This window comes from Artemia sp. Qi Xiang Cuo, chromosome 4 (assembly GCF_049724085.1).
Source record: "Artemia sp. Qi Xiang Cuo chromosome 4, ASM4972408v1, whole genome shotgun sequence".
NCBI lineage: Eukaryota > Metazoa > Arthropoda > Branchiopoda > Anostraca > Artemiidae > Artemia > Artemia sp. Qi Xiang Cuo.
The window spans coordinates 89,577,172-89,649,260 of NC_142797.1; the positions used below are offsets into that span (position 1 = coordinate 89,577,172).

At 35.7% G+C, this 72,089-nt stretch overlaps 3 protein-coding genes across 3 annotated transcripts; all 3 read right to left on the bottom strand.

Annotated features, from left to right (window-relative positions):
• Window positions 1-16,300: 16,300 nt before the first annotated feature.
• Window positions 16,301-42,391, bottom strand: LOC148953610 (uncharacterized). The gene is made up of 3 exons (XM_089088030.1): window positions 42,022-42,391; window positions 18,735-18,894; window positions 16,301-16,319 (listed from the first exon to the last, which is right to left on the bottom strand). The coding sequence occupies exons 1-3, from the start codon at window positions 42,341-42,343 to the stop codon at window positions 16,301-16,303; spliced, it is 501 nt and encodes a 166-aa protein (XP_088944156.1). The 5' UTR covers window positions 42,344-42,391.
• A 2,580-nt stretch (window positions 42,392-44,971) lies between these two features.
• Window positions 44,972-45,379, bottom strand: LOC148953611 (uncharacterized). Its single transcript, XM_089088031.1, has one exon. The coding sequence runs from the start codon at window positions 45,377-45,379 to the stop codon at window positions 44,972-44,974; it is 408 nt and encodes a 135-aa protein (XP_088944157.1).
• Window positions 45,380-54,894: 9,515 nt separating this feature from the next.
• Window positions 54,895-62,393, bottom strand: LOC148953612 (protein CFDP2-like). Its single transcript, XM_089088033.1, has 2 exons — window positions 62,231-62,393; window positions 54,895-55,499 (listed from the first exon to the last, which is right to left on the bottom strand). Exons 1-2 carry the CDS (start codon window positions 62,391-62,393, stop codon window positions 54,895-54,897), a joined length of 768 nt encoding a protein of 255 aa, XP_088944159.1.
• Window positions 62,394-72,089: the final 9,696 nt, after the last annotated feature.

Sequence of the window (72,089 nt, forward strand, 5' to 3'; positions counted from 1 at the left end):
ACAACCTACTGGTTTAAGACATAATAAATCAGAGGCTAAATTCAAAGAGGAAAATAAATTGGAAAAACCAAAGAATTATATGCTTTTCATACGCTAGTCTCGCCTACAGTCTTAACACAAAAATGGCTTTTGGAACAAACGCCATCTACCAGACGTGAGCTAACAGAATGCGAAACCGATAATTCTTCTACAGACACAGATATAACTAAACCAGGGCCGTTGTTAAGAAAAACCTCCTTAAGAGAAAAATTATGGAAAACAGTGAAGAAGTCAGAAGGACAGCAACAAGTTCCTTCTTCAGCAGCACAAGTGGCTTTCTAATGAAAAAGGCCAAACGTCATGAGGAACGGAGGCTAAAGATATTTGACAAAGCAACAAAACCACGCTCGAAATCGGAACCTTGTAAAACACATTATAGAGACCACGGAAAAACTTATTATAATATATATTATATTATATTATATTATATTATCAATATTATAAAAAAGAGAAACAAAAATTTGGAGTCCAAAATTCAGACCAGGAAACGGAAAAAGGGAGAACTGGTGTTGCCCCCAGCCGATTAGTATTTGAATAAAATAATGATAACCTGGGAAAAATAAAACGAGTAAAGAGCCTCTAAGGAAATATCTATATTTTTTCCTTCAATTGGTATGTTAATAACATCAAAATTTTCCTTCATAATATATCTCGTCAGTAAAAATTATTAAAATAGAAAACAAACTAAAAAAATTATAGCCTAGAGACTCGTAAGTTTTTAGAGAAAAAAACTCAGATATAAGTAAAATGACACAGCTTTCCTTCACTGATTTTGTCTCCAGGACAAAATAAAACCTCGCGAATAGTGTTCTGATAAGACTCGTCCAAAATTACGTTTCATGAAAGAAATTAATTATTGCCTCGTAACTTTTAATGCGTGTAGTAAAACTAATTGAATTATACATATTTAGAATCAGCATTAAAAAGTGATTCTTTTGATAAGTATATCAAAGGGTTACGTGCGCACACGTGCGCGCACAGGTTACGTGCGTGCACGTAACCTCGTCTAAATTAACCTTAAAAAATGAAATAAAGCTATGTCGACTTTGCATATTTTATTCAACATATCCGACAATTGATGCAGAAAAAGCATAGAGTTTTTTACATACTTAATTACATTTTTGTTTCATAATTTCTTGAATTAAATTTCTGTATTGTGCATCCTAATGGGGAATTCAAGAAAGAGTTTGTTGCTTACTTGCGATTTTTTTATACTTTCTTTAATAAAGTATCTGTATTGTGTATCCAAGGGGTGACTTCAAGAAAGAGTGTGTTACTTACAAATATTTTCATATTTTCCTGAATGAAATGTCTTCTTTGTGTATCCAAGAGGTGAATTCAAGAAAGAGTTTGTTACTTACTTACATACTTACCTACTTACAATTTTTTCATAATGACACAATGACATATCCAACAACTCATGTGTCTGACAATAGATGTATGCAAATTCCTTTTCTCAAATCTCCGATGTTTTAATATACATTCTAAACTGTTGATATGCTAGCTTACTCTAAAAATAATGAAAACATAAAAATGTGATGCAAAATATATTTTTAATGAAATAATGCTATGAAGAATATTAATACAAAATTATATTATGACACATAGTCATACACACGTTCACTCTTAAACATCCAGAAACGATGGTCCCATGATATAGAATAGTTTTTACCATGTCTAATGCATTTATCACGATCAGGTAAGTCCTTAGGTATCCAGTTCACAAAGAACCTGACCCCGTCTTCAGGACGATGATAAACCCCTTCAAATTTAGGACACTTAAATTCTTCTAGATTGAAAAGTGGAATCCTAGGGTCATATTTTTGAATTAAAACTTTATCTGTAGGTACATTACCCTTTACATAGAGTGCTTTAACCCCGAAAAACCTGCAAATTTCATTGACTTCCTCCTGGAAAATTCTAAGTTCCTGATCACTATTATTAAGTGGTGCAATCACTCTATCGTAGAATATCCGTCTGTTCATACGATGTATGTAGTACTCCACAAGCTTTTACAATACTCATACATTTTGTAGTTCACTATCTAATGATGACAGTTGATTTCTTCGAGTTTCATTGACAATAGTAAAAATGCACATTCAAATATAACAACACAAGATGATTTTTTCAAACCGATAAATTCTGTATCATAGAGTCCTATCATCTTAGAAGCTATTAATGTAGTTGTTAAGAAGAGAAATACATCGGCAAAATTATATATCTTTTCTCAAGGTAGAATGGAGTTAGGGCTCGGGGGATGACTCCTAAAAACATCTGAATTCATTTTGGGGAGGAGTCATAAAACCCTTAGAATTCATTGCGGGGAGGAGTCATAGAACTCTCGGTATCTCTTGCATGCCAATGAAGTCTGGAAATTACATTTTTTTTTCTTTTCTGTATTGTATATCCAAGAGGTGAATTCAAGAAAGATATTTTGTCATTTTAAGATATGTACAAAAGAAAAAGATAAAAAATAAATAAAGTTGAATAATTTCTAAGTTTAAAAAAATAGTTTGTTTTATGAAAAAAAAATTATTGAATTAGAACCATCAGTCCTAATCATTATGAGCATCCAAAACCGGACTTAAGTTTCACATTTGAACTAGAGAATTGGATTTTCCATAATTTTCTTACAAGAAACTAGAGTTTACGGTCAAAAAACCCTTATTAGCTCAGATTGTACGGAAATAGTTTTATTTTTCGATCCAAAAATAGACTTAAGTTTCACATTTGAACCAGAGAATTGTATTTTCCATAATTTTCTTGCAAAAAACTAGAGTTTACGGTCAAAAACCCTTAATAGCTCAGATTTTACGGAAATAGTGTGTCAGACAATAGATGTACGCAAAATCGTTTTCTTACATCCCTGATGTTTTAATGGACATTCTAAACGCTTGATATGCTAGCTTACTCTAAAAAATAATGAACACATAACAATGTAATATTTTTAATGAAATAACTCTATGTAGAATATTAATACAAAAATATATTATGATACATTATTAATATCAATGATTAACTTTGGACATTTTGAATCTGTTCCATAAAATAGTTAACAATTTTCTCTCTTGATATTGTAGTTATTGTCTTTTCTTAGTTCGTAATCAGTAGAATAATCATTATTCCATTTTGAATCATACACAATTTTTACTGGTGTCTCACGAGCAGGCCCAATATACTTCTCGTCTTTGGTATTATTTGATTTATTGACTGTTTGATCAATGCCAGTAACGTTTGCTGGTGCTATGTTTTTCATCGTTTCTTCTTTATATTCCGTAGTGATATTTTTTTACAATGCCATTTTTATTTTTCTGGCAATTTCACTGTCTATCAACACATTATTTTTACACAGGTAACCGTTTCGGCACGTAAACAAGATATGGTTTACGATGTTAGTAGCAGAGTAAGCCTTTCTTTTATTAGCCTTCCGTTGAATGCTAATACCCGAAAGGTGATGATTGAGTGTATCCGTAGGTAATGCGTTACCTGCAGCAGTAGCAAGGAGTTGTCCTCTATCATCAAGAATTATTTTTATGTTGGCATTCTCTTTGAGTGCAATCATCTCTGGAGATCTCAATCTCGCATAACCACCATCATAAGAGCTGAATTTTTTCGGTATTCCAAAGAAACTTAATTCCTTACTGTCATGACAATGCATGCATATATTTCCAATAGTGCTACCACTTGTACTTGTTTCATAGCTTAAATACTTCTCCTTGTCGGCATTCAATGCTAAAATAACCTTGTTAAGTGAACACGCTCTATTAAAATGTTCCATCTTCACTTTTTTTTTAAAGATATGACTTATGTGTTTATCCTTCCACTGCGTAAAAACTACTGATTTAATACATGCAATAGACTAGCTAGTGTCGATAACCGGTCATAGAATACCAGTTGGAAAGCCACATCGTGTCTCTGACCAATCATAGAGCCCAATTGTTAGAACCATAAGCATATTTTTACACTTTAAGATATGTACAAAAAGAAAAGAAAAAAATAAGTTGAAAAATTTAATGAATTCTAAATCTTTTGGAAACAGCCTTTATGTTCTTTCTGTTCTTATGTTTTGATGTTGCTCCTTACTTCCGTGGAATAAACTTTTTTTTATAATTTAATATATAATCACTGGGTGCTGGGTCCTGATAATGTTCTTTTCACGTAATAATACACTCCCCCTCTTCCATGGAAAATTCCCCCCTCAAGACAATCCCATTCCCGTCGACTTTTGGAAGGTGTTTCTTCATTTTCGAATCAGGCAATAATCAGGCAATTTTCTCAAACTCATAGCTTTTGACTGGCAACACTAAAGTTAATGAATCCTAAATCTTTTGGAAACAGCCTCTATTTTATGTCCGTTTTTATGTTTTGATGTTGCTCCTTACTTTCAGTTGAAGAAACTTTTTTTATAATTTAATTTCTGATCGCGGGGGGGGGGGGGGGGGGCTGGGCACGGTTGAAGTTGTTTTCACGTAAAAAATACTCTCCACCTCTTCCATGGAAAATTCCTCCCTCACGACAATCCCATTCCTGTCGACTTTTGGAAGGTGTTTCTTCTTTTTTCGATAATCAGGCAATTTTCTCAAACTCATAGCTTTTGACTGGGAACACTAAAGTTAATTAATCCTAAATATTTTGGAAACAGCCTCTATTTTCTGTCCGTTTTTAAGTTTTAATGTTGCTCCTTACTTTCAGTTGAAGAAACTTTTTTTTATAGTTTAATTTATGATAGCGGGGGGCTGGGCACGTTTGAAGTTGTGTTCACGTAAAAATACCCTCCACCTCTTCCAAGGAAAATTCCCCCCTCAAGACAATCCCATTCCTGAGGTAAAAATTTGAATCAAACACTTTTAGGATATCGAATGTCATTACTGAAAAACTACCGTATTAAAAAAAAATAATTAAATTTATCATACGACCTAAATTATTTCATCAGATACACCAGCACTCAAAAATGATCCTTTTGAAATTCTGTTAACAACATCGATGCTCAAGGTAAAAGTTTTAATCAGACGCATTTAGGATATTGAGTGTGCTTACTGAAAAACTACTGAATTAAAAAAAATAAATTAAATTTATCATACGACCTAAATTATTTCACTAGTTTTATTTTGCATGATATTTCTAAAGCCAATTAAGACGAAGAAATGTCTTCAAAGTCAAGACTATAAGAAAAAAAGTTCTGGATATTTTTTGTCAGTTTGTAGTTTACGCACTAATAACAATATCACTAACGATTCTATTTGAACTTTCTCCAAGTTGATCAAATTGGTCTCTAAAGGGTTCATGATAAAAACAAATAGCGCACGCCATGCTGAATATGCTTTCAAAAACTCATCTGGTCAAAACATGTTTGTTATCGTTAATGATTTCCAAAGATGTAAGAAAATTATGGAGAATACAATTCTCTGGTTCAAATCTGAAACTTTAGTCTATTTTCGGATCGAAAAATAAAACTATTCCTGTAAAATCTGAGCTAATAAGGGTTTTTGACCGTAAACTCTAGTTTCTTGTAAGAAAATTATAGAAAATACATTTTGCTGGGTCAAATTTGAACCTTTGGTTAGAAAAAAGCCCAGCTTTGGAACGAAAATAAGCCATCTCCGTAAAAACTAAACTATAAAGCTTTTTTTTACCGTAAACACTAGTTTTTGTAAGAAAATTATAGAAAATACATTTCGCTGGGTCAAATGTGAACCTAATGTGAACCTTTGGTTATGAAAAAGCCCAGCTTTGGAACGAAAATAAGCCATTTCCGTAAAAACTAAACTATAAAGCTTTTTTTAACGTAAACACTAGTTTTTGTAAGAAAATTATAGAAAATACATATCTCTGGGTCAAATGTAAACCTTTGGTTATGAAAAAGCCAAGCTTTGGAACGAAAATAAGCCATTTCCGTAAAAACTAAACTATAAAGCTTTTTTTTACCGTAAACACTAGTTTTTGTAAGAAAATTATAGAAAATACATTTCGCTGGGTCAGATGTGAACCTTTGGTTATGAAAAAGCGCAGCTTTGGAACGAAAGTATGCCATTTCCGTAAAAAATAAACTTGAAACCTTTTTTGACCGTAAACACTAGTTTTTGTAAGAAAATTATAGAAAATACATTTCTTTGGGTCAAATGTGAACCTTTGGTTATGAAAAAGCCAAGCTTTGGAACAAAATAAGCCATTTCCGTAAAAACTAAACTATAAAGCCTTTTTTTTTACCGTAAACACTAGTTTCTGTAAGAAAATTATAGAAAATACATTTCGCTGGGTTAGATGTGAACCTTTGGTTATGAAAAAGCAGAGCTTTGGAGGGAAAATAAGCCATTTACGTAAAAACTAAACTTTAAAGCTTTTTTGACCGTAAACACTAGTTTTTGTAAGAAAATTATAGAAAATACACGTCTTTGGGTCAAATGTGAACCTTTGCTTATGAAAAAGCCCAGCTTTGGAACTAAAATACGCCATTTCAATAAAAACTAATACATAAAGCTGTTTTGAACGTAGATACTAGTTTTTGTATCACAAATATAGAAAATACATTTCTTTGGGTCAAATTTGACTCTTTGCTTATGAAAAAGCCGAGCTTTGGAAGTAAAATATGCCATTTCTGTAAAAACTAAACTATAAAGCTTTTTTTTAACTTAAACACTAGTTTTTGTGAGAAAATTATAGAAAATACATTTTGGGGGGTCAGATGTGAACCTTCGGTTATATAAAAGCGCAGCTTTGGAACGAAAATAAGTCATTTCCGTAAAAACTAAACTATAAAGCTTTTTTGACCGTAAACACTAGTTTTTGTAAGAAAATTATAGAAAATACATTTCTTTGGGTCAAATGTGAACCTTTGGTTATGAAAAAGCCAAGCTTTGGAACGAAAATAAGCCATTTCCGTAAAAACTAAACTATAAAGCTTTTTTGACTGTAAACACTAGTTTTTGTAAGAAAATTATAGAAAATACATTTTGCTGGGTCAAATGTGAACCTTTGGTTAGAAAAAAGCCCAGCTTTGGAATGAAAATAAGCCATTTCCGTAAAAACTAAACTATAAAGCTTATTTTTACCGTAAACACTAGTTTTTGTATGAAAATTATAGAAAATACATTTCGCTGGGACAAATGTGAACGTAATGTGAACCTTTGGTTATGAAAAAGCTCAGCTTTGGAACGAAAATAAGCCATCTCCGTAAAAACTAAACTATAAAGCTTTTTTGAACGTAAACACTAGTTTTTGTAAGAAAATTTTTTCTGTCCGTTTTTAAGTTTTGATGTTGCTCCTTACTTTCAGTTGAAGAAACTTTTTTTATAATTTAATTTCTGATCGCAGGGGGGCTGGGCACGGTTGAAGTTGTTTTCACGTAAAAATACCCTCCACCTCTTCCATGGAAAATTCCTCCCTCAAGACAATCCCATTCCTGTCGACTTTTGGAAGGTGTTCATTCTTTTGATGAGCCTATTGATTACAACTGAACCCTTAATTACAATTTTTTCATAATTTCTCTTTGGAAACAGCCTGTATTAAAAACTTTGCCAAGATGTCTCGAGTTACGCATTAATCTCTAAGATAACACAAGCTTGCGATGCCCGTTAGTAGAGTTGACCTTTTGAATTAGCTGGGGCCCCTGTACCGGACCGGTTTCTGGTAGGTATAGTATTCTACTGGTCCTATTCTACAGGTCATTACACCTTTGCCAAGAGATTTACGCAATTTCTAGTTCAAGGTATATACATGTCTTTTTTAGTGATAAACCAAAACCAGCATGTCTTGTTTCGCTGTTATGCAATTATTTTTCGTATATATTCAGGTTTCAAATTAGGTTCTTCAACAGTTTTGAATAGTTCATTCAACTTAACACTACTGACATTTTTTGTGAACATTTACATAGAAAATGGATGATTCTCAGCAATTTTTGGTGAGTAAAATTTTTTGATTATTATAATAAAACGAAATTTTCTCGTCATTAAGTTAAGAAAGAAATTCTTACCTTACACTATGTAGTTACCTCTTTTAAAAAAATTCCTTCATCATTGAATATTAAATGATCCATGCATTTCGATTTCAGTAAACATTCAAAAAAGAGAGGCATGTTCACTTTGATTTTGGTTCATTGTATGTAAAAACTTAAAATAGAATTCGCATATTAGTTTTGGCAGATATGAAAGGTTGACTCCTCCCTGAATATCTTGCTATTTACACTAAAGTCTGAATTTCGTTCAAATCCCAAAGGTTGGTCTTCCTTTTTTTCTGTGATTATAAGTATTTCATTATTTAGGTATATAACTTTTAAAAGCTTTGCATTTAATTGTCGACTTTTTGTGTGTTTCGATACTCTGGAATTGTAGATCCTATGCCCCCTTTTGATTTTTTTAATACGTAACAATTGAGCTAGCTAAGTATAGGGTGAGATTTAGGATAGAGGGTAAACCCTTTATATACTTGATGATTTTTTAGTTTAGGCTATGTCCAGGAGTCTTTTTCTTCCTTTTTCTGTGATTTTAACTATTTCGTAATTTAGGTATATAAGTTTTAAAGGCTTTGCATATGAAAAAAATATATAATTATCAACTTTTTGTGTTTTGATACTATGGAATTGAAAGCTCAATGCCCTCCGTTAATATTCTGAATGAACCCTTTATATACTTAATAATTTTTTAGTTTAGGCTATTTCCAGGAGTCTTTTTCTTGCTTTTTCTGTGATTTTAAGTATTTCGTAATTTAGGTATATAAGTTTTAAAATCTTTGCATATAAAAAAAAATATATAATTATCAACTTTTTTTGGTTTTATAATATGGAATTGAAGGCTCAGTGCCCTCCGTTAATATTCTGAATAAGTAATAATTGAGCTAGCTAATTAAATTTTGTCATTTTTTTTTATTTCAAATTTTGAGGGGTTTAGTATCATGATATTCGTATGTACGCGAAGCTTTTATAAAAATATATGACTGGGAAGAGGGCAATGAATCAATTCTAACACAGTTTTTCTTTACTTGGTATCAGTTAAAAAACGAAATTTTTGTGTTAAATAAGTAATTCTTGTATCTTTTAAAAGAGCTTTACGGAGTTTGAGAGAGACTCTGTTCCTCGATTCTGTGTGGTTAGAGGGGGGTTCTTTGTGCAGACTAACTTTCTTTCTGTAAAAAAAAGGGGGGAAATTATTTTGATACTAATTTTTTCTTTTTTTTTAAGACAAATTATGAAGAATTTGCTGCCCCTCCAGCTGTAAAGAGAGCTATGGCTACCGCAAATAGCGAATAATTTATCCCTCCTCCATCATAGAACGCGCGAGATGACGAGGCTGCCCGGTCAGTGTCGGTCCCTATGCAGTCCGGTCAAAAACCAAACAGATAATTGGTCACACGGGAGGAGATCTCCACTATACAACCTAGCGACATCGATCCTGCATCAATGCATGTTGCAAGGGCAACAGTAATCAGATTTGCTAGTTCATCGGACCGGCCAGGACTCTCTATGCAACCTAGCAAGAAATTCGAGTCAGCCTCATCCGATCAAGATGGTGGGAACACTCCTCTTCACGCCATTCCAGTGACTTCTGATATGAAGCCAGAAATTGGATATGTATATATTTTTTTTCCTTTTTTTTCAAAAATAAGACAAAATTTTCTCAGGCGCACAGCTTTTGATGAGTAAAACTTAAAATTTTTTTATAAACTATTTCATTTTCATTAATTAACAAAATTAGATGTATATAAATTAAATTTTTCAACTTCGAAATAGCATACCCTTAATTTCTATAAAAAAAACTTTAACTTGTAACTTATAACAACGACGTATACTAATGCACTAATTCGAATCTTCCTTTTAAAAACAAAAACTAGCTATTTGAAAACGGACAATTTGCAATTTCACAGTTGACAAATCGTTCTCAACCTACTGTACATTTTGCACTAAGCCCTTGTCCATATCCGAGGTTTATCAAATTACTCCATCGCTACAGCCTGAATATTATGGGCTGTTTGAGTCTTTTTGGTCTGTTTGTGTGTCTCTTTGGGTTGTTTGAGTCTTTTTTGTCTGTGTTTGTCTCTTTGGGCTGTGTGTGTCTCTTTGGGCTGTGTGTATGTCAGTGGTCTTTTTGAGTCTCTTTGGGCTATTTGTCTCGCTGGACTGTCTGAGTCTTTTTTATCTGTTTGTGTCTCTTTGGGCTGTTTGAGTCTTTTTGAGCAGTGTGTGTCTCTTTGGGTTGTGGGTTTTTCTTTTAGCTAGATGTGTCTCTTTGGGCTGTTTGAGTCTTTTTGGTCTGTGTGTTTTTCTTTTGGAGGTATGTGTCTCTTAGGGGGCCTGAGTGTATCTTTGGGCTTTGTGTGTCTCTTTGGGGCATTTGAATCTTTTGGTCTGTATGTGTCTGTATGGGCGTTTTTTTTTGTATCTTTTGGCGGTTTTGGCTGTTTGTTCCTCTTTTGGCTGTTTGTGTCGTTTTGGGCTTTGTGTCTCTCAGTTTGATGTGTGCGTCTATTGTCTCTTTGGGCTGTGTGTATCTTTGAGCTGTTTGTGTCTGTTTTTGTGTGTTTGTGTTTATATTTGTGCTGTTTGTGTCTTTTTGGTCTGTGTTTGTCTCTTTGGGCTGTTTGTGTCTCTTTGGGCTGTGTGTGTTTCTTTGGGCTTTGTGCGTCTCTTTGGGCTGTGTGTCTCATTGGACTGTTTGAGTCTTTTTGATCTGTTTGTGTCTCTTTGGGCTGTTTGAGTCTTTTTTGGGCTATGCTTGTCTCTTTGGGCTTCTGTCTCTTTGGGCTGTTTGTGTTTCTATGGGCTATGTGTGTCTCTTTGGTCTGTTTGAGTCATTTTTGTCTATGTGTATTTCTTTTGGCTGTTTGTGTCTCTTAGGGGTCGTGTGTGTCTCTGTGGGCTATGTGTGTCTCTTTGGGGGGTTTGATTCTTTTGGTCTGTATGTATCTGTATGTGCATTTTTTTTTTGTGTCTCTTTGGGCTGTTTGTGTCTCTTTGGGCTGTGTATGTTTCTTTGGGCTTTGTGTGTGTCTCTTTGGGCTATGTGTCAATACGTTTAAGCAATAAATATCTTTAAGCTTAACCCGTCTTTATTCTTTAGAATAGTTCTATTGTAAGCAAGTAACAAACTCTTTCCTGAAGTCACCTCTTGGATACACAATGCAGAAACTTCATTTAAGAAACTATGAAAACATTGTAGGTAAGTAAAAAATTCTTTCTTGAAGTCACCTCTTTGATACACAATACAGAAATTTCATTAAAGAAATTATGAAATAATTGTAAGTAAGTAGCAAATTCTTTCTTGAATTCACCAGCTGGATAAACAAAAAGACATTTCGCTCAAGAAATAATGACAAAATTCTAAGTAAGTAACAAACTCTTTCTTGAAGTTACCTCATGAATACACAATGCAGAAATTTTCATTTCAGAAATTATGAAAAAATTGCAAGCAAGTAACAAACTCTTTCATGAAGTCACCTCGTGGATATGAAAAAATTGTAAGTAAGTTGCAAATTCTTTCTTGAATTCACCAGCTGAATAAACAAAAAAGATATTTCGTTCAAGAAACTGTAACAAAATTCCAAGTAAGTAACAAACTCTTTATTGTTTTCATGACTTAGATACACGATGTAGAAATTTAATTCAAGAAATTATGAAAAAATTCTCAGCAAGTAACAATTTTTTTCTTGAAGTCAACTCTTGTGTAGAAATTTAATTCAAGAAATTATGGAAAAATTCTCAGTAAGTGACAATTTCTTTCTTGAAGTCAACTCTTGGATACACAATACGGAAATTTCATTGTAACTAAGTAGCAAATTCTTTCTTGAATTCACCTGTTGTATAAACAAACAGACATTTTGTTCAAGAAATTATGAAAAAATTGTAAGTAAAAGGCATACTCTTTATTGTAGTTACTTCCTAGATACACAATGCAGAAATCTCATTTAAGAAATTATGAAAAAATTGGAACCAAATAACAGACTCTTTCATGAACTTACCTCGTTGATATGAAAAAATTGTAAGTAAGTTGCAAATTATTTCTTGACTTCACCTGCTGGATAAATAAAAAAGATATTTCGTTCAAGAAACTATGACAAAATTCCAAGTAAGTAACAAACTCTTTATTGTTTTCATGACTTAGATACACGATGTAGAAATTTAATTCAAGAAATTATGAAAAAATTCTCAGCAAGTAACAATTTTTTTCTTGAAGTCAACTCTTGTGTAGAAATTTAATTCAAGAAATTATGGAAAAATTCTCAGTAAGTGACAATTTCTTTCTTGAAGTCAACTCTTGGATACACAATACGGAAATTTCATTGTAATTAAGTAGCAAACTCTTTCTTGATTTCACCTGTTGGATAAACAAAAAGGCATTTCGTTCAAGAAATTTTGAGAAAATTCTAAGTAAGTAAAAAACTCTTTTTTGTTTTCACGTGTTATATATATGATGTAGAAATTAAATTCAAGAAATTATGAAAAAATTTTCAGTAAGTAACAATTTATTTCTTGAAGTCAACTCTTGCATACACAATATGGAAATTTTTTTCAAGAAATGATGAAAATACTTGTAAGTAAGTAACAATCTCTTTATTGATTTCACCTCTTGAATGTACAGTACAGATACTTTCTTTAAGAAATTTTGAAAAAATCGCAAGTAACTAACTTTTTTTTTTCTCTTTATCACAAATAATTTTCACTTAGCTAAGCGATGTAGAAATTTAATTCAAGAAATTATTAAAAAATTCTCAGTAATTAACAATTTCTTTATTTTCACTTAGCTGCACGCTGTAGAAATTAATTCCAAGAAATTATAAAACAATTCTGAGTAAGTAACTATTTCTTTCTTGAAGTCAACTCTTGAGTACACAATACGGGAATTTCAAACAAGAAATTATTAAAAAATTGTAACTAAGTAGCAAATTCTTTCTTTAATTCACTTGTTGAATAAACAAAAAGAAATTCCATTCAAGAAATGACAAAATTCTAAGTAAGTAACAAACTCTTTATTGTTTTCACGAGTTAGATATACGATGTAGAAATTAATTTCAAGAAATTATGAAAAAATTCTCAGTAAGTATCCATTTCTTTCTTGAAGTCAACTCTTGGATACACAGTACGGAAATTTCATTCAAGCAATTATGAAAATATTTGTAAGTAAGTAACAAACTCTTTATTAATTTTACCTCTTGGATATACAGTACAGATACTTCATTCAAGAAATTATTAAAAAAATCGCAAGTAAGTAGCTTTTTTTCTCTTTATCACAAACAATTTTCACTTAGCTACACGATGTAGAAATTTAATTCACGAAATTATGAAAAAATTCTCAGTAAGTAACAATTTCTTTCTTGAAGTCAACTCTTAGATACACAATACGGAAATTTCATTCAAGAAATTATGAAAGTATTTGTAAGTAAGTAATAAGCTCTTTATTGATTTCACCTCTTGAATATACAGTACAGATACTTCATTCAAGAATTGTGATTAAACACGTTTTGAAAGTACATGTTATTTGCATGCCTTTACTTGGCACCTTTCTAAATGACTAGATAGTCCCAACTGGTTCCTACACATTGCAAAAAAGTTAGCAGTACGACAAAGCCAAATTTACAACCAGACTGGTTTTTTTTTTATCAAGCACGCGAGACATGTCCCGTCGTCCTAACGTTATTTCATTTTTTAAAGTTAATTAAGACGAGGGTACGGGCGCTCACGTAACCTCGTCTAAATTAACCTTAAAAATGAAATAAAGCTATGACGACTTTGCATGTCTCTCGTGTTGTCTGAAAAAAAACCAGTCTGGTTGAAAACGTGGAGTTTTCGTACTGCTCACTTTTTTGCAATGTGTAGGAAGCAGTGGGGAATCCCCGCTCATTTGGAAAGGTGCCAAGGAAAGGCAATCAAATAGCATGTAGTTTCAAAACGTGTTTAATCAAGTTTCTTGAATGAAGTATCTGTACTGTATATTCAAGAGGTGAAATCAATAAAGAGCTTGTTACTTGTTACAACTTGTTACAATTTTTTCATAATTTCTTAAATGAAATTTCTGTATTGTGTATCCATGAGGTAACTTCAAGAAAGAGTTTGTTACTTACTTAGAATTTTGTCATAATTTCTTGAACGAAATGTCTTTTTGTTTCTCCAGCAGGTGAATTCAAGAAAGAATTTGCTACTTACTAAAAATTTTTTCATAATTTATTTAATGAAATTTATGTATTGTGTATCCAAGAGGTGACTTCAAGAAAGAATTTGTTACTTACATACAATTTTTTCATAGTTTCTTAAATGAAGTTTCTGCATTGTGTATCGAAGAGGTGACTTCAGGAAAGAGTTTGTTACTTGCTTACAATAGAAATATTCTAAAGAATAAAGACGGGTTAAGCTTAAAGATATTTATTGCTTAAACTTATTTACACATCGCCAAAATAGACAAAAAAAACCCCAAAATAAAAAAACACACCAAAAAGAGAAAAAAACCGACAAATGAGACAAACAAAAAAAACGCCCATGCAGACACATACAGACCAAAAGATTCAAACGCCCCAAAGAGACACACATAGCCCAAAGAGACACACACGACCCATAAGAGACACAAAACAGCCAAAAGAAAGACACATAGACCAAAATGACTCAAACAGCCCAAAGAGACACACATAGCCCAAAGAAACACAAACAGCCCAAAGAGACAGAAGCCCAAAGAGACAAACATAGCCCAAAAAGACTCAAACAGTCCAATGAGACACACACCCTAAAGAGACTCACAAAGCCCAAAGAAACACACACATCACAAAGAGACACAAACATCCCAAATAGACAAACACATATCAAAAATACTAAAACAGCACAAAGATAAACACACACACACCAAAAAACACTCAAACACCTCAAAGAGACACACAGCCCAAAGAGAAAAGAGACGCACACATCCAACAGAGAGACACAAAGCCCAAAACGACACAAACAGCCAAAAGAGGCACACACAGCCCAAAGAGACAAAAAAAAACGCCCATACAGACACATACAGACCAAAAGATTCAAATGCCCCAAAGAGACACACATAGCCCAAAGAGACACTCACGGCCCCTAAGAGACACAGACATCCAAAAGAAAGACACACAGACCAAAATGACTCAAACAGCCCAAAGAGACACACATAGACCAAAGAAACACAAACAACCCAAAGAGACAAACACAGCTCAAAAAGACTCAAACAGCCCAAAGAGACACAAACAGATCAAAAAGACTCAAACAGTCCAACGAGACACACAGCCCAAAGAGACTCACAAAGTCCAAAGAAATACACACAGCCCAAAGAGACACACACAGCCCAAAGAGACAAACACAGACCAAAAAGACTCAAACAACCCAAAGAGACACACAAACAGACCAAAAAGACTCAAACAGCCCATAAAATTCAGGCTGTAGCGATGGAGTAATTTGATAAACATCGGATATGGACAAGAGCTTAGTGCAAAATGTACGGCAGTTTGAGAACGATTTGTCAACTGTGAATTGTTTGTTTTTCAAATAGTTAAGTTTTGTTTTTAAAAGGAATATTGGAATTATTGCATTAGAATGCGTCTTGGTTAGAAGTTACAAGGTAAGGTTTTTTTTTTAGAAATGCGTGATAAGCTATTTCAGCGTTGTAAGTATTCCTTTATATACCGATAATTTGTTTAATGAAATAAAACAAAATAGGATTACTATTATAGAAACAAATTTTAAGTTTGACTCGTCAAAAGCTGATCTCATGATAAAATTTAGTCCTATTTTTGAAAAAAAAGGGAAAAAAAATATATAAATATAAAATTTATGGCTGGTCATCAGAAGTCCCTGGCATGGCGTGAAGAGGAGTGTTCCCACCATCTTGATCGGATGAGGTTGACTCGAATTTCTTGCTAGGTTGCATAGAGAGTCCTGGCCGGTCCGATGAACTAACAAATCTGATTACTGTTGCCCTTGCAACTTGCATTGATGCAGTATCGATGTCGCTAGCTTGTATAGTAGAGATCTCCATCCGTGTGGCCCACTGTCTTTTCGGTTTTTGACCGGACTGCATTGGGACTGACACTGACCGGGCGGCTTCGTCATCTCGCGCTTTCTTTGATGGAGGAGGGGTACATTTTTAACTATTTGCGGTAGCCATAGCTCTCTTTACAGCTGGAGGGGCAGCAAATTCTTCATAATTTGTCTTAAAAAAAAGAAAAAATTTGTATCAAAATAATTTCCCCCTTTTTTTTTACAGATAGAAAGTTATTCGGCACAAAGAACCCCTCTCTAACCACATAGAATGGAGGAACAGAGTCTCTCTCAAACTCCAGAAAGCTCTCTTAAAATATAAAAGAATTACTTATTTAACAAAAAAATTTCGTTTTTTAACGGATACCAAGTAAATAAAAACCGTGTTAGAATTGATTCATTGCCCTCTTCCCAGTCATATTTTTTTATAAAAGATTCGCGTACATATTGATATCATTGTAATAAGCCTCAAAAATTTGAAAAAAAAAAATGAAAATATGTAATTAGCGGCATAAAGTCTTAATCATTACGAATATTCATGGAGGGCACTGAGACTTCAATTATATATAATCAAAACACAAGAAGTTGATAATTATATATATTTTTTTATGTGAATAGACTTTAAAAATTATATAAATAAATTATTAAATACTTAAAATCACAGTAAAAGGAAGAAAAAGACTCCTTGAAATATCCTAAGAAAAATAATTATTTAGTATATATCTTTTCCAGTCAGAATATAAACGTAGTGCATTGGGCTTTCAATAGCGTATTATACATACACAAAAATTTGATAATTATATATTTTTTTTTATATGCAAAGATTGTAAAAATTATATACGTAAATTACGAAATAGTTAAAATCACAGAAAAAGGAAGAAAAAGACTCCTAGACATAGCCTAAACTAAAAAATTATTAAGTATATAAAGGGTTCGCCCTCTAGCCTATATCTCACCCTATACTTAGCTAGCTCAATTCTTACTTATTCAAAATATTAACAGGGGGCATTGGATCTTCAATTCCATAGTATCGAAACACAAAAAAGTCGACAATTATATGCAAAGCTTTTAAAAGTTATATACCTAAATAATGAAATACTTAAAATCACGGAAAAAAAGGAAGACCAACCTTTGGGATTGGAACGAAATTTGAACTTAAGTGTAAAGAGCCAGACATATAGGAGGGAGGAATCCTTTCATATCTGTTAAAACTAATATTCAAATTGAACTCTAATTTTTAACATAAAATGAACCGAAATCAAATCGAGCATGCCTCTCTTTTTGAATATTTAATAAAATTGAAATACATGGATCATTTAATATTTAATGATGAAGGAAGCTTTTTAAAAGAGGTAACTACACATTGTAAGGTAAGAATTTCTTTCTTAACTTAAAGACGAGAAAATTTCGTTTTATTATAATAATGAAAAAATTTTACTCACCAAAAGTTGCTGAGAATCATCCATTTTCTATGTAAATGTTCACAAAAAATGTCAGTAGTGTTAAGTTGAATGAACTATTCAAAACTGTTGAAGAACCTAATTTGAAACCTGAATATATACAAACAATAATTGCATAACAGCGAAACAAGACGTGCTGGTTTTGGTTTATCACTAAAAAAGACATGTATATACCTTGAACTAGAAATTACGTAAATTTCTTGGCAAAGGTGTAATGACCTGTAGAATAGGACCGGTAGAATACTATACTTACCAGAAACCGGTCCGGTACAGGGGCCCCAGCAAATTCAAAATGTCAACTCTACTCCCGTTTTTCCAAAAGGGAACATTTCTCTAATTACAAAGATAGATGCCTTTTAGTTACATCGGAAAAGATTTTTGAAGGAAATAACTATTTCTATCGTTTTTTTTTAATGGGACACCAAGTAAAGAAAAACCACATGGAATCAGATAACAGAGTCTCTCAAACCCCGTAAAAATGACTCAAACCCTCGTGCAACTGAACCCCCTTTAACTGAACCCGCGTGCAACTCAACCCCCCCCGGGCCACGCACCAACATGTAACTAAACCCCGTGTAACTGAACCCGCATTTAACTCAACCCCCGAGCAACTGAACCCCCGTGCTACCGAAACCTCGTGCTACTGAACCCTCGTGCAACTCGACCCCTTTAAATTAAACCCCCGTGTACCTATACCCCCTTTAACTGAACCCTCGTGCAACTCAACCCTCCATGCAACCCATCTCCCTCAAAACACTTTTCAGCCATTTCTTGTTAAATTTTTTTATTTCTAAACTATTTTAAATTGACAACACTGTCCAAAAAATCACTTGTGTAAAATACAGTACACAATCACCCCATCTCCTCCAAAACACTTTTCAGTCATTTCTTGTTAAAAATTTTTATTTCAAGTCAATCCTTAATAGGATCAAATTCGCAAATCCTACACTCCAATTCGCAAATCCCATTACCCCTTTTTGCAAATGTTAATCAAACATTTCCGATTGTAAAAGCATGTTCAACCATCTTGCTTGGAAAAGTATCCATACGTACATGCTCTGAAAAGGTGCCAAGGAACATGATTTCCCCAAACACGTCAATCAAACAATTAAAAAAATGTGGGTTTTTCTTGCGCAATTCCAATGTACCGTTCATATTGTATACACTATTATCTTGTACCGTTTGCATGTACTGGTCGCGGCTTTATATAACTTACTACTTCCGCTCCATAGGGGCTTAATTTTTGTGAAAAGAATATATGTTACCTAGAAAGGTGGACAGCCCATGATGCTTCACTTCCACTCTCAGTTGCATATTTATTCATCTCGCAGAGCTGGTAATAGGAACATGAAGGATCTTCAAACTGCACATCAAATAGCCAAACATGATGCATCATGTTTAGTAACGTTTTTCCATCTAGGATAACTATAAGGAATATTGGTGGATAATAACAAAAAGAAGAAGAAAAAAAATCTATAAGGACACTTAGGCTTTGTTCGAGCTGTCCTTATCCACCTTATCTGGCTTAGCTTAGCTTCCCCGGATGTAAAAAAAAAGAATAGCAACAAATATTCATCTGACCGTGTGCTAGCCGAAACGCTTATGAATAACTAATCGAGTAATGTCAACGATCACGTGCACTATAATATAAATATAGCATATTTGCAGATCCCTGAAGGCATTATATTTTTTCTAAAAGAACTAATACTTTTTATATTAGTATCCTTTTTGTTCTTTGCCTATAATTCTACTTGCTTTTTTCCATTTTTGAAGTGATTGAATTGTTTGTGTACACAAAACGTGACCTACCCTTGTATATCCTGCATTTTACGGGTTTAACGGGTGCAGCTTGGCTTTCAAAAGACATAGATGTCAGTGTAATTTTTATGAATTTGACTTATATATAACCATATGGTATATCGATTATGCAATTTTCAAGGGTGGTGTTCAAATCTGTCTCCCTTCTGTACAATGATTTTGTAGATCGCAGCAATGAATATATTTTCCAAAACTTCTTTCAAAATCTTGAACGAGAACCCATAATTAATATTAAAACTGTGAATGTATTTCAGCTAATCAGAGAGCAACAAAGTTATACAAATTAGCACGTTCGTGGTTTTGTTTTGTTTCGCCACGGTTTTGGCATTGATACGACCACTCCTTTATTTACAGAGAGTATATTGTGTCGTTACGCTTTTTAGTAAATGCCTCCTACTGTAGGTAATCTTTTTCTAAGAGTTTGATCTGTTTGGTGATAAACAAATTCCAGCGCATAATAAAGCTTTACATTGGTACTTATATCAGGCCCAAACACAAGGCTTACGTAAAAGGATTACGGAATCCTTTCATAGCGATAGTGCAAAGACAAGGGCCATTTAATTGAGATTAATCAGAAAAACATTTTGCACAAAATAAGTTTTTTTTTAAAGTAAAGAACTCTATTAAACCAAAAGTACAGAATTATACAAAAAGTAATTAAACAAAAAGTAAAGAATTAAAATAAGAATTAAACAAAAAGTAAAGAACTCCATTTTACTAAGTGCCTCCTACTGGAGGTAATCTTTTTCTCAAAGTTGGATCTGTTTGGCGATAAACAAAATTCGGTGAATAATAAAGCTTTACATTGGTATTTAAATCAGGCTCAAACACAAGGCTTACGGAAGAGGATTACAGAATCCTTTCAGAGCGATAACGCAAAGACAAGGGTCATTTAATTGAGATTAATCAAAAGAAATTTTTGCACAAAATAAGTTTTTCATAAAAAAAAGTAAAGAACTCCATTAAACCAAAAATGAACATAAATAGAATCAAATAATCTACCAAGCATACAACAACCACAAATCAATATCAAAAAATAAATGAAACCCAAAACAAACAGAAATTTAAAAATAATTCAAACTCAAAACGAGCAGAAATTAATCTGAGTAGGGTTCTAAACCCTATGCTTTCTAGAAGCCAGAATATAATTTATACTGTAATGGAAAAAACTCGAATGAGTTTACTAAAGAAAACGTGCATTGTCAGTTTAATATACATATGCTGATAATTATTTGTTAAAATCTTAATTAATTTTTGTTTTCTTAAAGTTATAAGTAAGAACATTTAAAAGAATTTTTTCTCTTTGCCGTCTGATTATTTTGACTCTTAAAAAGAGCACTAGAGCGTCTGATTAGCAATCCAATGAGCCCCCTTTGAAGTTTATATGACCACACTTTCTATAAAAACCCTATAAGTCCCCAGGGCACAACTTACAACCCTTGCCCTGAGGGCTGGGGGTATTTTTTATCCTCAGAGACATAATTTCCAGACCTTTTTATAGGCTTAACAAAATGGTTATATCAAAATTTTAGATTGGAAGTGTTTGGGGAAATGAAAGGCGTGAAGGGAGACATTTGCCCTCTGATCACTTTCGACTAATAAAAAAGGCACTAGTCCTCTCAATTTCCAATCGAAAGAGCCCTTTTTGACGTTTGACGACAACGCCTTCTATAAAAACCTTATATACCCCCAGGGCTTAACTTACAGTCCTTGCCCTGAGGGCTGTGGGGGGTTGTCAAAGACATAATTTCGAGAACTTTCAACTACGTTGAAAAAAATGGTCATCTCAAAATTTTGATTGTATGTGTTTGGTAAAATGGTGGGCTCGAGAGGGGGGTTAGTTGCCCTTCAATTACTTTCGACTATTAAAAAAGCCACAAGCCATTTTAATTTCCAATGGACTAAGCCCTTTTTGAAGTTTCTATGACAACGTTTTCTATAAAAAACTCATATTCCCCCAGGGCATAACTTATAACCCATGCCATGAGGGCTGTGGGGGGGGGTTGTAATGCTTAAAGACCTAATTTCCAGTACTTTCAACTACGTTGAACAAAATGGCTATATACAAATTTTGATTGTATGTATTTGGTGAACAGGTGGGTGTGAGAGGGGAGTTAGTTGCTCTCCGATCACTTTCGACTGTTAAAAAGGGCACTAGCTCTTCGAATTTTCAATCAAATGAGCCCTTTTTTCAAGTTTCTACGACAAAGCTTTCAATTAAAACTTTATGTGCCCCAAGGGTATAACTTATAAACCTTGCTCTGAGGGCTCTGAGGGGGTTATCATCCTCAAAGACCTAATTTCCAGAACTTTGGCTATTTCATAATTTTGATTGGATTTGTTTAGATAAATGGTGGGCACGGAAGGGGTGTTAGTTGCCTTCCAATCACTTTCGACTACTTTGAAAAAAATGGCTCACTCAAACTTTTAATTGAATGTTTTTGAAGAAATGGTGGACGTGAGAGCGGGGTTAGTAGCTCTCCATTCACTTTCGACTATTAAAATGGGCACTTGCCCTTTCAATTTCCAATAAAATGAACCCTTTTTGAAGTTTCTACGACAGCACTTTCTATATAAAAAAAAACTTTGTTTGCCCCCAGGGTGTAACTTAAAACCCTTGCCCTGAGGGCTCTGAGGGGGTTGTCATCTTAACAGATCTAATTTCCAGAACTTTTAACAACGTTGAATAAAATAAATATCTCAAAATTTTGATTGGATGTGTGTGTGGAAACAGTGGGCGCGAGAGGGGGGGGGGGTAGGTGCCCTCCAATTACTTTCAACTGTCAAAAAGAGCACTAGCCCTTTCAATTTTCAATCGAAGGAGCCCTTTTTGAAGTTTGATGACAACACCTTCTATAAAAACCTCATAGGCCTCCGGGGCTTAACTTACAATCCTTGCCCTGAGGGCTGTGGGGGGGGGGGTTGTCAAAGACATAATTTCCAGAACTTTCAACTACGTTGAAAAAAATTGCCATCTCAAAATTTTGATTGTATGTGTTTCGTAAAATGGTGGGCTCGAGTGGGGGGATTTAGTTGCCCTCCAATTACTTTCGACTATTAAAAAAGCCACAAGCAATTTCAATTTCCAATGGACTAAGCCCTTTTTGTAGCTTCTACGACAACTTTTTCTATAAGAACTTTATATGCTCCCAGGGCATAAATTACAACCCTTGCCCTGAGGGCTGTGGGGGCCGGAGAGGTTGGCATCCTTAAAGACCTAATTCCCAGAACTTACAACTACGTTGAACAAAATGGCTATCTAAAAATTTTGATTGTATGTATTTGATGAACAGGTGGGCTTGAGAGGGGAGTTAGCTGCTCTCCAATCACTTTCGACTGTTAAAAAGGGCACTAGCTCTTCGAATTTTCAATCAAATGAGCCCTTTTTTCAAGTTTCTACGACAAAGCTTTCAATTAAAACTTTATATGCCCCCAGGGTATAACTTATAAACCTTGCTCTGAGGGCTCTGAGGGTGTTATCATCCTCAAAGACCTAATTTCCAGAACTTTGGCTATTTCATAATTTTGATTGGATTTGTTTGGATAAATGGTGGGCGCGGAAGGGGTGTTAGTTGCCTTCCAATCACTTTCGACTATTGAAAAGGGCACTAGCAATTTCAATATCCAGTTGAACGAGCCCTTTTTGAAGTTTCTACGACAACGCTTTCTATGAAAACCTTATATGCTCCCAGGGTATAACTTATAATCCTTGCCCTTACGGTTTTTTTGTGTGTGTGTCTGGGGGGGTGTCATCCTCAAAGATCTAATTTCCAGAGCTTTCAACTACGTTGAACAAAATGGCTATCTCAAAAATTTAATTGGATGTGTTTGGTGAAAAGGTAGGCGTGAGAGGGGTATTAGTTTCCTTCCAATTACTTTCAACTATTAAAAAGGGCACTAGCCTTTTGAATTTCCAATCAAATAAGCCTTTTTTGAAGTTTTGCGACAACGCTTTCTATAAAAATTTACATGCCCCTAGGGTATAACTTACAACCCTTGCCCTGAGGGTTGTGGGGGAGTGTCCTCCTCAAAAACATAATTTCTATGCAGAAATCAACTACTCTGAACAAAATAACTATCTCAAAATTTTGATTGGATGTGTTTGGGGAAATGGTGTGCGTGGAAGGTGTGTTAGTTGCCTTCCAATTACTTTTGACTATTAAAAAGGGCACTAGCCACTCCAATTTCCAATTGAATGAGCCCTTTTCGAAGTTTCTACGACAACTCCTTCAATACGAAGTGCCCTGGTATGGAAACCAAAAAATAAATAAATAATACATTGTGCCAACATCGTTCTTTACTTAGGCAGTGCGATTGCACTGCCTACGACATCGTTCTTTACTTAGGCAGCGCGATTAAGAACTGCTGAGAACGCATATTAAGCAAGGGCGCCGGCAGAAAATTTTCCAAGGGGAGGGCCAAACACTAGAACATTAATGGTGGTTGGGTGACAGAGAATATATTTCAGGGATTTTTTTTTGTAAGAATAAGTTTAATTTTGAATACTTTCAGGAAAAAAAACTCCCAAATAAAAAGAACAATTAAATTGCATTCAAAATGAAACAAAATACAGTAAATATTAAACGACAAGGATTCCAGGCAAAGGGATCAATTTAATAACTCAATAATGTATTTAATTGTAATGTATTTAATCTTAAAAGAAAATCAAACTCAAACCAAAATTAAAGAAAGATTTATTGCTTCTGTATATCAAACAGTTCGTGGTAACGAACTGTAAATAAGGAGCGGCCCGGCTCATTAGTAACCGAAACTTTAAAAAACGGAATTTTCATACCAGTAGATACATAAAAGGAATTGGATTTTTATGCTGATTTCAAGCATATAAGTTTCATCAAATTTAGTCTAGCCCATTGAAAGTTACGAGCCTGAAAAAATGTGCTTTATTTTCGAAAAAAGGAGGAAACACCCCCTACAAGTGATAGAATCTTGATGAAAATCCAACCATCAAATTCAGCGTAACAGAAGATCCTACTGTTAATGTGTCAAGCTCCTATCTGCGAAAATACGGAATTTTCTATTTTTTTGACAAAAGAAAGATCACGGATGCGTGTTTATTTGTTTGTTTGTTGTTTTTTTTCCAGGGGTCATCGTATCGATTCAGTAGTCGTAAATTGTCATGAGAGAGCTTATTCGAACGGAAACTAAAAGTTCTAGTGTCCTTTTTAAGTTACCCAAAAAATAGAGGGCAACTTGGCCCCCTCCCACGCTCATTTTTTCCCAAAGTGACCCAATCAAAAATTTGAAACAGCCATTTTGTTCAGCATAGTCGAAAATTTAATTAATATATCCTTGAGGATGACTTAGTCCCCCACAGTTCCCGGGGAAAGGGCTGCAAGTTATGAACTTCGCTCATTGTTTATATATAGCATTGGTTATTGGGAAGTATACAGATGTTTTCGGGAGGGATTTCTTCTGAGTGAGGGGGGAGGGTCGGAAGACGGAGTTACGATGGAAGATCTTTCCATAGAGGATGTTTTCTTGAGGGAATGGATCTTTCTATGAAGGGGCGCCGGATTTCCCAGAACTATTTAAAAAACGATCTGAAATTAAATAAAAAAAAGTTTTTTCAACTGAAAGTAAGGAGCAACATTAAAACTTAAAATGAACAAAAATTATTACGTATATGAGGGGGTTCATCCCCTAGTAAACACCTCGCTCTTTACGCTAAAGTTTTTTTAGTACTTTCAAGAGAGCTATCTATTCTAATTAAACAGCCTTTGTGATTCAGGGTATTGTGATTCGAAAAAAAAAATTCGAACTTTAGCGTAAAGAGCGAGGTATTGATTTTGGGGCGAACCCGCTCATATATGTAGTAATTTCTGTTCGTTTTAAGTTTTAATGTTGCTCCTTACTTTCAGTAGAAAAAACTTGATTTTTTATTTAATTATAACAGATGTAGCCTTGTCTTTATGCAATTTCCTACGCCTTAAGTTCACAGAAAGAGCAGAGATACTCAACAATCACCGGCCTGCATATATACCACGTTTTGATTTTATAACAGTCATGCAAAATGTACCTCTTTCATAACAGGACAATTCTCCCCCTCGAACTTAAATTCCTTATATATTCAGACGTTAAAGTAATAGAATAGCGAAAGATAAAACAAAATTTAAACTCACTAACCAGCTGTCAAATTAACCCTCTGTCTTTTTATTGTCCTTTTCAATTAAATAAAATGAACAGGCTCAAAAAAATTTCATCACAACAGAATATTATCAAATAGTTTGTGATAAAAAAAAAACTGGAAGTACTAAGTGACTTGGACCAATATTTACCAAAACTAAAAATGGAATCTCATGAGAATTGCAACACCGGCAGTATTGGCTTTTATGCTGATTCTAAATATATAAAATTATTTCAGTTTATTGTGTTATTTCAGTTTATTGCATCTGTATTAGGTCCTGCTCGTTTTTTTTGTTTTTTTTTAATGATCTGCCAAATGCTGTTGCAACTAAAAATAGAATTAAGGATTTAATCGATCCTGCACCTTCTGGGCCCAGAAACACTACACCCATATTTGCTGATAATGCGACATTGATATGTGTTGTTGCTTCAATTGAACAACTACACACCTCTACAATTAATGCAGCAATGACTAAAATAGGTCTATGGTTGAAGGTAAACCGGCTCAAAATAAATATAAGTAAGTCAAATTTTGTTATCTTTTCGCGGTCTCCAAATTATTATCCTTGGATTACTGAAGTAGCTTCACCGAAAGGTATTGTTAAGCGGTCAAGTTCATTCAAGTACCTTGAGATTATTATTGATAAATATTTATCATTTAAGTACCATGTAAAAGCTATAAGTAAAATTTTATCGCGGAATCTAGGGATTATCTGTAAATTAAACAAGTTTTTTCCTTCATATATTTTACGGTTATTATATTTTTTTCTGATACATCCGTATATTTTGTACTGTTCGTCTGTATGGCTTAGTACTTTCCCTCAATACTTCGTCCAATACTTGTACTGGATAATAATGCTATTAGATCATTTTGTGAAATAGGGAACCAAGATTCGGTCAGGTCAACGTACCGTATAATTAATATAATGCCTGCAGCTAATTTGCGTGTATTTTATACACTGGTTTTTGTGTATAAGTATTGTTATGGCTGCCTTCCAGACTGTTTTACAGGAATATTTCGGGAAAGGTCTAATGTTCATTGTCACTAAACTCGAACAAGTGGAGATATTGAGGTTCCTCGCCTAGTTTCTAGAAGGACTGTTTTTTCAGGTATTTATAGATGGGCTAAGCTGTGGAATAAGCTTGTCCCAAGTACCAAGGAATTGCCCATTAGTCAATTTAAATCTGAGCTACGTGTAGGGTTGCTTGGTAATTATACCTTCGAAACAAATTGATAATGATAGAATTAAATTTGACAGTAATTGTTAATTGTTTTTTTGTTAATCACTTCGGGATCATGATATTATGTTTTTTTATTGCGTATGATTTATAAAACAGTTCGTGGTAACGAACTGTAAGTAATGAGCGACCCGGCTCAATGGTAACCGAAATTCTAAAAAACGGAATTTTAATATCAATAGATACATCAAAAGAATCAGATTTTAATTTTGATTTCAAATATATAAGTTCCATCAAGTTTAATCTTAACCATCAAAAGTTACGCGCCTGAGAAAATTTGGCTGATTTTCGAAAAACGGAGGAAAGACCCCCTAAAAGTCATGGAACCTTAATGAAAATCACACCATCATATTCAGGGTATCAGAGAACCCTACTGTAGAGGTTTCAAGCTCCTATCTACAAAAATGTGGAATTTTCCATTTTTCGCCAGAAGAAAGATCACGGATGCGTGTTTGTTTGTTTTTTTTTTTTTTTTTTTTGTTATTTTTTTCTTTTTCCCAGGGGTGATCGTATCGACCCAGTGGTCCTAGAACATACTGGGAGGGCTCATTGGAACGGAAATTAAAAATTCTAGTGCCTTATGACCAAAAAAATGGAGGGCAACTAGGCCCCCTCCTACGCTCATTTTTTCCCCAAATTCACCCGATCAAAATTTTGAGATAGCCATTTTTTTCAGCGTGGTCGAAACTATTTTAACTATGTCTTTTAGGATGACTTAATCCGTCGAAGCCCCCAGGGGGAGGGCTGAAAGTTTTGAACTTTACCCAATGTTAACATATAGTATCTGTTATTGGGAAGAATACAGAAGTTTTCAAGGGTAATTTTTCTGGTAGTGGGGGGGTTGGGGTGGGTAGGTTGTTATATGGGAGGATCTTTTCATGAAGGAAGTTTTCACGGGGGAAGGGACATGGCTATGAAGGGGCGCCGGATTTCCCATCATGATTTAAAACAAAAATCAGAAATTTAATTTAAAAAAACAAGTTTTTCAACTGAAAGTAAGGAGCAACATCAAAATTTAAAACGAAAAAAAAATATTAGCTATATGATTTGGTTCACCATTTAGTCAATACCTCGCTCTTTAAGCCAAAGATTTTTTAGTACTTTCATAAGAGCTATTTATTCTAATTAACGGCCTTTGCGATTAAGAGGTCATTTTTTAAGAATTGGAACAAAATTCAAACTTTAGCTTAAAGAGCAAGGTATTGACAAGGGTTACGTAAATTAATTTGTAAATTACGTCAGAACCAAATTTAGAAACAGCCATTTAGCAAAAGAAAAGTAAAATTTCTATGCAAATTTTGTTTACTTATTCAATGACGGTGAGCCAAAGTAAAAGCTGCATTAACTAAAAAACGATCAGAAATTAAATAAAAAAAAGTTTTTAAACTGAAATTAAGGAGCGACATTAAAACTTAAAACGAACAGAAATTATTCCGTATATGAAAGGGACTGTCCCCTCCTCAACGCTTTGCTCTTTACGCAAAAGTTTGACTCTTTCTAACAACTTTATTTTTTTTAAACAATAAAAATCTTTAGCGTAAAGAGCGAGGCGTTGAGGAGGGGACAGTCCCTTTCATATACGGACTGATTTCTGTTCGTTTTAAGTTTTAACGTCGCTCCTTACTTTCAATTTAAAAGACTTTTTTTTATATTTAATTTATGTAAGTTCATTTTTCAGTAGACGGTTTCACCCTTCTGCTTATTATAGATTATATTTGTCGTTTTTTTGTCTATTTTTTCTTTCTTCTTTGTTTTTTTTATTTATCTTTTGTTAGTAGGACACCCTCGCAAGCGACGCTTTTGGTGTGCTAACGATTGATTTTGTCTCTGTTTTTTTTTTTTTTTTTTTTTGACAATAAATTGCTATTAATACTATTGTTACCCACCCAGAACCAAAAATCTGAGAAAATTATGGGTGACTTTTGAAAAATGGGAAACACCCCTAAAAAAGCAAGTGATCTTATTGAAAATCCCTTTATTATGTACATCATATCAGAGAACCCTGTTATAGAGGTTACAAGCTGCAATCTTCAAAATGTGGAATTTTACTTTTTTTCAGATGAAACATCGTCGATGTATGTTTATTTGTTTTGCTTTTTTCCAGGGTTGATTGTATCAAACCGAAAGGCCAAGATAATTGGGAGGGAGTTCATTCAAACGTAACTTTAAAGCTCTTTATTAAGTGACCATACAGATTGGGCCAGGGGAGAGTTTCGTTTTCTTGCTATTTTAGGGCACCAAACTACGACTTTACCCCAAAGAGGACGAATTTGCAATCAATTCAAAATTTTGAGAAGCTAATTGATTTAAAAGTATCAATAACTATATTTTAGGCTCCCCAGTTGCAAAAGAAGTAATGCCACATGGGGGCAGTACTGAATTCAACAAAGTTGATTCGCTTTATTTGTAATGAAATTAGATACTTTTAGTGATCTGTAATTGCGTATTAGCTATAATGAGGGGGGGAGACATTGCTTAGGTAGGGGATGGGTAGATTCCTAAAACAGAACATTTTAATGGACAAACTGCTTACTCTTCATGAGGCTTCAGATAAATGTTGAAAGAGGTAGGGGATGAATTAACTAAATTGTTTCTCTATTCAGCTAAAATGTCACATTCCCATATCTACCAGCACAGAGGTGGAATAAGCAAGGCAGGTCATCATCAGCCCCGCCAGGAAATTTCTTTGGGATGGCAAATACTGCTAGGAACTTAGTTTTCATCAATTCTAAATGGCGTTATTTTTTTTTTCTATTTATATGAAGTACTTAAATTTTATAAAGAAATATATCTAATATATTTATCGATAAGAAAATCATATTGTAGAGGTTTTTATGGATTCAGTTATATAGAAGATCAATAGCCTCTAATAATTTCTATCCATACACACAACAATACTCCTTTTCATCCATCTGAAATTCTTTATTAGTAATATTAACAAAGATTTTTTTTTACCAAAGTTACTATTAACCGCCAAATTTTTTAAGTATATTCAAATATTATCAAAAATTGATATTGCAAATTTAGACGTGGGACGGTAATAAACAACGTACATTTATGGATTTACACATTTTAAAAGCAATGAACTAGGGATTTAAGGGACCGATACCTCAAGTTATACCATGGTTAGGACTGGGTGTGATTTTGAAAACAGTCAGAAATTAAATAGAAAAAGAGCTGTCCAAATGAAAGCAAGAAACAGATTTGAAACTTATTTGAACAGATTATTCTTTATATGAAGGGGACTGTCTCCACCTTAGCTCCTTACTCTTTTCTGTGCAGTTGTTTTTTTTCTAATTTTTAAGAAAATTTGCAATTGGAGAGTTAAGATTTTTCAAAGCACTAAGAAACTTTTGTTTAATTAGCAAGGTGTTGAGAAAAAAACGACCAATGTTTCAATGATCTCCGTTTGGATTTTGATGGATAATCAAACAGTTCATGGAAACGAACTATAAGGAGCCACCCGGCTCAATAGCAGCCGAAACTTTAAAAAACGAAACTTTTTAAATGTTGATACCAATAGATATATCAAAAGAATTGGCTTATTATACTAATTTCGAATATATATGTTTAATTAGGTTTAGTCTTACTCATCAAAAACTACCAGCCTGAGTAAATTTGTCTGATTTTCGAGAAGAGGGGGAAAGACCCCTCGAAGTCACAGAATTTTACTGAAAATAATAAAATAGGATTCAGCGTATCAAAGAATCCTACTGTAGAGGTTTGAAGCTCATATCTGCATAAATGAGGAATTTTGTAATTTTTGCCAGAAGAAAGATCACTGATGAGTGTTCATTTGTTTCTTTGTTGTTTTTTTTCCAGGGGTGATTGTATCGACCCAGTGGACCTAAGACGTCGAGAGAGGGCTCATTCTAATGGAAATAAAATATACCAGTGCCTTTTTTAAGTGACCAAAAAAATTGGAGGGCAACTAAGCCCCTTACCACACCACTTTTTCCCAAAATCGTCCGATCCAAATTTTGAGATAACCTTTTTCTTCAGCATAATTGTAAGGCCCAATAACTATGTCTTTAGAGATAAATTGACCCCCTACAGCCCAAGGGAAAAGTTTATAAGTTATAAAATTTACCCCATTGTTTTATTTGTTATTGGGAAATATGCATACATTTTTCGGGCGGGGAGGGGAGGACGAATTTTCTGCTGCGAGGATTTTGTACGGGGATAATTTTCCATTGAGAGGGAAGTTTCTAGAGGGCGAACTTTTCAGGGGAGATTTTACACTAGTTGAGTTTGCCAGAATTCCTATACGAAATGTCTTTATACGTCTTGCTTTCTCTTTAGAGATTCAATCTTAGGCGTGGAGGGGTTCAGGGTAATTGTCAGGGGTAAATTTTCGCCAGGATTGAATTGCCCAGAGGATATTTTTGTGGGGAGGAAGATTTTTCAATGGAGGTGGAACCAGGTATGCTGTTTTTTCAACTGAAAAGAAGGAGTAACATTAAAACCTAAAACGAACAGAAATTATTACGTATATGAGGGGGGTTGCCTTCTCCTCAACACCTCGCTTTTGACGTTAAAGTTTAAATTTTGTCCCAATTCTCTAAATTCAACCATTGAAACACAACTACTACTACTACTAACAACTCACCGCAGCACCAAGCCGCCTGAGGCCAACACAGCTACGCATGCACCTCCTCTAGCCCAATCTGTTTAAAGCCTCCCTTTTTACACCCGCCCATGAAGTTCCCATTTCCTTTAAATCTTTCTTTATGACGTCCTCCCACCCCAGACAAGGATGATCTGCTTTCCGTTTAGTCCTAGACGGTTTGCCGAAAACAACAATCTTCGGCAATCTGTCATCCTTCATCCGCACAATGTGTCCTAGCCACCTCAACCTTTCTTTCGTTATAGCCGTAGAGAGCGGTATTAAACCACATTTTTCGTATAGCCTATTGTTTGAAATACGGTCAGTCAGCCGGGTACCCAGAAAAATCCTTGAGCAATTTCTCTGGAAAACATCTAACAAATCTTCATCCGCTTTTAGGAGCGCCCATGCTTCAGAGCCATTATTGACCACTGTCATCACTGTAGCTTCTAATATTCTAATCTTGGTTTGCTGACTTATCTTCCTATTCTTCCAAACTTTTTTCAACTATGAAGAAATAACCTGAGCCTTGGCTATTCTACTTTTGACATCTTCACTGCTACCAACATCTTTACTAATAATACTACCAAGGTAAGTGAAGCTGTCCACCTGATCATTCTTTTCTATACCTAACTTCACCTTTTCATCTTCACTTATTCCTAGCCTTAGTGACTTAGTCTTCTAAACACTAATTTTCAAACCTATTCTAGAGCCCTGAACTCGCAAAACCTCTGAAAAGTCAATCATTTTGCTCACACTTTCATCTAGGATGCTTAAATCATCTACATAATCTAAGCCTAGGAAAATTTTTCCACCCCATTTAATTCCGTGGTCTCCCATTGCCTTTCCTGTGCTTCTTAACACAAAGTCCATCAAAATAATCCATATAAACGGGGATAGAACACAACCCTGCTTAACTCTTGATTTAATACAAAATACATTGTATTACAATACAATGTATTACGACCCTTGTGTAATACATTGAAACACAAGGGTCGTTTAATTAGAACATTAAGTAACTTTTTAATAATAGGCACTGCGATAGCACTGCCTAAGTAAAGAACGTTGTGGGCATAATTTTTTTTTTCCTCCATACCCGGGCACTTTGTATCGAAGGAGTTGTCGTAGAAACTTCAAAAAGGGCTCATTCGATTGGAAATTGGAGTGGCTAGTGCCCTTTTTAATAGTTGAAAGTGATTGGAGGGCAACTGGCCCCTACCTTACGCCCATCATTCCCCCAAACAAATCCAATCAAAATTTTGAGATAGCCATTTTGTTCAGCGTAGTTGATTTCCAGATAGAAAATATGTTTTTGAGAAGGACACTCTCCCACAACCCTAGGGGCAAGGGTTTTAAGTTATAAACTGAGGGCATATAAAATGATGTTGGCACAATGTATTACTTTTTTTTCCTTTAGAGCAGGGCACTTCATATGGAAGGGGTCGTCGTAGAAACTTCAAAAGGGGCTCATTCGATTGGAAATCGTGAGTTCGAGTGCCCTTTTTAATAGTCAAAAGTGATTGGAGGGCAAATAGCCCTCCCCCCCCCCCACGCCCATCATTACCCCGAACACATCCAATCAAAATTTTGAGATAACCATTTTGTTCAGCGTAGTTGATAGAAAAATTGTTTTTGAGAAGGACACTCCCCACAATCCTCAGGGCAAGCGTTTTAAATTATGCCCTGGGGGCCTATAAGGTTCTTATAGAAGGCGTTATCGTAGAACTTCGAAACAGGCTCATTCGATTGGAAATTCAAAGGACTAGTGCCCTTTTTAATATTCGAAAGTGATTGAAGGGCAACTAGCAACCCCCCTCTCACACCCATCATTCCCCGAAACACATCCAATCAAAATTTTGAGATAGCCATTTTGTTCAGCGTAGATGATTTCAAGATAAAAAAAATATGTTTTTGACGAGGAAACTCCCCCACATCCCTCAGGGCAAGGTTTTAAGGTATGCCCTTGGGGCATATAAGGTTTTTATTGAAGGCGTTGTTGTAGAAACTTCAAAAAAAAGCTCATTCGTTTGGAAATTCAAAGGGCTAGTGCCCTTTTTAATAGTCGAAAGTGATTGGAGGGCAACTAGCCCCCCACGCCCATCATTTCCCCAAACACATCCACTAAAAATTTCTAGATAGCCATTTTGTTCAGGGTAGCTGATTTCCAGATTGAAAATATATTTTTGTGGAGGACAATCCCCAACAACCCACAGGGCAAGAATTATAAGTTATATCCTGGGGACATATAAGGTTTTTGTTGAAATCTTTGTCGTAGAAACTTGATAAAGGGCTCATTCGATTTGAAATTCAAAGTTCTAGTACCCTTTTTAACAGTAAAAAGTAATTTGAGGGCAACTAACCCCCCACTAACGCCCACCTTTTCCCCAAACCCATCTAATCAAAATTTTTAGATAGCCATTTTATTCAACGTAGTTGAAAGTTTTGGAAATTAAGTCTAAAAGGATGACAGCCCCTCCCCCTACAGCCCTCAGGGCAAGGGTTGTAAGTTATGCCCTGGGGGCATATAAAGTTTTATTGAAAAAGTTGTCATAGAAACTTCAAAAGGGCTCATTCAATTTGAAATTTAAAGGGTTAGTGCCTTTTTTAATAGTTGAAAGGGATTGGATAGCGACTAACGCCCCTCTCAAGCCCACCATTTTCCCAAACACATCCAATCAAAATATTGAGATATATTTTTTGTTCAACGTAGTTGAAAGTTCTGGATATTAGGTCTTTTAGGATGATATCCCACCCAGAGCCCTCAGTGCAAGGGTTGTAAGTTATGCCCTGGGGGCATATAAAGTTTTTATTGAGAGCTTTGTCGTAGAAACATCAAAAGGACTCATTCAATTCGAAATTTAAAGGTCTAGTGCCTTTTTTATTAGTTGAAAGTGATTGCATAGCGACTAACGCCCCTCTCCCGCCCACCATTTTCCAAAACACATCCAATCAAACTTTTGAGATACCCATTTTGTTCAACGTAGTTGAACGTTCTGGAAACTAGGTCTTTTAGGATGATAACCCCCTCAGAGCCCTCAGTGCAAGGGTTGTCATATATGCCCTTGGGGCATGTAAGGTTTACATAGAAAGTTGTTGTATAAATCATAGGCAGCGTGATCACGCTGCCTAAGTAAAGAACGGGGACACTCGAGAACGAGACAAGAAACGGGGATTAAGTAAAGAGGAGGACAATCCTCTTTACCTCTTTACTTTTTGGCACAATATATTGTTTATTGATTGTTTCCTTTTGAGCAGGGCACTTCGTATTAAAGAGGTTGTCATTGTAACTTCGAAAAGCATTCATTCAACTGAGAATTAGAGTGGCTTATGTTTTTTTTAATGGTCGGAAGTGATTGAAAGGCAAGTAGCATCCCTTCTATACCCACTAATTCCCAAAACACATCCAATCACAATTTGAGATAGCCATTTTTTTCGGCGTAGTTGATTTCTAGATAGAATTTATATTTTTGAGGAAAGTCTCCCCAAGCCCTTAGGGCAAGAGTTGTAAGTTATGCCCTGGGGGCATATAAGGTTTTTATAGATGGCGTTGTCCTAGAAACTTCAAAAAAGGCTCATTTGATTGGAAATTCAAAGGTCTAGTGCCCTGTTTAATAATCAAAAGTGATTAGAAGGCAACTAACCTGTCTCTCACGCCCACCTTTTCCCGAAACACATCTAATCAAAACTTTCAGATAGTCATTTTATTCAACGTAGTTTTAAGTTCTGGAAATTAGGACTTTGAGGATGATAATCCCACCCCCCATAGCCCTCAGGGCAAGGGTTTTAAATTATGCCCAAGGGGCATATAAGGTTTTTATATAACGCGTTGTCGTAGAAACTTCAAAAAGGGCTCATTCGATTGGATATTAAAATGGCTAGTGCCCTTTTTAATAGTCGAAAGTGATTGGAAAGCAACTAGCAACCCGTCTACGCCCACCATTTCCCCAAACACATTCAATAAGGATTTTGAGATAGCCGTTTTGTTCCACGCAGTTCAAAGTTCAGAAAATTATATCTTTGAGCAGGACACTCCGCCCACAGTCTTCAAGGCAAGGGTTTTAAGTTATGCCCTGGGGAAATATAAGGTTTTTATTGAAATCCTTATCGTAGAAATTTGAAAAAGGGCTCATTCGATATGAAATTCAAAGGGCTAGTGCCCTTTTTAATAGTCAAAAGTGATTTGAGGGCAACTAACCCCCCTCTCATGCCCATCTTTTCTCCAAACACATCCAATCAATATTTTAGATGGCCCTTTTATTCAACGTAGTTGAAAGTTTTGGAAATTAAGTCTTTAAGGATGACAACCCATCCCCCTCCCACAGTCCTCAGGACAAGGACTGTAAGTTATGCCCTGGGGGTGTATAAGGTTTTTATTGAAAGCCCGGAGCCTTCAAAAGGGCTAATTCAATTGGAAATTGAAAGGGCTAGTGCCTTCTTTAATAGTTGAGACTGATTGGAGAGCGACTAACGCCTCTCTCACGCCCACCATTTTCTCAAACACATCCAATCCAAATTTTGAGATATTCGTTTTATTCAACGTAGTTCAAAGTTCTTGAAATTAGGTCTTTTAGGATTATAACCCCCCCAGAGCCCTCAGTGCAAGGGTTGTAATTATGCCCAAGAGTTATATAAAGTTTATATAGAAAGTTGTTATAGAAATTTCAAAAAGGGCTCATTTGATTGGAAATTGAAATTGCCCTTTTTAATAGTCGAAAGTGAATGGAGGGTAACTAAACTCCCTCTCACGCCCACCATTCCTTCAAATACATTCCAATCGAGGAGTTGTCGGAGAAGCTTCGAAAAGTGCTCGTTCAATTGGAAATTAGAATGGCTAGTGCCCTTTTTAATAGTAGAAAGTGATTGGAGGGCAACTAATCCCTCTCTCAGGCTCACCTTTTCCCCAAACGCATCCAATCAAAATTTTGAGATAGCCATTTTTTTCAACTTAGTTAAAAGCTCTGGAAAAAAGTTCTGGAGGATGTCAAGCCCCCACAACCCTCAGAGTAAGGATTGTAAGTTATGCCCTGGAGCATATAAGGTTCTTATAGAAAGTTTTGTCGTAGAAACTTCAAAAAAGACTCATTCGATTTGAAATTGAAATGGCTAGCGCTCTTTTCAATAGTCGAAAGTGATTGGAAGGCACCTAACACCCTTCCACGCCCACAATTTCCCCAAACACATCCAGTCAAAATTTTGGGATAGCCAATATTGTTCAATGTAGTTGAAATTTTTGGAAATTAGGTCTTTAAGGATGACACCCCCCCATCCACAGCCCTCAGAGCAAGGGTTTGTAAGTTGTGCCCTTGGGACATATAAGGTTTTTATAGACAACGTTGTCGTAGAAAATTCATAGAGAGCTAATTCGATTGGAAACTGAAAGGGCTAGTGCCTTTTTTAATAGTCAAAAGTAATTGGAGGGTAACTAACCCCCCTCTCACGCCCATCATTTACCCAGAGACCTACAATCAAAATTTTGAGAGAGCTATTTTGTTCAACGTAGTTGAAAGTTCTGGATATTAGCTCTTTGAGGATGACCAACCCTCCAAACCCCTCAGGGCAAGGGCTGTAAGTTATGCCTGGGGCATATAAGGTTATTATAGAGTCGTTTCGCAGAAGCTTCAAAAAGGGCTCATTCAATTGGAAATTCAAACAGCTAGTGGTCTTTTTAATAGACATAAGCTATCGCAACCAACCCCCTCTCACGCCCACCATTTTCCCAAGCACATCCAATCAATATTTTGAGATAAAAATATTTTTAACGTAGTTAGAAGTTCTGGAAATTATGTCTTTGAGGATTAATCTCCCCCTACAATCCTCAGGGCAAGGGTTGTAAGTTATGCCCTGAGGGGGGGGATATAACGTTTTCTAGAAAGCGTTGTCGTAAAACTTCAAAAAGGACTCGCTCAATTGGAAATTGAAAGGGCTAGTGCCCTTTTTAATAGTTGAAAGTAATTAGAGAACAACTAACCCCCCTCTCGTGCCCACCATTTCCCCAAACACATGCAATCAAAATTTTGAGATATTCATTTGTTCAACGTAGTTAAAAGTTCTGGAAATTAGCTCTTTGAGGATGATAAACCCCCCAAACCCCTCAGGACGAGGGTTGTAAGTTATACCCTGGGGGCATATAAGGTTTTTATAGATAGTGATGTCGTAGAAACTTCAAAAAAAGCTCATTTGATTGGAAATTGAAAGGGCTAATCCCTTTTTAATAGTCAAAAGTAATTGAAGGGCCACTATCCCTCCCTCTCACGCTCACTATTTCCCCAAACATATCCAATTAAAGTTTTGAGATAGGACTTTTCTTCAACGTAGTTGAAAGTTCTGGAGATTTTGATTTTGAGGATGACAAACCCCCCAAACCCCTCAGGGCAAGGGTTATAAGTTATACCATGGAGGTATATAACAATTTTACAAAAAACCCTTTTGTTAGACTTCAAAAAGGGCTCATTCGTTTAGAAATTGAAAGGGCTAGTGCCCTTTTCAATAGCCAAAAATGATACCCCCCTATCACTCCTATTGTTTCCACAACACATCGAATCACAATTTTGAGATAGCCATTTTGTTCAACGTAGATGAAAGTTCTAGAAATTAGGTTTTTGAGGATGACACCCCCCCCCCCACAGAGCCTTCAAGGCAATGGTTGTAAGTTATGCCCTGGGGGCATGTAAGGTTTCTTATAGGAAATGTTGTCGTAGAAACTATAAAAAGGCTGATTCAATTGGAAATCAAAAGGGCAAGGGCGCTTTTTAATAGGCTAGTCGAGACTGATTGGAAGGCCACAAACCACCATCTCACGCCCACCAATTCCCTAAACACATCCAGTCAAAATTTTGAGATAGCCATTCATTTCAACGTAGATGGAAGTTCTGGACATTATGCCTTTTAGGATGATAATCCCCCCCGCACCTCTCAGGGAAAGGGTTGTAAGTTATGCATGGGGGTATATAAGGTTTTTATAGAGAGCGATGTCATAGAAACTTCGGAAACTTCAAAGGGTTAGTCCCCTTTTTAATAGTCAAAAGTGATTGGAGGAAAACTACCACCCGTCGCACGCCCACCATTTCCCCAAAAACATCCAATAAAAATTTTGAGATAGCAATTTTGTTTAAATTAGTTGAAAAGTCTTGAAATTATGTCTTTGAGGATGACACTCCCCCCACAGCCCATAGCAGAAGAGTTGTAACTTATGCCCTGGGGGCATAGAAGGTTTTGTAGAAAGCGTTGTCGTAGAAACTTCAAAAAGGGTTCATTCGATTGGAAATTGAAAAGGCTAGTGCTCTATTTAATAGTCAAAAGTGATTGGAGGGCAACTAATACCCCTCTCACGCCCACCATTTCCCCAGACACATCCAACCCAAATTTTGAGATAGACCTTTTGTTCAACGTAGTGGAAAGTTTTAGAAATTAGGTCTTTGCCAGCAATGTCGTAGAAACTTCAATAATTGACTCATTCAATTTTGAATTGAGAAGGCTAGTGCTCTTATTAATAGTCAAAAGCGATCGGAGGGCGAATACCCCCGCCCCCTATTCCCATCATTTCTCCAAACCCTTCCGATCAATATTTTAATATAGCCATTTTGTTAAACGTAGTTGGAGGGTCTGGAAATTATGTGTTTGAATATGACAACCCACCAGGGCCCTCAGAGCTAAGGTTGTATGTTATGCCCTGGAGGCATATTATGTTGTATAGAAAGTGTTGTTATAAAAACTTCAAAAGGGACTCATCCGATTGGAATTTGTGAGGGTTTTTGTCCTTTAATAGTTCAAAGTAATCGGAGGGAGAATCCCCCCCCCACGCCCATCGTTTCCCCAAACATTTCCGATCAACATTTTGATATGGCCAGTTTGTTCAACGGAGTTGAAAAGTCTAGAAATCATGTCTTTGAGGATGACAACCCCCCCCCATATTCCTCAGGACAAGGGTCGTAAGTTATGTCCTTGGGACAAATAACGTTCTCATAGAAAGGTTTGTCGTAGAAGCTTCAGAAAGGGCTTATTCGTTTGGAAATTGAGAAAACTAGTGCCTTTTTTGTAAGTCGAAAGTGATCAGAGGGCAAATGTCCCCCTCCCGGCCTATCATCTCCCCAAACACTTCCAGTCACAATTTTGATACAGCCATTTCGTTAAGCCTATCAGAAAGGTCTGGAAATTATGCCTTTGGGGATAACAAATCCCTCAGGGTTTTTAGTTATGCCCTGGGGACATAAAGGATTATTATAGAAAGTGTGGTCATATAAAGTTCGAAGGGGGCTCATTCGATTGATAATCAGACACTCTAGTGCCCTTTTTAAGATTCAAAGTGATTAGAGGGCAGCTCCCCTCTCCCCCTACAGATACGTCGTATTGTCCCGAAATGTGTCTAATAGATATTTTGAGATAGCTATTCTATTCAAAATAGTCTAAATTTCATATAACAAGGCTTTTGGGGTCGAAACAAAACCCCGAGATTAGGGGCAAGGATTGTAAGTTATACCCGGGAGGTATTTAAATTTTTATGGAAGCGATGGTTGTTTAATTTCAGAAGAGGCTCAGTGTTTCTCCCTGAAAAAAAAAAACTAAGTCAATATAAAACGAACAGAGAGTAATCAAAAAAACTTTTTGAATAAAATCAAGTTTTTCAAAAAAAGTAAAGAGCTCCATTAAACCAAACATGAACTAAAAAAGAATCAAATAATAAACCAAGCATAGAACTACCCCAAATCAGTATCAATAAATAAATAAAACCCAAAACAAAAGGAAATTACAATAAGTCATACTCAAAACGAGCAGAAATTAATCTGAGTCGGGTTCTAAGCCCTATGCTTTCTAAAAGCCAGAATATAATTTGTAATTACTGAAAAACATTCTTTAAAAACTTTTAACTTTTATAACTTTAAGAAACCAAAAACTAATTAAGATTTTAAGGAATAAATATCAGTATATGTATACTAAACTAACAATTCACATTTTTTTCAGTAAATTCATTTGAAGCTTTTCCATGAAGGTAGAGCCACGTATGCTGGCGTTATTTGAAAAATGATTGGAAATTAAATATAAAAAAAACAAGTTGTCCCAACTGAAAGTAAGGAGCAACATTAAAACCTAAAACGAAAAGAAATTATTATGTATTTGAGGGGGCTTGCCCCTTCTTCAACACCTCACTTTTTACGTTAAAGTTTATATTTTGTCCTAATTCTTTAAGAATAACTATTGAAACACGAGGGTCGTTTAATTAGAACAATAAGTAACTTTTTAATAAGAATAATAGAAGTGCCTTGAAGTGTCCTTTTTAAATAAAAAGTACCGAAAAACGGTACCGTGAAAAGTAAGGTGTTGAGGAATGGGAACCTCCTCCCCCCTCATATACGTAATAATGTCTGTTCGTTTTAAGTTTTAATGATGTTCCTTACTTTCAGTTGAAAAAACTTATTGTTTTTATTTAATGAAGCTTTGAGACATACATTTTTCTAAAGGCAATGGAAATAGTATTTCAATTAAAAATGAACAAAAATAGTTAATTAAAACAATACGTAAAACAAGAGCCTACTTACAAAAACTAAGATATAAACACCCAGCGTTCAGTTCTGTTGAGCAATCCCGAAGGCGTTGGACAGATATATTTAACAATATCGACAGTTTTGAACTTGGCTATCGAACACCAAAATATTTAATGCCTTTAGATTCAATTGTTTATAAAAAGTAACGCATTATCAAAGTAGTTTGTTCTAAATAGAAAACTAAAACTAAAATTAAGAGAATCAAATAGAAGCGTTTTTAATTCAATATTTTTAATTTAATTTTAATACCAAAAACCAATATATATGACACCTGTATGCTTCATAACTGTGAAAAATTAAATCTTTTTCAAAGTGACAATTAGATAAATACAATCACTCCGAAAAAAAAATGATAATAAATTACAAAAAAAACGTATCAACTGAGGGGGAAAATACAATATTTCCCAGCATTCCGTTCAGGGGAAACATTTCTGATTACAGTGGCTCATGGGTACTCTATCAGCTCAAGGGTACTCTCGCAATGCAAGCAAAAGTAGACGGCATATTTTTTTTACCAAAATTGCCCCTTTTAAGTTGTTTTCCTTATGTTTTCTATAGTTATACGAACTTTCTTGTGTACAAATAACTGCACTAATTACTAATAAACAAATAAATATTTAGGATCACCATAAAAATATGATTCTTTGACTTAGTGTTATCAATAGCTAGGTTCTAACACTTCCGTTATTGACAAGGATCGTTATTTACTTACTATTCATTACTATGAAAAATTTGACTTTTTTTGTGTGTGTGTGTATATGTGTGTGTTGCTCCAACTAAATCATATAGAAAAAAAAGTTTGTGGAAAACTGGAAAGGGGTCACTCAGCCACAAAGTAGAACTTGTAATTGCCTTATTAAGGGTCAAAATCTATTGGCTGGCAGCCAACAATGGGGCAACACATATTTTTTCGATAGTTTTTCCCTATTCTTATTTTTTCCCTTTGGTTCCATATAATTATTTTATAGTCCCAAATTTCCTTTGGGGGCCATGCCCCCTCCCCTGTTGGTGCCCACAATATAAAGCCAATGTCATTATTGTGCCACTGACTTAAAGTTTGTGAATCTTCTTTTGATACTTAATGATATCTCTAATGTCATATATTTAAACCCTATCTTGTCTTCTTCGGTCTTTTTTTTTTGTAACCCCTTTACTAAGACAAGAATGAATACATTTTGATTATAGAATCAAGTGGTTTATTATTACCTTTTTCGACTTTATCATAAGTCTTGTCTCCTTTTGGATTGTCGATGCGAGTTCTTTTCTTGATAGGAGACATATAGGCCGCTGTGTGAGGTGTAAATGATGTTGCTATAGTACTGTTTTCAGCTGCATTTGTCGCAAGAGCCTGGGTGATTGACTGTGCAAATAACAGTGCAGTTGAAGTTAGTATAGATAAAAACTCATTTTTTTTACGGCAACATCCTGGGCTGTAGCCTTTCCCGCCATAATATTTCTCGTATTCATCTGATTTTCCAACAGGATCCAGCTCATTGTCATCTTTAGCAGCAGAACATTTTCTATACATGACTAAGAGAATGAAATCAGATTTACATATATTTTATCAACAGTCTTAGTCTGCTATACACAACCTTCAAAACATGAATCATTCATGTTCATTCATGAAAATATAAATTCTTCCCGAAAAAGTAAATCACGCCAAGAAATAAGCCAGCTCAAAATAAAAATAGCCAAGTTTTAAGCCACAAGCCAGTTCCAAAAATTTTCACGCCAGTCGCCAACAAAATAAGCCAGTTTGGCGTAAAATAAGCCAATCTGGCCACACTGCATGAATGCTAGACTGTATTATAAAACCTATTTATACACACATAGCCCGCTGCAAAATAAAAGTATTTTTATTGTAATTGGCCAAGTATGACTACTAATGACATGTGTCATTCGAATTACATTTTGTTTCTTTTATTAACACAGCTAATTCAATTACTGACTCTATTAGATGCTCTCTCAAGAGGGGAGGGGGATATTTTGCACCGGTGCTCTCCTAAATCTAAAAGATTTCATTTTTTCCAATTTCAAAATGTAATTTATTTATATAAATTACAGCGATTTCTTATTTTTTGCCCCTCTAAAATGATTCCTCTTTCCCCATAGTAAGCATTCTCTGAAACCTGTTTGGTAGTTCGAGGTAGTTCAGCTCAGGTCTGCATCATAACTGTAAACAGTCCATGGTGATGAACTGTAATTAAGAAACACCTCGTGCTAATAGTTGAAAAAAATCTAGAGAAGAAATTTTGATCACAACATATAAATCCTGGATATTCACTTTAATTTTTGGTTTATCATTAAATTTTTTTTTTTTTGGTTTCTCATTTGTTGTTTTTTTTTTTCATTTTAGGCAAAAACGCCACACCAGACATAATAGTGAAGCACACTAAGGCAATAGTTTGACTTATTTCATCCATTATCTTGTGACAGTAAAAATAGGGATTACAATTTTGAAAGTTTTCCCCGCATAAGCTCTCTTGATTGGCTAGAAATGACAACTGTGATCTATTGGAAACTAAATTTGCAGTTTTAGCTAAGTACCGAATTTTACTTGTAAACAGTCTTTGCCTAGACATTGAAGTCTGGCTAAACACGTGTCTAGACATGACATTATAGCTATACACGCATATGAACGCCGCTTAAACTATTTAGACTTTGATTAGTTTTAATTGCGAGAGGTATTTGTATAATATTGCGACTTATTATTATGTCACGACAACCAAAATTACGCTGAAACCCTTCCCTACCCCTTCCCACCATATATCCTGCCAGTCTGCCTGAGTCAGATCTTTAAAATTGTCTTTAGGTAGTTAAGGAAGGTGTATATAAGAAGCAGTAATTCTATATTCCTTTCTCAAAAACAGCCTTTCCCAAGTTAACATTCTCGAGATGTGTTAACTCTTGTTTTTTTTCCAAGATCTGGTTTCAATACTTTTGGGCCACCTGATTTCTCCACTTTTTTAGCTTTTAGATGTCAATTAGTATTGCACTTCTCCATTTAGCTGTATTTATCATTTTTCCTTTAATCGACTGTCAGTATATTTGGGTTACTTGTAAAAAAAAAAGTTTACGTTAGTCTTGCACTTCACAATGCTCGTTTTAGATTATTGACATTGTCTGCAATCTTTTACAATTAAAACTGAAGATTTAGAGACCGATAAACCATCTTTCCATGGAAAGGTGATTCCATTGATAGATGCAACCAAGTAAAGAACGAACAACGCCTTGTAGTAACTAAATATTAAAAAACGCGTTAAAAAAAACTGTCTAGTGGGGAAAATTGTCATTTGTTGCTGATTCAGCACTGATTGCTATTAGTTCATCTAGTCTTAAATCTAAAGGTATATTGCGAATAGAAATTAATAAGAATTTTAAAAAAGAGCCTGAAAACCGTCAAAAATGGCGTTGAGTTGAGATGAAAAGTACGCTATTGGAATCAATATGGTTGAATACCAAACACAGGAGAATTACAGCCTCTCCCCTTAAACAACTAGGAAAATCACTTTTCTTCGTGGGAGCTTTTGATGTGTCTTTTATTTATTCCTTTTTCCCAAGGGTGATCGCATCAAACCGGTGGTTGTTGAATGTTAGAAGAAGTTTCATTTGAAAAGGAATTGATCTATTTAATATCCCTTTTAAGCGCTAAGGGAAATCGTGAAACAGCAAAGGGGCTTTTTCTGCCGCCGAAAATCTATTTTTGACCAAAGAGAGTCGAAATGCTCGGGAATACAAATTTTAGCCGGGTTAATTGGTTTTCAATGGTCTAAAACTCTAAACAGGAGGTTTTGAGCCTCCCCTCCCGCAACTTGAAAAGCGGCTCTGAAGCATGTTCCGTGTTTGTTCATTTATCGTCACGCTCCTGCTCAGTAGGGTCGTCAGCATGGAGGGAACTAGTTGACAGCGCTGTCGGTCTTCTCCATGCAGCCCTGTCCACAGCTAAGGATGGGGCCTCATTTGGGTCGATGTTGCGGTTGAAGAGGCGTTGATTTATAACATCAGCCCATCTGGTGCACGGCCTCCCTCGAGGACGTTCCCAGATAATTGAGTGATTGAAGTCCGATATGATCTTTGCAGGGGTGGTTGAAGGGAGGCGGAGTAAGGGGCCATACCATCTAAGAGAACGAACTTCTATTTGGGTGTAGAGGTTCGCTTACTTGAAGGTTTTCAGGATCTCATTATTGCGGATCTTGTCATACCATTTAAAGCCCTTAACTCGACGCAAGTGTCTAATTTGGATGGCAAAGACCTTTCTTAGCTGTGTCGTGGTTATCGGCCATGTCTCAGAAGAGTACAGCATGATGCTTGAGACTGCGGCGTTGTAGATACGGGATTTTGTAAGGCGACTAATTTTCGGTTTGTGGAAGACTGCTCTCAGGAGCCGTAAGAATACAGAATTTATCTTGGCTGATCTGGCTGAGATTTCAGCGTCAATTGTGCCATTTGATGATATGATTGATCCGATATGAGTGAACCACCTTACCACGTCAACAGCTTGGCCGTTGATCACAACAGTTAGGAGTGATGCCGATGTGGTCTTTTCTATGGGTATGATCATCATTTTCTTCCAGTTGATTTGCAGCCCAACTCCAGAAGCAGTGGAGGATAGTGTCTCAAGTGCACACTTAAGTTGGTCAAGATTTTCACTAAGGATGGCTACATTGTCAGCAAAGTCAACATCAGACAAAGTCCTCCCAGCATAACTTATGCCAAAAGGGTGGACATGGTGTGTCTCGTTCAAAATATGGTCAGTGATACAGTTAAACAGGTCAGGTTCAGCAGCGCATCCTTGTCGTACACCATTTTTGATCAGGAAGGGAATAAAAGCTTCCCGTTAACAAGGAAGGCCCTTTCTGTGCTGCTGTGGAGTCCTTTAAAGAGGTTGACTATCTCTGTTGGTACGCCCACAGCTTTCAAGATTAGCCATAGGGACTGCCTGTCAACAGTGTCGAAGGCAGAACAAAAGTCAATGAAACCTATGTAAGCTTTCTTGTTGAATTCTAGTGATCTGTCTGACCGTATGAACCTGTTCAGTTGTCATTCTTCATGGCATGAATCTGGCTTGTTGGGGGCGGCGCAAAGCATGTAGGAAACTTATTGCACGTTTCAACAGGAGCATTGCAAGCAGCTTTCCAGGAACAGAGAGTAGGGTGATACCACGGTGGTTGCTGCAACCTGTCTTGCTACACTTGCGCTTAAACACTGGCACGATGATTCCTTTCTTCCAGTCGGACGGTATAACTTCAGTCCGCAAGATTATGCTGAACACCATCTCCAGCCAAAGTATCATCGCAGGGTCGCCCGTAGTAATTAGCTCTGGGGCGATGCCAGAGGTACCAGCTGCTTTTTTGTTTTTTAGTTTCCTCACTGCCGATTTAATTTCCTCAGGAGAAAATTTGGCGTCGTCGTGGGCAAAGGTAGCTTGTGCAGCAGTGGCAACACGCCCTGGGTCCACGCAGTCGGGTTAACTTGAGTTTAGCAGCTTATTAAAGTGTGTTTCCGGAGACCAACACATTGAGACTGATCATATACAGTTTCTCCATTCGCTGCTTTCAGGCTTGTAAACGTCATGGCATGTCATCTCGCTCGCCATCTCTGCTCAGTTATTTCAAATGTCTGGTTGCTATTCCACTCTTTCTTCTTTTGCGGCTTCGTGCACACAACTTCGGTAGCTGCTCTGAGAACATTGTCTTTGAAATTGGTCCACACTGACTCGCTTTCTGAACACAGCTGGAGAGCCTCGAAGCGGTTAGAAACTTCAACCATATACCGCTCACAAACCGAGGGATCTTGCCCTAGTCGACAGGTGTCTATCTTCTTGGTGGATGAGGAGTTACTCTTATTGGCCCTCAGCCTGAGTTTTATCCTTGCAGAGACGAGACGATGGTTGGCATTGCCGAACTCGGCACCTCTGTATGAGCGGCAGTTCTGGACAGACGAAAGCCAGCATCGTCGAACAGTGATGTAGTCAAGTAATTTATGCTTGATGAATATACATTTTGTTTGTTTATTTAATATAAATGTTTGTTTAATATAAACAAACATTTTATGTTTGTTTAATATAAATATATAATATTTATATTAAACAAATATACAATAGATATAAATGTATATGAATAAATAAATCTTATAACGAGTGACTTAAAATGAAATTGCAAATCAAGCTTGAAACGAAAAAAATCACTACAAACAAGAGTTTGGGTATCGCCTCCTTCCCTCACTGTAAATTCTAAAACCTACTACGTCATTGGCGCTTTACTGAAAAGAATTTTATTACAAATATTCTCTTTTGTACTTAATATTGAAAATAAACATTAAAATTATAGTAAAAAATTGAACTGATGAGCTTTCAGCAATTAATATCGTTAGCCTCTACATCGAATTTTCAGTTTAATTTATTAGTTCTTTTTAAAGTTGTTCAAGACGCATATAGTTCCACTAAAAACAAGAATTCGGATACTGCCCCCTTCCTTAACTGCAAATAAAAACCTAAAGCCCACTGCGTCATTGACGCTTAACTGAAAACAAACTATATAACAAATATTTTCTTTTCCAGTTCTTACAGCATTGAAAATAAAAATAAAATTATAGTGAAATAAATTTTTTAACTGATGGATCTTTCAACAATTAATATAATTATACATCAAATATTGAATTTGATGTTGTTTATGCTTTCCAAGACTGTTCAAGACGCATATAGTTTTCAGTAAAGCGCCAATGACGCAGTAGGTATTAGACTTTTACAGGGAGAGAAGGAGGCAATACCCGAACTCTTTTTTTAGTTATTTGTGTTCGTTTCAACCTTGATTTGCATATTCAATTTAAGTTTCACTTGTTATAAGATTTATTTATTCATTTACATTTATATCTATTGTATGTTTGTTTGCATTGATTGTTCATGTAATTTTTGTTTGTTTTAAGTTTCATTTATACTTCAATAGCAAAATATTTTTTTTTCGTTTTAAGCTTGATTTTCACATTAAATCAAAGTATTAATCGCTTTAAGATCTATTTATTCATTTATATTATTACTTGTTGCATGTTTTTGCTATGATTGTTTATTTAATTTCTTTTCGTTTTGGGTTTCATTTATTCTTTAATAGTAATTTCTGGTCGTGTTGAGTTTGAATTTTAACAAGTATTTGTATATGTTGAGCTTAATTTTAAAATTGCCATTACTTTTCTTTGAAAAACATATTTTTCGGAAAGTTTTTTTTAATTAATTTTTGTTCGTTTTTGATTGCAAAAAGTTTCAAGTTTTTAAAAATTCCTGATTTCAAAATAAAATTTTTCTTAAAAATAAAATGTTCATCAATATAACAAAACTGGTATCAAAGTAACAATATCAAAGTGGAAAAAAAGGGTTTGTGTCAACCTCAGAGTTTTCATTATCCGATGTTTAAACTATTTTTAGCAAAATGGCTATCTCAAAATTTTTATCGGATGCGCATAGAGATAAAAGGGCGTGGGGGGGGGCTAAGTGCCCTTCGGTCTCTTTTGACTCTTTAAAAATGAACTAGAACTTTCTATTTTCATTCAGGTGGGCCCTCTCTGAAGTTTATACGAGAATCCCTTCTATAAGAACCATATATAGCCCCAGAGTATAATTTACAACGCCTTTCCCTGGGCCCCAGGCGGTTTTTATCGGCCCCGGAGTTTTGAAATCTAATGTTTGAACTATTTTTAACAAAATGGTCACCACAAATTTTTATCGTAATGGTTTATCTATCCGATAAACCAAAAGGCGCGGAGGGCGGGAGGGACTAGCTGCCCTCCGATCTTTTTTTACTCTGAGAAAATGAACTAGAACTTTTAGTTTCCGTTCGAATGAGACCTCTCTGAAGTTCATACGAGCATCCCTTTCATAAGGACCATATATGGCCCTAGAAAAAAAGCTTACAATGCCTGCCCCCGGGCCCTTGGGGGTTGTATTGACGCCGGAGTTTTTGTTATCCGACCTTTGAACTATTTAAACAAAAATTGGCTATCTCAAAATTTGTATCGGATGGGTTTAAAGAAAAAGAGTGTGTAGCGGGGTGTGACCTAGTTGCCCTCGGATATCTTTTGACTCTTAAAAAGTGAACTAGAACTTTTAATTTCCAATTAAATGAGCCCTCTCTGAGGTTTATACAAGCATCCCTTTCATAAGACCATGTAAACTCCCAGGACAACATTTACAACGCCTACCCCCCCCCCGGCACCTGGGGGGCTGTATTGACATTAGAGTTTTTGTTATCTAATTTTTGAACACTTTTCAAAAAACTGGCTGTCTCAAAATTTGTACTGGATGGGTTTGAGGAAAAAACGAGGGGGGCTAGATGCCCTCAAATCTCTTGACTCTAAAAAATGAACTAGAACTTTCAATTTGCAATCCAATGAGCCCTCTATGAAGTTTATACGAGCATCTGTTTTATAAGAAACATAAATGCCTTTTAGGCGAAACTTAGAAAGCCTTCTCCCAGGCCTCAGGGGATTGTATTGACACCGGAATTTTTCTTATCCGACCTTCGAACTATTTTTAGCAAAATATCTATCTCAAAATTTTCCTCAGATGGGTTTGGAAAAAGAAGGCGTGGGGAGGGGTGGGCTAGTCACCCTCGGATCTCTTTTGACTCTTAAAAAGTGAACTCGAACTTTCATTTCCAAATCAAACGAGCCCTTTCTGAAGTTTATACGAGCATCCCTTTCATAAGGACCATATATACCCCAGGGCATAAATTACAAAATGGCTATCTCGAAATTTCTATTGGGTGTGTTTGGGGAATTAATGGGTTTGGGAGGGAGACGGTTCCCCTGCAATCACTATTCACTCTTAAATATGGCACTAAAACTTTCAACTCCCAGTCGAATGAGCTCCTTCCAAAATTTCTATGACAAATTCTTCTCTACAAGTGATTGGTGAAAAGAAAAGGAATTGCGCCTACATCGCTCTTTGCATAGGAAGTGTTATTGCGCTGCTTATGATTTTGATAAAAAAATAGGTCTTTCATTTTAATCCAGTTGATATATTGCCAATATGTCTTACATATTGCCCCGCTCAGTTGAATTACCTGTCCTTTATCCAACAGTACATGACCATGCTACTATAATTACAACTGAACCCTGGATAGTTTAGTAGCGCAAGTTTTTAGTCTTGCATATAGCAATAACCTCTTTAAGACCGTTTGCCTGCAGGAACCGGCATTAGTATGTCATTTATATCACCTTAAAAGACATATAATGTTTATTTATGTAATAATCGCGTTGAAGCATGCTCTAAAAAAATTTGTTTTATTTGGAATTATTGAACAGCTTCATTTCACTCTCAAACTAGACGTAAAAAACAATCAGAATGTATTTTTATTGCTTACTTGTTACGACAATATTATGTTTTTACCACAAAATAATCTACTCATTTGAAAGTAAATGTGAATGCTAACATTACAACAAACAAGAATTTCTTCAGATATAAGAGAGGCCGCAGCCGCATGTACAACCAAATACAAGTGGCCCCAAGTTATGCAATTGGCCCATTCTTTAGTGATAGAATTCAGTAGAAAAATTGCATATTTAATTTTGATTTCTTCAGCTCATTTTACGAATGAGCTTTTTTAATACGTTGAACAAAATGGCTATCTCAAATTTTGATTAGAATTTTTTGGGGAAACGATGGGCGTGGGGGAGCATTTGCCCTCTGATCACTTTCGACTAATATAAAATGCACTAGTCTTCTCAATTTCCAATGGAATGAGCCCTTTTTGAAGCTTCTGTGAAAGAAATTCTATAAAAACCTTATATGCCTCAAGAGCATACCTTAAGACCCTTGTCCTGAGGGCTATCGAGGAAGGAGGGTTTCATCCACAAATTTCCAGACCTTTCAATTACGTTGAACAAAGTGAATATATAAAAATGTTGATCGGAAATGTTTTTGGGAAAATGATGGACGTGGGGAGGAGGGATCCTCCCTCTGTTTACTTTCGACTATTAAAAAGGACAATAGGCCTCTCAATTTCCAAAAAATAGCCCTTTTTGAAGTTTTTACAACAACGCTTCTTATAAAAACCTTTTATAGCCCCAGGGCACAACTTACAGCCTTAGCACTGAGAGTTCTGGGGGGTTGTCATACTCAAAAACATAATTTTCGGACCCTTCAACAACCTTCAACAAAATGGCTATATCAGAATTTTGGTAGAAAGTGTTATGGCAAATGATGGGCGCGAGGAGGGGAAGGGGCATTCCCCCTCCAATTCCAGTTCTAATTTCCGGAAAATTCAACTATGTTGAACAAAATGGCTATCTGGAAATTTTGATTGGGTGGGTTTGGGGTAATGGTGGGCGTGAAAGGGGGGTTAGTTACCCTCCAATCACCTTCGACTATTAAAAAGGGCACTATCCCTTTCCATTTCCAATCAAAGGAGCCATTTTTGAAGTTTCTACGACAACGCTTTCTATAAAACCTTATATGCCCCCAGGACTTAACTTACAACCCTTGCCCTGAGGGCTGTGGGGGGGCTGTCATTCTCAAAGACCTAATTTTCAGAATTTTCAACTAAGTTGAACAAAATGGTTATCTTAATAGTGTTTGGGGAAGAGGTGGGCTTAAGAGGGGGGTTAGTTGACCTCCGATCACTTTCGACGATTAAAATGGGCACAAACCCTTAGGAATTTCCTATCGATTGATCCCTTTTTGAAGTTTCTACGACAAAGCTTTCTATAAAAACCTTATATACCCCCAGGTCTAAACTTACAACCCTTCCCCTGAGGGCTGTGGGGGAGTGTCCTCTTCAAAAACATAATGTATATCTGGAAATCAACTACGCTGAACAAAATGACTATCTCAAAATTTTAATTTGATGTGTTTGGGGAAGTGGTGGGTGTGGAATGGGTGTTAATCGCCTTCCAATTACTTTCGAATATTAAAAAGGGCACAAGTCACTCCAATTTTTAATCGAATGAGCCCCTTTTTGAAGTTTCTACGGCAAGTCCTTCGATACGATGTGCCCTGGTCTAAGACCAAAAATCAATAAATAATACATTGTGCCAACATCGTTGTTTACTTAGGCAGTGCTATTGAGCTGCCTATGATATTCAGAATAACTGCAGCTATTGCATTGTGCATCCAGACCTGCTATACTTTACCCCCGACCCCCTAATGTACAAATATATAGCGTATATTATATTAGTCCAATACATTCTGCCACACCTCAATTGTTTTTCCGGTTCTTGCCTCGTCACAGTAATTCACTTTACAGGCAGACGATTTGAAACAAGAGACTCCCGTTGCGAGAATTGATGGAAAGCATTTATTTTGGGCTATATATTTGCACATTAGGGGGGGGAAGCATAACGGGTCTGCATGCAACATGTGTTAGCTACACTTATTCTGCATCTTATGAAGTAAGAATTATTTTCTAAATTCACTTCATGGGTATGGTCGCTATTTTATGGGGGAACATTAAAGAATTGAATGCGAAAATTAAGCATGTGTGAATTTTCAATTTGAGAGGGACTTTCGGGGGGAATTTTCACTCAGAGGAGAGTAAAATTTCCTGGGATGATTTGAAAAACGATCAGGAATTAAATATAAAACCAACCAGTTTTTTCAACTGAAAATAAAGAGCAATATTAAAACTTAAAAAGAACAGAAATTATTCCATGTATGTGGTGAGTTCATTTATCTGAATCCTCTCTCTTTACCCTAAAGTTTGATATTTTAGTCCAATCTTGTACTTGTACTTACTTACTTACTTGTAATTGTTGCACGTTCAAGCCGCATCCAGACTCATCGTGGCACCCAGCAGATGACGACATGTCTCCTTCCATAGTTTTTGCTCGAGGGTGGCAGGCTCCACCATTTCCAGCCCCTGGCAATCCTAGCGACGGCCGTATTTTCGGAATCCCCCGATTGGCTCCAGATCAGACTTAACTGTTGCTAGCCACGTCTTCTTTTGGCCTCCTGTCCTCTTCTTCCATGCAGGTAATAGTAGACATTTGAGGCATTTTTTGCTTATATGGTCATCTGGTCTGCGCATTGTGTGGACAAACCATCTCAGTCTCCTATGCTTAACAATGTCAGAGACAAGTGGGCAATCCCCACATCTTCTCCTTACTTCTTCATTCAAGATTGTATCTGAGGGGCAGATACCCAGGATATGGCGCAGTCATTTGTGGTTGAATATATTCAAACTCAACAACTTGGCTGCTTTAAATGACCATGTATCAAACCCATAGAGGAAAACAGAGAGAACTATAGCTTCGTACACTCGGAGCTGTGTGCGTACCGATATTTCACTCCGCTTCCAGAGATATCTCCATAATTGAAGGAACACACTCTAGGCTGACAGTATGTGGCTCTCGATTTCTTGTGAAGATTCGCCGGCAGGGTTTACCATCGATCCGAGGTATTTGAACGACTGGACGTCCTCTATCTGATTACCATTTAGGGTCACAGGGGTTTCATCCATACCATCTGTTGGCATGGATTTTGTTTTTGGTACGCTTATTTGGAGACCAGTCGAAAGTGCCTTGACTGCCACGTCATTTATCATAGCCTGGGCTTCTGCAACGGATTCAGCAAGCATGTCCACATCGTCAGCATAGTCAAGATCTGTGACAGAGAAGGACGGGCTCACTGCAACGCCTTTATAATTGTCCAGGACCCTGAGGATCCAATCGATGACGAAGTTGAACAAAGTTGGTGAAAGGACACAGCCTTGACGTACACCTTCCTCGATCAGGACCATGTCTGAAAGATCGCAATCGACTCTGGCCCGGGCCTTTGTTCTAGCATAGTATGCCTTGAGCATATTGATGATCTTTTCAGGTACACCGTCCTCTCTCGTTGCCTCCCATATTGAATCACGATGGAACAAATCAAACGCGGTAATGAAGTCTATGAAGATTTGGATTGTTTCCAGCTGGTGTTTGAACCGGTGTTCAAGGATCTGTCGCAGGCTAAAAATCTGGTCACAGCAACCCATACCCGGCCTGAATCCTGCTTGGTTGGGTCGCGTCCGGCTGTTTTTGGTGTCTCTGAATCTATTTAGAAGTATAACTATAAAGAGCTTGGCAGTCATCGAGATAAGGGATATGCCTCTGCAGTTTTTGTAGTTCATTCGGTCCCCTTTTTTAAGAGGTAGAAAATTATTGAGGTCTTCCAGTCATTTAGGATGCATTCACTGTCCCACCTTTCGGTTATAACGCTATGAAGCTCATCCACCACCACCTCGGGGAGAGCTTTCAGTAACTTGGCAGGAATCCCATCTATTCCTGGGCTTTTATGGTTTTTCAAAACATGGATCGCCATAATTACGTCATACCTGGAGGGTGGGCCCGTACATACATTTTCATAGGCCTGGTTGTGCGGGGGACTCTGCGGTTCTGTAAGTGGCTGCTTTCGATTACTACTGTCTCCTGGTCTCAATAGCTCTTGAAAATGAACTCGCCATCTTTCGATACGTTCCTCGCTGCTTGTGAGTATTTTCCCATCCTTCGCCTTAAGCGAGGGGATGGTAGTTTGCTTCTTCTTCCCAGTGCATTCCCCAAGTATCTGATAGAGTTTCCGTGTATCTTTCCGTGATGCGGCTCTTTTCATACCACTGCCAACATTAGACCAGTAGGCTTTTTTGTCAGCTCTTGCTGATTTGTGACATTCTTGTCGTAGCACTTTGTATGTGGGGGACTTCTTGTTTGTCATTTCTTTCTTCTTGGCAGAGAGTTTGAGAGTCTTTTCTGAGATCCATTTCTTGGTTTTACGCTTGACAAACCCAAGTATGGTTGAGGCAGCTTCATTGATGTGGTCCTTGAATTTGCTCCATTTCTTTTCAATCTTTATCTTGGGCCACTGATGAGTCGGGATTGCCTCCTCGCTGTCATCTTGAAGGACAGCGAAGCGGTTTGAGAGTTCAAGGACAAATGCTCCTCGGTACTCATCTACTTTCAACTTCGACACGTCTATTTTCTGGCTCGGCATAGTAGTCTTCCTTGAGCTAAGTCTGTACTTTAGCCTTGTCTTCAGCAAGAAGTGGTCAGACCCATTTTCGATCCCGTGTCAGTACCTCTGTGCATTCTGGGGTCCAAAATCATGGATGTACATCATCAGGATGCAAAGGTATAATCTATTTGGGCCGTTTCTTTTCCATTACAGGAGTCCCATACATATGTATGACGTAACTTGTGACTAAGCCAAGTGTTAGCCATTGTAAAATGATTCTGCATTGTAAATAGCAAGAGTCTATTTGTAGTTGTGTAGCTATCTCCAAGAGTGTGCATGCCGATCACATGTTCCAAGTCATTCAGTTTTCTGCCGATTCTTGCATTGAATTCGTCTCCAATTAGGAGGATATCTTTCCGTGGAATCTTATCAATGACTGTCTGCAGGTCACTGTAAAACTGATCTTTTTGCTGTTGAGTGGCATGTCTTATTCGGCCGTAAACGCTAAGGACAGTCAGATTGTTCGTGCGACCTTTAATTCTTGCCCGTACGATTCTCTCAGACACAGGCTCATATTCGATTAGCCAAGTAACTGCTTTGGGGGACAGCAGGATACCTATTGCTGCTCGACCAGATCCATCTAATGGTCCCGAGTTATAAAAAGAGACCGCCTTCCCAGCCGAGGATTCAAGGGTCAAGATGTTACGTCCATTTAATCTCGTCTCAGAAACGCACGGAATATCAAGGTTATAAAGAAAAAATTCATCCGCTACAAAAGCTTGTGTCAATGAACATTTAATCGAGCACAGGTTCCAGCAGCCGATATTCAGGCCTTATCTTCTTGATAGGATGGTAGCTAGTATACTTTTCGACGAGAGTGCCATTCTCGTCGCATTGCATAATACCGGGGATGCCGTAGCCAAACTTTTCAACATTATATTTCTCATCATCATTGAGCGTTTCTTGGGGATAAGGTACACCACAAGGTCCCAAGTCTTGCGGTCACCCGAAGCGCGTTGGCCATCACCTTGCTCTGCGTGAGGTTCAGTGATGTTTACACCCCTTCACCACTTTAGAACGACTCCTGAAATACAACATTTAATATGAATAAGAGGCTATCATAAAGCCCTTTAGTGTAACGAGTGAAAATTTCGAAAGGGACATAATTTCTGTTCGTTGTAAGTTTTAATGTTGCTCCTTACTTTCAGTGTAAATTACTTTTAGTTTACAGCTATTCTACATTTTTTGCAGTAAGAATAATTTTCTAAATTTACTTCATGGGTGCGGACACAATAATTAACAAGTACCAAAAAAGATATTTGCTTAAACAAAATTTTTCTTCCAAAAACCAACATCATATTCCATAGAGACGGTATCAAAGTTCACTGGTTCTTAGAACTAACTATATTCTCTATAATTCATTACAAAATTTAAAAGAAGAGCTTAGATCTGTAATTAGTATCTGAACCTACCATTAGAAGTATCTACCTAGAAGTATCTAATACTACCTAGAAGTATCTAATATCTACCAATAAAGATATTTGCTTAAACAAAATTTTTCTTCCAAAAACCAACATCATATTCCATAGAGACGGTATCAAATTTCACTTGTTCTTAGAACTAACTATATTCTCTATAATTCATTTTTCAACTTTATTACAAAATTAAAAAGAAGAGCTTAGATATGGTGGAGATCTGTAATTAATGAGAAGTATCTGAACCTACCATTAGATAAATATTATCATATTGTATATGAAAAGATTGAGCTGTTTGTAGGAGAATTAAGAAGGTATTCCTTAAAAACTCATGGATAATAAAGCTTTATTATCTTATAATGATAAAAAATTTGTAAATGAAGCTAGAATTAAACATCCCATTAGGATAACTACAAGCCATTTAAAAGAATAAAACAATTGTCTTGTGACGATTCTTAGGGAGAGCGAAAGATTGTATTATGAGAAATTCTGATTCTCCTAGGAGAATCAGAATTAATCTTACAGTTTATTGGTAACAGAATTGGAAGAGATAAAAACACGTCTCGTAATTCCCACTAGCAAAATATCCCACCTACTGAACATACAAGCATTTTACTAGCATCAGTCAACTTGGAGAATATTCCTAAATTTGTGAAAAATCTTACAAAAAAGTAATTCTTTAAAATATGAGGCACCCTCCACTAATCTGCTAAAAAAAATGTAGGGTGTAATTCTTAAACCACTTCTTCATATAATTAATCGTGTATTTTTCAGGTGCATTTCCTGGTAGATCGATTGTTGCACGTGTAATCATGTGTAACTGTAAGTAAGGAGCAACCAAGTCCAATAGCCACCGAAATTCACTCAAGTAGTAATCTACAAACATGGAATTTTTATAACAATCGATACATCAAAATAACTGAATTTTTATGTTGATTCAAAAGATAAATTTCATCAAGTTATATTTAAATTCACCTTTTATATTTTATTTACAAGTTTTGTTTTTACCTTGAATAGCCTATTTTATTAGTGTACAGCTACAATCCTGAGAAAAATGAAGGAAACTTCCTAAGTTATGCTAGTTCCCCATTAATGAAATTTAAGGCTCTTATAAATGGGATTGTTGTCAATACTTAGGATCCATATTTTACATATGGAGATGTTCCAGGCATATCTTGCGGAGAAAAATTTCAAAGGGGCTGAAACTGTCTGGGGGATTTACTCATAGGGGGGATTTTCCGCAGGGGTACTTATCCATGGTGGAAATTTCCGTGACAAAGATTTTTTGCTGGGAATTTTTTTTAACGAAAAAACTCTACATCGGGGAGGGGGATTTCCAGAAAAAATTTCCATGGAGAGGAGGGTCTTGGACATTATTTGAAAAACAATCAGAAATTAAATATTAAAAAAGGTTTTTTGAACTGAAAGTGAGGAGCAACATTAAAACTTGAAGTTTAAAGTTAAAACAACATAAAACTTCGAAACGAACTGATTCAATTGGAAACTGAAGAGAATGGAGGGCAGCCAGCCCAACCCCCACACTTATCATTTCCCAAAACACATCCAATTAAAATTTTGAGATAGCCATTTTGTTTAGTATTGTTAAGAGGGTAGTAACTATGTCCTTGGGGATATCAAACCCCCTTCCAGCCTTCATGGTAAGGGCTGTAAGTTATGCTAGTTTCCCATTAATGAAATTTAAGGCTCTTATAAATGGGATTGTTGTAAATACTTTGGATGGGATTTGTTCAATTGAAAATTGAGAGTAGTTCTAGTGCCCTTTTTAAGAGTTAAAAGTGACCGAAGCCCCTCCCCGCGCCCTCTTTTCCCCAAAGAAACTCGATCAAAATTTTGATTTTTATAGAAGGGCTGGTCATACAAACTTTGGAGGTTGAAACTGACCGAAAATTTGACCGAAAACTGAAAGTCCTAGTTCCTTTTTAATGTCAAAAGTGATCAGATGGCAACTAGCCCCGCCCATGCCCTCTTTCACCTAACCTAATTGCATCCCATCGAAATTTTGAGATCGCCATTTTGGTCAAAATAGTCCAAAAATCATTCAGCAATGCCCTCAGGATTGATACAACCCACCACCCCCAGAACCCGGGGGCAACAGTTGTAAGTCATGGCCCAGGGCATATAAGGGCTTTATGTAGTGGGTGGTCACGTTAGCTTCGAAAGGGGCCCATTCCATTGAAATTTGGAAGCTCTAGTACACTTTTTAAGAGTAAGAAGGGATTGGAGAGCAACTAGTCCCCCACGCCCTCTTTTTCTCTCAATGCATCCGATCCAAATTTTGAGATAGCTTTTTATTCAAAATAGTCCAAAGGTTAAATAACTATGCCTCCTGGACCAACAAATCCCGCCCCGCTACCCCAACAAAGTCTGAAAGTCATGCAAGTTGGCCATTGTTAAGTTGGCATAAGGTTTTTATGGAAGGTGTGGTTGTAGAAACTTCGGTGGAAACTCGTTCGATTTCAAGTCGAAGGTTCTAGTCATCTTTTTAAGAGTCAAAAGTGTTTGAACTGCAACCAATCCCCTCCCTTCGCTTTTTCTCCTCTCTAATAATTCCAATAAAAATCTTAAGATAACCATTTTGCTTAGAATAGTCTGAAAGTCAAATAACCTTAACTCAGGGGACGTCCCAGGACTAATAAATGTTTACAAATCAAATAGTACTTTGTTTCGCTTTTCTTTTCCAACAGTTTGTGGTAACAAACTGTAAGTAAGGAGCAATGTGGCTCAGTAGTAACCAAAGCTCTGACAAACAGTCTAGATAACATTAGCTGCATAAAAAGAATCGAATTTCGCTGCTTATTCAAAATATGTACAATTCACCAAATTTAATGGCACCCATCAAAAGTTACGAGCCCGAGATAATTTGCCAAATTTTTTAGGAAACACCTCCGACACATCAAGCAATCTTAATGAAAATGACACCATCAGATTCAGCACATCAGAGAACCGACTTGTAGAGTTTTCAAGCTCCTTTGTACAAAACTGTGGAATTTTGTATTTTATTTTTTTTTAAGAAGAAAGATCACGGATGCGTCTTTATTTGTTTGTTTGTTTGTTTTTTTTTTTATTTTTTTTTTTTGTTTTTTTTTGTTTGTTTTTCCCATGGGTGATAATATTGAATCAGCGATCGTACAAAATGGGGAGTGGGCTCATTTGATCGGAAATCGGAATCTGTAATGTCCTTTTTAGTGACCAAAAACATTAGAGGGTAGCTAGCCCCCCCCCACACTCATTTTCCCAAAATCACCCGATCAAAATTTTTAGATAGCCAATTTTTTCCGCATAATCGGAAAGTCTAGTAACTAGGTCTTTGAGGATGACTTAAGCCCCACAGTCCCCGGGGGAAAGGCTGCAAGTTATGAACTCTGCCCATTGCATTATATAGTCTTGGCTATTGGGAAGTATATAGACCTTTTCAGGGAGGATTTTTCTGGTGGAGGGGGGACGGTTACGTTGAAAGATCTTTCAATGACAAAATTTTTCATGGGGGAGGGGAATTTTCCATAGAAGGTGAACCGAATTTCCCAGCATTATTAAAAAAAAGATCAGAAATTAAATACAAAAAAACAAGTTTTTTTCAGCTGAAAGTAAGGAGCAACATTAAAACTTAAAACAAACAGAAATTATTAAGTATATGAGGAGGGTCACCCCCTCCTTAATACGTCGCTCTGTAAGATGAAGTTTTCTTAAAGCTTTTAAAATAGCTTATTATTCCATTTAAACGGCCTTTAGTACTCCAGCAGGCTTTACTGGTCTGTTATTTACTATTTGGTGCAACAATGTTCTCCATGTTGCCTACAAATAGTAGGCCTATATTCCTCAGTGATGTTGCAATTGCATTCAAGGTCATTCTGGCTTATCTTCCAGTGAGATCAAACACTAGATCAAAGAATTTTCCATAGAGGGGGAGTGGTGATAACTGGAACAAAAATCAAACTTATGTTATTATAAGGTTATTATTCGTTAAAAAAGTAAAATTAATATCCAAATTCCGTTTTAATTATTCATGTATGGTGAGCAATCTTAAAAACCTGCATTAATTTAAAAACGTTCTGAAATTAAATTTAAAAAAAACAAGTTTTTTTTTCAAAAAGCCTCAAAAAAACTTCAAAAAAGCCTAAAGGTCAAGCAACTATGCCTCCAGGAATGACATAACCCCCCCACACACACAAACTATGGGGTAAGGGTTTTAAGTTAGGCAAGTTTCCCATTGTTAATATCCAAGGCTATTTATTGGGAAATTGGGGCGTTTTTGATCCTGGTTCTCCAAAAATGATAAAGGTATTAAGATGAAACTTCAGGAAATGTTGAGGACAAGTTCAATAAAAATCAAAATCGATAATATACAGGATGGGTGTAAAGACCTTAGCAGCAATATTAAATGAATGGCTAAGGGTAATACATTGAAACTTTCCTAGCCTGTTGAAGGGGATGTTAAAGAGGTATCTGAGTGCAATAAGCCCCCCTTACCCTTTCGAATTCCCTCACACTTCAACAATGATAAGAAATTTCAAAATTCCTTTTTGTTCAAAAAGATCAAAAGTAAAACAATTATCCCTCTGGGGATGGGATATCCCCACAACCCCCGGCGTAAAGAATAAAAATTATGCAATTTGTCATGTTGAATTAAATCTAATATACTATGCGCATCCAGGCTATATAAAATGGTGTTTCAGCAACATCTGAGGAAGGAATAAAGGTATTAACTTTTCAGGGCCAATTCTATTGCGATTAATACTGTAATTGCAATTGCAACTACTCGCGACTAATACTGCGACTGCTTATGACTACACCTAAGATTACTTGCGACGGTGACTACTTGGAACTTTGACTACTTACTACTTCAGCTCTGACTACATATGACTGCGAATAGTTGGGACTACGATTACTCACGACTGTGACTGCAAATATTCACGGCTTTGGGTGCTTTTGCTTGCAATATCTTTAAGGAAATTGTGAAGGGGGTGATGAACTAGCTTGAAACACACCATTTGCATACTAGTCGTCAAATGATTTACTAGCAATATATAAGGGGCGGCCGAGGGTGGTAAGATGAAACTGTTAGAGTATGCTCAGAGAAGTGCTCAAAATTGACCTTAGGGCGGCTGATACATTCCTCACCTGCCCTATTTAGATACCCCTTCTCCAAGTTTGGGTAAAATCAAAAAATACGCTTGTTTAAAATAGTCAAAAGGTCTAATAGCTATGCCTTCGGGTATGAAAAGCAACCCTCCCCCCCCCGGCCCCCGGGACCGGTGTTGTATATTATGCTATTTAAGCATTGTCTGCATACAGGATTTACCATTGGGAAGAGAGATTGACTGATTCTGGGTGTGTCTGAAAAAGCTAAGGTTGCTAATGTGAAACTACAGGGAATGTTTAGGGGGGATATTCAATTGAAATTGTCAGGGCATGTTGATCAGTGTTAGGAGGGCAAAGTGCCCTCTTGTTCTTTTTAGACGTCTCCCCTAAACACTGATCAAATTTATGAAACAGCCATTTTGTTCAAAATGGAAAAGGTCTAATAACTAGGCTCCTAGGAATACCACGTCCCCCACAGCCACCGGGGAAACGGTTGTAAATTTTGAAATGTGCTCATTATTTAAGTACAGGATTTATCATTATGAAGGGGGAAGTTTTTGACCCTGGGTGTGTTAGAAGGATTTCAAGTCTCTTGATTGCATGAAAAATATCTCTATCTTGAAACTTTATGTTAGTAAGAAGAGATGGAGCTAAGAAAACACTTTTTGCCTTGAAATATGTAGATAGGAAATGATTACATGATTCCACCCCAACTATTGTGAAAAATACCTATTTTTCTGATAAAAAACTATCAGAAACAGGGTAAAGGGACTTTTTGAATGGCCATGGGTACGATTTGTGCCTAAATTTACATGGTATTAAAATCTTTGGAAGTTTCCCATTTAAATTAGGTTTAATAATTCGATTTCTCCACCTATAGCTTGAAATGTAAGGACTGGGGTGGGGGGATTAAGGGGCAGGTCACCCACTTGAGTTCTTCCGTTATAGAGATTGTGAATCATTCTGTGATCCAGGCTTGTACTAAGTGCAACAGGCTTATTTTGTGCCGGTTGATCTTGGAATAAGCTGATGAGTGTTGGAGGCAGTGGGCCCACCTTGGGTCTTCGATCGTTCATACTGACAGTCATTGCTTTAATCTGTTTCAAAAAAGTGAGACATATCTACCTTACTGCCAAAAAGATGGGTTATAAGGGAAGGGTATGACCAAAGTGGACAGAATCTCGTTTTTACCTCCCGTTTATTTTAACAGCAAATTTGGACTTTCGGTTTTAAGTCATTATCCAATTTTTCCTCGTGTCTACTGCAAAAGAAATTTGTCAGTCCCTAGGAATTTCCAGAATGTTGCTTCATAACCAATTTAAGATTTCCAGAATTGCATAAACCAATTTATGAAAAAAAAAATTAAATAGTACCTAGTCATCACCTCTTCAAGGAGCATTGATCAGTACTAGAAAGAAAATTGTATTGTTTTTTAGTTCAAAATATGATTTTTGTCGTGGGCCATGTTTCCATCATGACTGCTAAGAAAAGAACAAAGAGAAAGCAAAAAAATATTTTAGTAATTAATGAACAGTTAAAGTTCAGGATAAATATGTAAATTCATTTTTCCACCGCAGGCCCAAACACAGAAAGTAAATCACAAACTCAACCAAAATCAAAACAGAAATGTCTTATTAGGTAAATGGTGGCAAATTTGATTTCGTTAGAAAATGCTTCTGGATCTATAAATCTCTTATATATTAGTCTAAGAATATATTTGTCAATGGTGCCCAGAGCATCATCGGACATAGCTGGCAGGTCACTTAAAGGTCGCTTAAACAGCTTGCCTGTTTAAATGAAGGTTATTTTCTTGAAAGCAGATAGGCTCGAATAAACAGAAGACTTTTAAACTCCATTTCAGTTCTTAGATCGTAGGTTCTGAACAAAGGATAAGCAAAACCATAATTTTTTTGCCCAGTGAAGGATGCATGCGTCATATTTTTCACATTTGCCCAGGGATGGAACATGTGTCATATTCATCAAAATCTTGCGTCACACTCGTCAGTTCAAGGACTAAGATCCAAACCTACCGCAAAAAAGAACAACCTTGGAGATTAGACGCTCACCACTTTCTCCTAATAAACTGAAATCGATTACGCAAGAAAAAAAGAATAAAATCAAATTTTTTCTCCTCCAAAACAATAATAACAATCGGCCTTACCACTTGCAACAATTTAAGCTGTGTCACGCATTAATACAGGCTTTGACTTCGATACTTTTTCCACACTTGCTGGGAAAAGCTTGTTTCAAAGTAGTTCCTGGTTCGAAATGGTAGCATTGTCTGTACGTAGTTAAAAAAAAGAGAACTCAAAGCAGCTCTAATTTTATGCTATATCACCAAAGAAAACTAAATAGTCGTTCGAATTGGGTATTCTTGCCATTAAGTGACTTTTTTCCACTTTTCCTTTTACTTTGCCCCTTTATTACCCTATTAAGACTCTGATCCTATCCTTGTTTCCTTTTACTCTTATTTGTTGTGTTTTCAATAACAGTGCTTGAATATATTAAGTTATGTACACCGTAAATAGTTCAAATAATTTACTATCACATTTGTTTGTCTTGTGTATTCCAGTGCAATTATAGTTACTATAGGCTATTACGTATAAAACCGTAATATATATAGTTGCAGGTTTTAGCTAAGAATGCAATGGACAGTTACAATGATCTATAATTATAGATCATTGAAACTATCCTTTGTATTCGTAACTAAAAATTGCGGACCGCAAGACCAAATGTCCGCAATATTCATAACTAGAAATCATTGACCTTAAACCACATTCAGAAACCTTGCAAAAATATGATGAAAATTAAATTCCTGGTATTTAAATGTTATCTTTTTAAAAGGAGCTATTCGTTTTGACCATATGCAACTAAATTTTTATTTCTTCATGTATGGCACTTTAGTGGTATTTGGTTCTCACTGGTTTAATATGTGTTTTTTTAGGATATCTAGATAATTTATTGACATGTTTATTTTGATCTTGTAAGTGGTTACGCTATTTTTGAAATTGGTTATTGTGACCCATATTTACTGACGGAAAAACAAAATTTACTTGTTATTGGCATGTTCAAAAATAGAGCAATTCAATTCATTCAGGCTCATGCACAATGTTTGAGACTTTTAGCTGGTGGCGCCCTAAGAAAAGTGAACACCAAACAATATTATACATCGTAACGTGACTATGTACCCAATTTTACGGAAAATTGAACACCAAACAATATTATACGACGTAACGGGACTATTTACCCAAATTTATGGCTTTAGATCAGTCACTTGAACAGGTTTCTTCGTCAGGTAAGGACTCACCATAGCCTTATTTAGGTCGGCATTAAGAAAATTCGTCTTGACTCAAAAATAATTAACTATGACGACGTTTGGAAAAAAGTGGCGGAGGAGGGGGCCTAGTTTCCTACCAATCTTTTTGGTCACTTAAAACGGGTACTAGAACTTTTAATTTCCATTAGGATGAGCGCTCTCCCGACATTCTAGGACCAGTGGGTTAGTACGATCACCCCTGAAAAAAAAATAAACACGCATCGGTGATACTTCTTCTGGCAAAAATAGAACATTCCACATTTTTGAAGATAAGAGGTTGAAACCTCTGTAACACGGCTCTCTGGTATGTTGAATCATGTGATCTTCATTGAGATTATTTTACTTTTATGGGGTGTTTCCCCCCTTCTTAGAAAATCAAGCAAATTTTTTCAGCCTCATAGGGTTTGATTTGTAATGCTAAAATAATGAAACTTATACATTTGGAATCGACATAATCAGACAATTCTTATGATACATCTATCGGTATCAAAACTTCGTTTTTTAGAGCTCCGGCTACTATTGAGCCGTGTCGCTCGTTGCTTACAGTTCGTTACCACGAACTGTTTGATAGGCGTTATGTTCAAAAATATGTTGATGGGATATAACATTTAATATTTTCCTAAGAGCTGACACATTTTTGTTGTGGTAGATAGTGGAAAAAAATTGGATTATAACTCAAAACCGAAAAAGGTCCAAATTCATTGTAAAAACAAGCTGGAGGTAAAGTTGAGTTTTTGGCCTCTTCGGTGTGCACCTTCGCCTACCATTTCATCTTTTGGGCAGGAAGGTTGATGTGTATCACCTTTTTGAACCTGGCTTAAGCAAAGGTAGTTAATTTGAATTATTAAAGATCTAAAATGGGTCTTATTGCCCACACAACCCCCAGCTTCTCTTAAGGGCAACTTCTCATCAGAAAAATAAGTGCGTTGCACCTTCTACGACACTGGATCAGAGGTATTTTCAATATGCATGATTTGATAGCCAAAGTAGAACGGGTACCGCTTCAGCCCCACAATTTCCCCATTTCCAGCTCTTAGGCATTAAGGTTAGATTTTAAACGTCGTTTTAATCAAATACTTCCAAATGTATTCAAACAGTCTGAGTGTAGGCATAAAAAAGACCCTTAGTTACTCAATAAGTTATCCCCTTCTTACTAGCAGCTATTTAGAAGAAAATTAGACATGTTTCAGCATGCCTTGAGTGGGATCTTGCTATCATTTCAAACCTGACAATCGAAGGCCCAAAGTGGATCCTTGACCACACCTTTTCTTGGCCACTTTCACCAGAAAGATAAAATGTTTTTAATATCATCGATAGTCTTGGAATCTAAGGGCCAAGTACCCTGGGCTAATGGGACATGAAAACAGTAATTTTCAGGGGTGTTCTGCCCTTCTCCAACCTCCAATCTACTTGTCACTATTGGGGCAAGTATCGTTGGGCCAAGTGAACAGAGTGGATGGAGCTTCAGAGGCTTTCACCTTTTCCAAGCCCCTTCTACCTTCCTCGCAAAAGTGTCCATTTTAGCTTAAAATTTATTAAGAGTTACTAACAGCCATGGAGACATTAATTTAGACATTTTGCAACGTTGAACTTTAGAACCTAGAAGCTAACAGGCTTAAAACCTCGATTGTTTTTTCCTCTGTCACAAAGAGTGACTTTTAAACAGAAATCGTAAAGGGATGAAAGGTTGCTTTTTTTGCTAATTAGTTCACGTTTTATTCGACTTCAATACTTTTACATGTTCTATGATTTTTCTTCTGGCTGTTTTGAAGTTATGAAGTTTTTAGAGAAGTAACACATTTTTTTCAATGTTGTCACGTTAGACCATAAAATCAAATAAGAAAAAGTAGTAAGTTAAAACTGACAACGCTTTTCGTTTGTGGAAATTCAAAAATTTAAAATCTATTGATTGCCAAAGATCACTTCATCTTCAAAGAAAAGCTACACCTTCACAACCTTATGGTGTCAAACGTTTTAGCTAGTTTTTTTTTTTTTTTTTTTTTTTTTTTTTTTTTTTTTTTTTTTACCCACTACTTGCAAAAATTACATCTAAGACAAATTCATCTTCGATGGAAAGCTAAATCTTCTCAAGCTTTTGGTGTCAAATATTTTCTGCTAATTACTCACCCTAGTTGTTTTTATTTTTTTTTTTTTTGCACCCACTTTTTCCAAAAAACTACAAGATGTTTTCACTAGATCTGAATTTCCGACCTCTTCTAATTTATCCTTAACCTTATCACCTAGACTAATCCCCTTAACCAGTCCAAATAATCAGGTTTCATTTTTGCTGTGCTTGGTGTTTGCTTTTCTCTTGTCAAAAAAGAATGGTTAAAAAAAAAAACAGACAATTGAGCTTAATTGTTGATCACACTTCATTAAAGTAAGCTAATAGAAGCATTGGAAAACTAAGCGCCATATCCACACGAGGGATGGCTAGTTAAAAGGAAAACTGTTAAATTACATTTTTCAATGTTTTTCCGTCTAGTTTTCAAGAGTGATAAAGCTGTTCACAAGATTCGATAACAACGAACATTTTTAGACCATACTTGAAGTGATTATCTGATAAATAAACATTACACTTTTTAAAGTGATGTATATGACACACTCACATTGGTTCCTGAAGGCAAATCGTCCTAAAGAGGTTATTGTTATATGCAAGACTAAAAATTTGTGATAATAAATAATCTGAAGTTCAGTTATAATAATGGTTGCAATGTCAGATTATGTCACACCCTGTTAGATATACTACATGCAATAAAAGACAGCGTGAGGTATAAAAGGTATACAAGAAACTCATCAAAACTATTAAAGTTAAATGGAAGGTTTTTTTTTCAAATGAAAGTAAAGAAACTAACGCCACAAATGAGCAGAAATGATTTTCTTATTAAGGGGGATATCGTTCCTAAAATGAAGCTGTGACTACAAGAGAAGTGCCTGAGATACCTTTTTTTTCCAAAAAAAAACGATGTAAAATAATAGAAGAGCATTTTAGGTCACAATTAGACAATTTTTCACAGAAGTGGAGGGTGGGGTCCTTAGAAAAATCTTACGGAGGAGTGTTCCTCTGTACGGATTGAACGTCTAAAAAGATTCTACTGCTGTCACGACCTGAAATAATCAGCATATCTCTTTTTTCTGTTTTTTGGCTTGAGTAATGCCTATTCTCCTCCAGTCCCCCTTTATAGCTCCCCCAATTATGTTACTATTTTTCGGTGATATTCACTGTTTTTATGAAAACTTCATCTTTAACAATCTTTTAAAGATTTTTTTCAAAGCTTGTCAAAGACTTTTCTAAGAAGACACCGATTCATTCTCCTAACTAAGCGAATGATGATACAATGAGTATCTGGATATTCAGGCTCTAGAATAAAACTCGATTCCTACCAGAGTCTAAATTATTCGCTAAACTTTTTCAAGGTTCAAAAACTCTGATGAATAGAAGTTAACACTGCATATAATACAATTGAGTGAACTAAACACTTTAGAGAACTTTATCGAGGAAGACAAGAAGTTAGAAGAGGAGACCTTATCCCCCATCTTTATTACGCACATAGAAATAAGATGTGTATTTTTAGGCAATCATCTCTCAATTTGAGAAGTTTTTTTTAGACTAAGAATGGATTTTCTCCATTTCTATGGGTATGTTCCAAAATCAATTCTTCTGACTTAGATACCCCATAATCATAGTGAGCAAAAGGGGACTGTTAGGAATTAGTCCAAATACTAGCGCTGAATAGTGGAGGAAATATACGGAGGAACGGCCAAACCTCGGGGAAATTGTAACAGACTTTTTTTTACAGAAAAATGTTCAGAAAAATCAGCTTAATTACACAAAAAATAAATCTCTGGAATCCCACATGCACAAGTATCTCAAATTGGCCCTTGAAAGGGGGAAATGAGGGGGGGGTCAATTGTTCTGTTAATATACATTTAGAGTATAAATAGTCGTTTCCTATCAAATAAAAAATTCCGATTCCAAATCTGAACTCACTTTTTCATTTTTCCCCACCCTACTACGCTTTTCCACCGTAAAAGGGCACGAAGGGGGAGGGTAAAACTCGAAACTATGGGGCGTTTGGATTATTTGGTTATTTCGTATGGAATCAATTGTGGCGAATCCGAAAAATGAAGTTTAAACTTTATTTTAGGTAGTCAAGTACCTCATCTTACCTCAAGTTAATTAAAAAAACTTTTTCCACAAAATAAGTTTTTCAAAGAAAAGAAAAGAACTCCATTAAACAAACAATAAGCACAAGTAAAATCCAATAATCTACCAGGCGTGTAACTACCACAAATCAGCATCGACAAATGAATGAAACCCAAAACGAACAGAAATTACAATAAATAACCGAGTCAAACTCAAAACGAGAAGAAATTAACATAAGTTGGGCTCAAAACTCCTATGCCTTCCCAATGCCAGAACATAATTTGCACTTAACTGAAAAAAATATAAGTGTTTTTACTTTCATAACTTTAATAAATGAAATAATATTGACATTTTGATTACTAAATATCAGTATATGTATATTAAAGTGACAATACACTTTCATTTGTTTTTGTTGTTTTTTTGTTTTATTTTTAGTAAAGTGCAAATTATGTTCTGGACTTGGAAAGGCATAGGAGTTTTGAGCTCAACTTATGTTAATTTCTGCTCGTTTTGAGTTTGAATCGGTTATTTATTGTAATTTCTGTTTCTTTTGGGTTTCATTCATTTATCGATGCTGATTTGTGGTAGTTACACGATTGGTAGATTATTTGATTTTGTTTGTGCTCATTTTTGTTTAATGGCGTTCTTTACTTTTTTTTGAAAAACTTATTTTGTGGAAAAAGTTTTTTTTTATTAATGTCTGTTCGTTTTATATTGACATAGGCTAGTCTTTTCAAGGAAAAAGAAAATAATATTTTAAATCTTTTCTTTTTTAAGACTTTATAGTTTGGCCTGCTATTTGTATGCTGGAGAAAACTTCTCTGCAATGTTTAACAACATACACCCTTTTAAAAATCTGGACACAAATAGTAGTGTTTAATTTAGTTTCTTACCTCCTCTAGTTGACCTGAAATGGAAAACTTGATACTATTCGCAAAAAAAAAGATCTGTTTACTTTCCTTGATAGCTTGGATACACTTACGCCATTTTGATTTGGTTAAGTTTTAAGAGCAGAAATAGCCCCGAAAGCTTGAAAATAATACACTAGGTCGTTTTGGGATACTGCTGAGATGCCTTATTGGGAATTAGCATCAACACAGTGCATTTTGATTTAATCTTAAGGCAACATTTAGTTTTTAAACATAATGGGCAAATGGGAGGGGGATTTGGGAGGGGGATTAGTTGCGCTCCAATCACTTTATACTATTAAAAAGGGCATCAGCTCTTTCTATTTTCAATCGAATTAGCCCTTTTCGAAGTTCCTACAACTCCTTCGATACGAAGTGCCCTGGTCTAAACAACAAAAACAGCAAAAAAATAATACCTTATACCCATATCGATCTTTACTATAATTAATTAAAAAAAAACTTTCCGAAAAATAAGTTTTTCAAAAAAAGTAAGGGACATTTTAAACTTAAGCTCAGCAGATACAAATACCTTTTAAAATTCTAACTCAAAACGACCAGAAATTACTATTAAAAAATAAATGAAACCCAAAACGAACAGAAATTAAATAAGCAATCATAGCAAAAACATACAACAAGTAATAATATAAATGAATACATAGATCTTAAAGCGAGTAATGCTTAGATTGAATATGAATATCAAGCTTAAAATGAAAAAAAAAATATTTTCCTATAGAAGTATAAATGAAACTTAAAACGAACAGAAATTAAATGAACATCAATGCAAACAAACATACAATAGATATTAATGTAAATTAATGAATAAATCTTAAAACGAGTGAAACTTAAACTGAATATACAAATCAAGCTTGAAACGAACAAAAATCACCACAAACAAGAGTTTGGGTATGACTTCCTTCTCTCACTGCAAAAGTCTAAAACCTACTGCGTCATTGGCGCTTTACTGAAAACTATATGCGTCTTGAACAGTATTGGGAAGTATAAACAACATCAAATTGAATATTTGATGAATTATGATATTAATTGTTGAAACATCTATCAGTTCAAGAATTTATTTCACTGTAATTGCATTCTTATTTTCAACACTGTAAGAACTGGGAAAGAAAATATTTGTAATATAATCCTTTATCAGTTAAGCGCCAATGACACAGTAGACTTTTAGTTTTTATGTACAGTTAGGAAAGGAGCCAGTATCCAAACACTTGTCTGTAGGGAAACTATATTCGTCTTTAACAACTTTAAAAAGAGCTAATAAATTAAACTGAATATTTTATGTATAATGATATTAATTGCTGAAAGCTCATCAGTTAAAAATTTTACTATAATTTGAATGTTAATTTTCAATATTAAGTACAAAAGAAAATATTTGTAATAAAATTGGTTTTCAGTAAAGCGTCAATGACGCAGTAGGTTTTAGACTTTTACAGTGAGAGAAGGAGGTCATACCCAAACTTTTGTTTGTGGTGATTTTTATTCGTTTTAAGCTTCATTTGCATATACAGTTTAAGTTTCACTTGTTTTAAAATTTATTTATTCATTTACATTAATATCCATTATATGTTTGTTTGCATTGATTGTTTATTTAATTTCTCTTCGTCTTACGTTTCATTTATACTTCAATAGGAAAATATTTTTTTTCATTTTAAGCTTGATATTCATGTTCAATCTAAGCATTACTCGCTTTAAGATCTACTTATTCATTTATATTATTACTTGCTGTATGTTTTTGCTATGATTGCTTATTTAATGTCTTTTCGTTTCTGGTTTCATTTATTCTTTAATAGAAATTTCTGGTCGTTTTGAGTTTGAATTTTAAAAGGTATTTAAGTAGTGATAGTGTATGCAGTTTCACGAGCACAAGAATATACAGTACAGTTTGACGAGCACATTGCAAAAAGCGACCAATCCTTTTATATTATATACCTATAAAGTGATCAAACACGTTTTGAAAGTATAATTGAGATTGTATAACGCAACCAGACGGGTTTTTGAGGCACTTTCATCATAGCGTTTTTTTTTATATAACCAAAAACTAGAAATTGTCAAACACATCTTTACTGCAATCAGACGGGTTTTTGAGGCAACACCTATTTTTTGGACAATTGCCTTAACTCGAGACTAGTTTCTTAGGAATGTTTGGTTGCTAATTAAAAAATCGGATGTTACACTCAGAATTGTTTGATCGACATATGCAATTAATAGCTAACTCTATTTGCAAAAAGGGATAAGGGATTCGTGAATTGGACTGTACGAACGATCTTATTTGAATAATATGGAAAAAAAACAGAGGTAGATAACATTTGCGAATTGGATCATATGAAGGTGGAGAAAAAATAGGGTTAAACCGATTAGCAGTTAAGGTAACCTTGAAGAGCATGTTAACTCATAGCTTATT

Excerpts from the sequence above, each read along its gene's own strand:
- LOC148953612 (XM_089088033.1), bottom strand. The coding sequence starts at position 62,393 with ATGACTGTCAGTATGAACGATCGAAGACCCAAGGTGGGCCCACTGCCT. Across the intron at positions 55,500-62,230 it reads TAACGGAAGAACTCAAGTGG|CGGATGAATTTTTTCTTTAT; the intron begins GTGACCTGCCCC and ends AAGCTTTTGTAG.
- LOC148953611 (XM_089088031.1), bottom strand. The coding sequence starts at position 45,379 with ATGATGATCATACCCATAGAAAAGACCACATCGGCATCACTCCTAACT.
- LOC148953610 (XM_089088030.1), bottom strand. The coding sequence starts at position 42,343 with ATGTATAGAAAATGTTCTGCTGCTAAAGATGACAATGAGCTGGATCCT. Across the intron at positions 18,895-42,021 it reads TTATGATAAAGTCGAAAAAG|TTATCCTAGATGGAAAAACG; the intron begins GTAATAATAAAC and ends TATTCCTTATAG.